General features: G+C 38.8%; 2 pseudogenes; both read left to right on the top strand.

Annotated features, from left to right (window-relative positions):
* The first annotated feature begins 34031 nt into the window (after nt 1-34031).
* On the top strand, nt 34032-34507 carry LOC137234894 (large ribosomal subunit protein eL8-like; annotated as a pseudogene).
* Nucleotides 34508-34549: 42 nt separating this feature from the next.
* On the top strand, nt 34550-35411 carry LOC137234893 (UDP-N-acetylglucosamine transporter pseudogene; annotated as a pseudogene).
* Nucleotides 35412-72089: the final 36678 nt, after the last annotated feature.

The following is a 72089-nucleotide window of genomic DNA, read 5'->3' as shown; positions in this document are numbered from 1 at the left end:
TCGTTTTGTGGTATTTTTGATTTTGTATTATTAAATAAATATTTTAAAGTATTAGTCGGTCTATGGGCAATTTTTATTTTTTCCTTATTGTAACAATCCGATTTTGCAAGGCGCTCGGAGAGTTGAGGTACGTACGTGAGAGATTTGAAAATGACTGACTTTTGTGGTTTTCGTTGACTAATAGCATGGTTTACTCTACTTAATAATTTTTTAATTGTGTATGTTGGAAAATCGTTGTTCTTTAAAGTTGTAAATATTTCTTTCTTTATTTCATTGTGGTAAATTTGGTCCGAAGTCTGTAACATCCGCTTTATACAGCCCATTGCTGTATTTAATATCATTGATTTAGGATGCTTTGAATTATAATTAATAATTCTCCCCGATGATGTTGGTTTTCTATACCACTTTAACTTTAATTTATTGTTTAATCTATTTACTATTACATCTAAATAAGCCAATTTTCCGTCCTTTTCGAGTTCCACTGTAAATTTTATATTTTTGTCGAAAGAGTTCAATGTGTTAAGTACATTTTCAACCTCATTTTCTTCTACGATAGCAAATAAATCATCAACATACTTCGTAATTAATCTTGGTTTGTGCTCCAATTTATCCATCGTTTTTTCCAATAATTTTTCCATGACTATATCCGCTATTACTGGGGAGGTAGGTGATCCCATTGGCAGTTCTTTTAACTGCGTATATACATTGTCATTAAACTTAAAATATCTGTTATCTTTAATACAAAATTGAACAATTTCCATAAATAATTGTTTGGGTATCTTCGTAAATTCTTTTATCGTTGTCCATTTTTCTTGTATTACGTCAAGTGCTAGTTGTATCGGTATACTGGGAAATAATGAAACCACGTCAAAGGAAATTAACTTTTCATTGTCAGATATGTTTGTGTCGTTTACTCGTTCTTTAAACTCTAATGTGTTTTTTACGTTATATACTGAAGCCGCCGTTGTGTTTTTCAATATTTCTGCAATATATTTGCATAATCCATACGCAGGTGATCCGCAGCAGAACAAATTGGTCTCAGTGGTGTTCCTTCCTTACGTATCTTAGGGAGACCATATATTCTAGGGGGCAATGCCGTGTTTGTGCTAAGTTTCTTTTTCTCCGCTTTTGTGATAATTTCCGTTTTAAAGAGTTTTTCGCCTAAAGTGTTGTTTTTGGTTTGTAATCGCCATGTCGGATCTTGTCTTTGGATTCTGTATGTTGTCAAGTCATTTAAAATACATTTCATTTTATTGTTATAATCTTCTGCTTCCATTGCGACCGTTTTATTACCTTTATCTGATGTCAAAATTCTAATGTTTTTATTTTTCTTCAAAAACTTTCTTGTTTGTGCCACTGTATCAGATATTGCACTATCTATTGCACTTTTTTTGTTTCTTGTTGAGTGGCTTTTAATAAGTAGAGAGAGCTTTGTCCGCGCCTCTTCTATTTGCTCTTTGTTTTCAAGTGTCTGAACCAAATCCTCTCCATCAGCTATATATTGAAAAAGAGGAAACGTTTTGTTTTCCACAGGTACTCCGAATTTCGGTCCCTTCGCCAACAATTCTTTCACTTCTTTCGGGAACTGGACATTTGTATTGTTTATAAACCAATCTTCTTGTTTATTGTTGTGAGTGAAGATCATATTTCGTTTGGTTCGCAGTCTCTCAAATTTTGTAGTTTGTTTCTTCTTTAGCTTTGTTGTTAGTTTGTTAGCCACATTATTCTCGTTCTGTATAAATTGCTTTAAATCTTCGTCGCCCAATTGTTCCTTAAGTGTTGTTGTTGCTTCTTCCATTTGTTTATTTGCTCGTCTTAATATATTGTGTTTGTGTTTAATGAGTAAACTTAATATTTTTGTTAGATAATATTGAGTGTGTCTCTGTAACATTCTATCTATGTCGATATTTTTGTCGCAATCAGATACAAATAACTTATAGCAATGGGTTGAATTTTTTATAAAATTGGGAATGATTTTTGACTTTCTACATTGTAAAAGAAACTTAATACTAGATTTTATTTTTACCAATTTTTTAGATGTAGTTTGAAATTTGTTAATTGTTGATTTTGAGCTTTCATAATGGTTTTTGATTGTTGCATATCCCATGTTTGTTGTTGTATGCTAACGGCGTACCTTCCGTCTGTATAAATAAAATTATTTGGCGACCTTTGTGTAACTAAACTTTGTTGTTAGGCTGGCTTTAGGTCAACTTTCGTAAAAATAAAACACAAGTGTTTTTCTTTTCTAACCAATATATTTCGGTTACTCCACGGTAACCGTCCTCAGGGTAAAACTGTTGATGAACATAAATAAAACACAACTTAACAAACTTCAAACGTAAGAAAACAATAAAAAATTAATTAATTAAAAAATAATAATAAAAATACATTATTTTTCACATACATTAATTTTCACGTCTGCCCTGTGTGACGCGGAGTTTGGTACTGTTTATTAGTTAATAAGTGCTTATATATATGCGCGCAGTCGGAGCTATCACTCTTAAAGTTAAGTCGTATATTCGACGGTGTGTTTACTATATGTAACATCTCCAATGTAAATCTCTTATTGTAATTTTGTTCTTGTTGGAGAATTTTCGCGTCGTCGAAATTAGGCGAATGCCCACTAGATGAACAGTGGGCCATTAGTGCTGTTTTTGGGTTATCAGTTGTATGACAATATTTGAAATCCGATTTATGTTGTGAAAGTCTGGATTTTAATTTTAATTTTGTTGTGCCTACATAGACACTCTTGCACGGCTCTCTGCCACTTCCTTTACACGGAATTTGGTACACAACATTGCTTTTTTCGTTTTGTGGTATTTTTGATTTTGTATTATTAAATAAATATTTTAAAGTATTAGTCGGTCTATGGGCAATTTTTATTTTTTCCTTATTGTAACAATCCGATTTTGCAAGGCGCTCGGAGAGTTGAGGTACGTACGTGAGAGATTTGAAAATGACTGACTTTTGTGGTTTTTGTTGACTAATAGCATGGTTTACTCTACTTAATAATTTTTTAATTGTGTATGTTGGAAAATCGTTGTTCTTTAAAGTTGTAAATATTTCTTTCTTTATTTCATTGTGGTAAATTTGGTCCGAAGTCTGTAACATCCGCTTTATACAGCCCATTGCTGTATTTAATATCATTGATTTAGGAATAAATAAATGCAAAAATAATCTAATAAATAAAGAGGTAAACAAAAAATAATTTAATAAAATAATCACATACCTCAACGAGTTAATAAATAAAATACGTCAATAAATAAATAAATAAAATACGTCGATAAATAAATAAATAACATAGAACAAAATTAATAGAACTACAAAAAAAACATTAAACTATTTTGCAAAAATGTCTTTAGCGTGGTATACGCCGATCTTTTTGCCACTGCTATCGCCAAGCTCGTATATAAAATTCCCTATAACGTTTAAAACAATACATTTGACTTGTTTTGGTGCTAATTTAGCGTTGTAATTATCAACTTGGGGGCTTTGTTTGAAGTTTCGGCGATATACCACTTGTCCAATCTGAAACTTTACATCTCTACTTCTAGTGTCATATATCTTTTTACTCCTGTCATTGGCCAACTTCAGCTCTTTCATGATTGTATCTCTGATGAGCTGCATTCTATCGCTGGATGCTTCTATTTCACAATTAACATCCTTAACCGCCGCCAGCTCTCGGTATAGCTCGTATGATGCAGCATGCTGTATCATAGGCATACCGAAAGTGGCAAAATATGGCGACATGTTGATTGCAGCATGTGTAACGTTGCGGAGTGCAAATGCGGCATCACTGACGCATTTGTCCCAGTTCTTTTGGTTGCCCTTTATGAAGGACCTAATTATCTGCAGCACAGTTCGGTTGACTCTTTCCCCAGCGTTACACTGAGGTGAATAAAATGCAGTTTTCATATGTGTTGTGTCGCACTTCTCCAAAAACTCTTTGAACATTTCCGAGACGAATTGTTTGCCGTTGTCCGGATGGACATATTCGGGCACACCAAACACGTGAAAGACTTCTTTCTCTAAAAACGTTACCATCACGTTACCATCAGAAGAGCGAGGATAGGGAGCCATAAAATCAATAAAAAGACGCTGGAAAGGTCACTCTATGAGCTTTTGCTTTCCCATCATGGGTTGTTTAAACACATTTTGAGTTTTGTTAGTTTTGCAAGTTTCGCAATCTTTTATATAAGCGCATACATCTGTAACCATTCCTGACCAGTAATATTTCTGACGTAGTCGGGATAGAGTTTTATGTATACCGCCATGTCCAGCGGACGGTGAGCTGTGAGACGACTCTACCATCCCGGTCGCAATTCCGACGGAACCCAGAGCTTCCAGGTCTGGTCCACTAAAAGATCATCCCCCCTGTCGAATTACGTCCGTTTATACACGTAACCGTCCGATACATATAGGTCGGGTAGTTTGTCCTTGTTCTCGGTCACCGTCTTTTTTAACTCCGTATACTCCTCCGACTCGAAGCACGGTGACTCGAGACACACGTCTGTCATTCGTCTGTATTTTGTCCATGTGCATTCGTGAGAGTGTGTCGGGAACCACGTTTTGTGCACCTTTTCGATGTTGAATATCGAAGTCATAACCTTGGAGCTTCAAACTCTACCTTGCCAACCTCCCAGAAAAATCTTTCTGATTCATGAACCATTTGAGGCTGGCATGATCAGTGATGATGGTGAACGGGGTTCCTAATACGTACGGTCGGAATCTTTTAACACTCATGATCGCAGCATAGCATTATAGTTCTGTTATGCTGTAGTTTTTCACCGCTTTATTTAATTTTGCCGAAACGTAGGCAATCAGTCTTTCGTTCTGGTCATCGTCTAGTTGGAACGAAGCCCCTCCCACTCCGTCCGTTGATGCATCGCATTGAATATAAAAACGACGCTTAAAGTCAGAATGTATGAGCACCTGTGCAGAAACCAAGCTCTGCTTTAAAATTTCAAATGATTTTATTGCTTCTTCAGTCATAGTGAATTTCTTAATTTTTTCTTTCTCGAGGCAGTCGTGCAGCGGAGCTGCAATAGTCGCATGGTCCTGTGTGAAACGTCGGTACCAGCCCGACATACCCAGGAACCGTCGTAGTTGCTTCGGCGTTTTCGGAACTGGAAAGTCCCTCACAGCTGCCACTTTTTTGGCGTCCATTCTAATACAGCCATCCCCGACTTTGTATCCTAAGAGCGAACTTCTTTAAAACAAAACTTGCTTTTTTCTACGTTAATTGTTAACTTAGCCTCGCGAAGACACCGAGCGACCTTTTCCAATAAACACATATGGGACTCGAAATCTACAGAACAAACTAACAAATCGTCAAGATAAACAAAAACACATTCACGTAAAGCGGCCGGAATGACCTTGTCCATGAGACGACACATTCGTTGTGCTGCATTGCACAACCCGAAAGGCATGACAGTAAATTGGTAAAGGGGTCGGCCAGGGACAGTAAAAGCAGTATTTTCTAGGGGAATCTGCCAGAAAGCGTCATTTAAATCGATGGCGGAGATAAACCTGGTATTCTGTAATTGGCTAAGTATTCCGTCGATGTGGGGTAATGGGTAGGCATCCTTTATCGTGCTTTCATTGACTTTGCGGGCGTCGAGGCACAGACGGTTTTTGGTCCCTTTGATCACCAGTGAGACTGGAGAGTTCCAACTGCTGTTGGACTCCTCGATGACACCCATGCTCAGCATCCTGTCCAGCTCTGCATATATTAGTTTTTGAATAGCTGGTGAAATCGGGTAATGGCGCTGCTTTACTGGCAGATTCTCGTCAACCACCTCGATGACGTGTTCCTCTCTATCTGTTTGGCCTAACCCTAATACCACGAAGGACGGGAATTGGGCCTTCACACGCTCCAACTTTGCATTTTGCTTCGGCGTCAACACGTGCTGCACAGCATTGAAAGACAAGTCACCCTCGGCGGGCACGAGCTCCGCCACACCGGCAACATTTGGACACACATTTCCATTCATACCTTTACTCACAACACTCATACCAAAGGCCTGCCAAAAGTCTATCCCAAAATATACTTCCTTTTGCAGATCAGGAACTATCAAAAATTCCATTTCTCTGGTCGTATTATCCCACACGACTGGTAATTTTGACCCCTACCACGGCAGTTTCCTCCCCGTTCGTGGTCCGAATATTTTGGCCCTTGATTGGCACAATCAAGGCTTCCTTTCCCCGAAGGAGTGCAGCTGAGTCTTTGCCTAAGCAGCTGGCACTCGCCCCTGAGTCCAAGAGAGCTAATACTTCCTGACGTCCTATAGTGGTTTTTGCAAAAAATCTATTTTCACCTTTCACGGTGACTATGGTGGCAATTATTTTACTTTTCAGCCGCTCAAAATATCTCCTCTTCCCACGCATTTTCTCTATTTTCTTAAAATTTCTCTTCTTTCTATTAATATCTATTGTTTAACAAAAAATTCTTCCCCTAGCTTCTTCATATTCTACCTTTCTCTGGCGTAAGCTTTTTACTTCGCGCTTTTTCAACTTTCCCTCTGCTTTTCAACTCTTCTATCTCCCCCCTCTCTACTCAAAATCTTTACAGTTGTGCTGCCGGGTTTCCTGTCTTCTCGCTGAAGTCCCCGGTCAACTCCACCAGCCTGGGGTTTCACTGCTTCGTTTTAAAAACACAAAAGGACGAATCACTTCCACACGCAAAACATACCACATTGTGGAACGAGGACGAACATTTATTTGGTTTTTGTGCTTCTGCCGGATTTTTCACAAAGTGATCCACCGGCATACCACACGAAAAACACAACATTAAGTGGAAGGGAGAAGCACAAAATGAGTTGACAGTGGGCTTGGACGCGGGACTAACAGACGGACGAACACTATTGGGATTTATGTGGAGTTGATGTTGAGGTTGAGATTGTTGTTGGGGTGGACGTTGAGGCTTCATATCAAAAGCTTCTAGTTTTGATTCTCCTAACTGCTCAGGAAGCTCTAAGCCTACCTCACTGACCACTTTCTTTGATGAGTTTTTCGGCTCTCTTGCATTCCGCCTTGAGCTCCGCCAACGAGTCCATTTTTATGCCGAAGGTCAAGTTGGCCAGGTACGGTTTGAGGTTGCCCCTGATGATTCCAACCAACTCCCTCTCAGGGATCCTCTTCCGCAAAGGGAATATGATATTGTGGACCTCGGCATAAAAGCCATAGAAAGCTTCCGCGGGCAGCTGTTTCCTTTCCATGATTTCACGGATGATTTCATAGTCGGACTCGGCGGCTTTGAAGTGGCTTAGCATTTCGGCTTTCTGCTCGCAGTAGCCGAAATTTGGTTCGTCTGCGTGGTCCTCAAGGACCTGCCAATACCACTTAAAAGCACCGCCGGAAACCAGACTATGAAAGTCCGTGAAGAGCTGGAAGTAGGAAATATTATGCTGCTCGCGCATCCTCTCGACCCTAAAGATGAAGCTTTCAACCTTTATACCTTTACTGGTCCCAACGAATTTGATGTGCCACTTTTCAAGGTCGAGATTCTTCCACCTGGGAGGATCGCTGGCATCTCGCCCGGTACTGTAACTGACCGTTGGCTCATTGACGCGCTCTGCGTCCCCCCCCCTCCGGCTTTGAGGCTCGGGCGTAGATGCCAAGGCGGACCGATGTACAGGCGCTTGCGCAGGCCTTTCTATGTCTGCTACGCGGCCACCAAGGTTATCGACACTGGTTTTAATGCTCATCACCTCATGTGCCATTTGCGCCACCAAGTCGTTTTGTTGCGCCATCATCGCCATCATTCGGCTCACCTGTTCGACATTATTTGCATTTTGGGCGGTGTGGCTTTGAGGAGTATTAAGGCCCGTGCCGACATTCGTTGATGGTGCGTTCTGCGCCGGAACATCACCCCCCTGGGCACCTACGTTTTCCCTATCGACCATTTGGCACACCAAATCGATTTTTTGGGAGAAGTTTAGGCTATTATCTAACTTGTTGAATGACATCCCGTTCGCGACAGAGACCCTCAGCGGGCGATCAGGGCCAAAAGATCAAAAAATCCGCTACGCGCACCTATTAAAATAGTCCGTAGGGACAAAGTCAACGGGCCTCAGTATACCCGTGTCGATTTGGTTAAAAACCGAACCAACTATTTGATTTTCTAACGCATGGGTTCGGCTCCTGGTTACCCGTCTATTGGAGTCGAAGATACCCAATGCCCCAAAAACTCTATTCTCAGCCTCTTTCTCCTTCTCCGACATTCACTGTCGGTACTCAGAAAAAATTTCACCAAAAAAAAATCTAAAACGCGAAAAACACCAAAAGTTATGAAACACCAACAAAGCAAATAAAAGGGAATGTGCTGAAAGAAGATATGTAAGTATTTATTTGAAAATACCCAAAGATAAAAAAGTAAAATAAAAAAAAAAATTAAACAAGCTGATGTATGTGGGGCAAACTGCAAATCCCAATAACGAGATATACATACAATATAAATAATATAAAAAAACACAATATGAAAATAAGATATATAAATAAAACAATTTGATTTCGTATGTATGTATATATATATATATATATATATATATATATATATATGTGTGTGTGTGTGTGTGTAAATATCCAGGAAATATGTATATGTGTATCTTAAAGATAAGAAAGAATTCAGTTAATTGCCTCAAATATCTATAGACCCAAAACCAAAAATGAAAACTTAAATATTTTTGTGTTTGTGGGATAACTAACTATATAAGCAATGTATTGAAATTTCAATTACGTGTAAGCAAATTCAATGCTAAGGATGTGTGTAAGTATGTATGTGTGTATGTGAGAAAAATAATAATTTTCACTATAAATTAAATATATAAAAATTTAAATGCAATATACAAAAATTGCTATTTAAAACCAAGATGAAAATAAAACGGCAAAAAATATTTTAAAAAATTCAACTAGAAAAAAAAAGCTTGTAGGATATAACAAAAATTATTGAAAAATTTCAAATTTTCCTTCAGAAACGGGAGCTGAACTATTTTTGAAAATAATCTTCGTGGTTGGAAAATAGTCAACAATAACAAAAAATTTTTTTTTTTTGTTTTTTTTTTACCAAGCAGAAATTTAAAAATATCAAACTTAAAGTTTGGGTATGAGTTGAACATGAATTATAATATATGTATAAGTCTTGGTGTGTTTGGTGCTGCCTTGGCGAAGGTTCAGTGAAGGCGGTATGTTCGTCCGTATCTAATTACTGTCAAGGTCTGGTCCGTCGTGCTGTCCGTGGGAGTGTGGCACATCACGCTCGAGAACTAGTCCCTAAGGGTGGAAGACACACCTCCTTTCCTAACTATCATGGCGACCACTGCAAACCTCACTTACCGGCAGTGCTGGACTCCCGGTAAGGTAGCTTAAACAGCTCGCCACGACCTCCTTCTAACGTCCGTCTTCTAGCTGAGTATCATACCAGGTACCACTTAATCAAGTTGCATGAACACGAGGAAGGAACCCTGGCATGAATACTCAACCACTCCCTATACCTTTGTCATGACGACACTTGTCGACCAGGCGAGCCCAATCGGCATTGCCATCATGACGGTCCCTGTCCTATCAAAAGACGGAAATAGGGATTGGGTTTGGATGGAACATGGGATAAAGGAAGGAAGAAAAACTAGAAGAAAGGTGGGAAGATTAAAGAATAGTGAAAAATAGAGTAGTTACTTGAAAAATGTGGGAAATGAAAAAGATTATCGGGCTATTATCGTTGGGCGCCATTGTTACGCAGCTGACTGTTTGGCTAGTGAGGAGCGGCAAGAAGCAGGTATGCTTGCGGGTCCAGGCTAGCTCGTCGTTTTGGGCGGGGTATTGCACCACCGACCTCACCCGCAGCCAAATGAACAAAAAGGGTTCATACCTGCATATGTATAGAAAGGAGAGAAAAAGCTGAAACAAATAGAAATAAAAGTGAGGGGCAGAGTTAAGAGGGGTAAAGATGAAGGCCTGTCCTGTCAGGTGGAGTCTTCCCTCCCTCTGCAGTGCAACTTGCACCGCACCGTGGGCACTGTGCTGACTCCTGTTTTCCTTACAGTGCCCCAAACCTGACTCTGTCAGATCGTCAATACGTCATCACGTATCACTCACCTTCACCTTACCTGGCCACGCTCAAGCGCAGCACCAACACCAAAAAGTTAAATTTAGGCCTGATTATTAAAATGTCACGATTTCATCCATACATTATACAATTTATTCATAATTTAATCTGAATTAGAACTATACCCTAAAGCTATCTAATTCATTGCCTGAAAACAAATGATATTTGTAAGGATGCAAGCCCGCTTAAAATTTACTATCAAGAGGAAGCAAAACAAAATGTTATCATACGATTTCAATTAATTTCGATTCAATTCACAACAATGGTTTGGAAAGGCAAACAAAAAAAGTAAAAAGGAAAACTAGAAGTGAGGTTCCTTATACTAGTAGAGGGAAAAAAATTGTTTATGAACCACCCTAATATGCTATCGTACTAACTACTATCTTAAAGTCCACAGATATAAAATTCAACCAAAATAAAATAAGAGGGCGAACAAAAAAATTCAAGTAGCCTAATTCCTGACCTACCGCAACCGCTCAAGTAAACATAAGATCAAATATGTACAACGCAAAAGTAGGTCATCAAAGCAAAAGAATTTACATGTTTATGAAAACAAAAGGTATGTATGTAAGTGCAAATGTACGTTTGTGACGTTTTTCATGCATGTACATATGTTCGTTGCAATCTGTTTTTATTTTTCTGATTTACTAATTCCTGTTCTATTTTTGCAAGAGCAGGAATTTGTGCTAACACATGTACATTCAACTAAACCGGTGTATTTTGATAAATTTTCATGTTTCACTCAAAACACTGACCAAGTTACTCTTCTCATCCAACGGCGCCGCTGCAGTTGAGTAGCTTTGCTGAAACGCTGAAAAGAAATACTCCTAGCATGCATACAATTCTGCAGGCCACGCCCACGTTAGCCACCCGCAATTACTCAGCCAAAATCACTCGCTAGTGATCTTTAGTAATTAGTGCTTTGGTAGTATTAATTCTACCAACGTGATGGTGAAACGCAAAAATTAATAATAAAAATTAAAAATGTGTAATCGAAAAAAAATCTTTGGTGCGGAGGGCACACTATTGTGTATAATCTCGGGATGGCAAAGAAACAGTATGTTGGTATTGGTTTTCCCAATAATTGTTAAAGAAAACCGATAAAAAAAGTGAAAATCAAAAATTCAGAAAAAAAAAATGTTTTTCTTCTCTTGGTGCAGTGCTACCATAGGTAGCAGAAAACATGGGTGAATAAAGAAATTTGTATATGGTAGAAGATAAATGCATCAAAAGATAAAGAAAAAGAACTGTCAAACCGAGAAAAAAATAACACAAAAAGATAATGTAGAACAAAAAAGAAAAGGGATGGAGGCAAATCTGGAGTTAAACTCTAAAAATAAATTATATATCTCCTAACAACAAAATGCTTTGCCCCGGTAACGAAATTACACTTTTTCCCCTTCCTTGCGAAGATTATGCCCTCTTTGATAGTATTTAAATAAAAATAAAAATATTATAATATATAAATATAGACAAAAATAATAATATGACCAAATGTGATTCCGCACAGCTCCTCCCTCCGCCGGTGTTTGCTGTTGTTTAGGTTACCAGGACTATTTGCGCCCGTCCACAATTGTACAAAACATGTTGTGGTTGTTGCTTGTGTCTTTTTTCTGTGTCGTTTTGCCAAGAATCATATGTGTTGACGTGGCTGTTGTTGTGATTGCGTCTCAATGCCGCCGGTGAAAAGTGCTATCGATGTTGCCAATTTTATTGTGATTTTGCAGATGTTGCTGTGGTGTGCGCATGCAGCGAATTAAATATAATGTAGTGTTTGTGGGTGTGTGGTACTTGTTGATGGGGGTATATTGCCAAGAAAAAATAGGCGATGGCTGTGGTTGTTGTTGTTGTAGCACGACACCGCCGGTGCGAAATTTTATGTTTTAAGTTACCAAGTTCTTGCAGATGATTCAGTCGTTGTTCTTGTTGTGGCTTTTGCCGTCAGTTATTGTAGACCAACGACGCCGGTGGAAAGATGTTGTGTGGGATGTTGCCAAGATGATGTAGTCGTTGCCGGGCGGTATGTCGCCGATATAAAAATGTATACAGGTGCTGGTTGGTGTTGAACGAATGGAAAATAAAAACAATATATGTGGTTGTTGTGTGTTTTGCGCCGTCTAGGTGACCAAAAGGGTGGTGTTGTTGTAGGGGTTCCGTGCCGTCAGTTTAAAAGGTGATGCAGTTGTTGTTGGGCGATATGTCGCCAATTTGGCCTTTAGGCCGAAAACCGTAATTTTTGAATTGTGTGCCCAGTGGGTTCTTTCCAAAAGTGCCCTGGTAATATACAAAAAACGTTATTCTTCAAGAATTCCTAGTGTGGAATAACTGGTGATGTTGAATCTATTTCTTTTTCTGCATTATTAATATACACACTGACACTCATATGCCTGTATGTGGGCGTGTGTACACGCATGCAAGTTTGCTCTTGGCTTGCTTGGAAAATTGGCTATATGGAAGCCAATTTGCCAGTGGGAATGCCATGTTGTAGGAGGGTAAAAAAAAAAAAAAAAATTCAAGGGCAAAGGAAACCACTGTGTTTACCTGGAACTTCTGTTGCTGCCCTGAGTCGGGAACCGCTTGGTAGTTGGCCGGATATCCTTGGCCTTCCTGCGTTTTTATGCTTTTCGTTTCGCGAAAAACTTTTCGCCGCGCACACGCACTGAATAAAACTTTTAGATTTTAATCGATCAAATCCGCGCACTAAGAATTTTATGTATTTAAAAGGTTTTTACGCTTTGCACTTACACGCACTGGCACAGATAAAATAATACTTTGCCCGTTGCCTAACATTTGGCCCTTTTATAGCCACCGCCGTGGTAAGGAACGTTACCCAGAAACGGAAAATTTTTACCATTACATGCCAAGCTTTCTTTTCGGCTTTCCCATATTTTCCATCTATATACAATCATACACTCATATATTCATACGCTTACCGCTCCACAAACCGAACACCTACACAGATACATTTGGTTCGTGCCTTGGCCGCTCACACTGATGCATTCACACGCTCATAGCCTTGCACAAATACACATCCTCATACACACAAGAACAGAACAAACACATAGTTACATATCATTCGTCAAGGCTGCTAGGTTGTTAGCAACATGGTGAAATTTTACGCATTATAACAACATGATGCCAAGCGCAACATCTTATTTCCGTTACAACATTGTGTTCACTATAGGTACAATGTTGTCAATGTTCATATTATTATGTTAATATCATGTTAAGCAACATTGCGGCTAAGGCGCGGACCTGGACACAAAATACCGAAACACATAGTCACATAAACACGCTGCCACTCATTCCAGCCAGCATGAAGACAGGCTGTCGTTACATGTTGCCTGAAAAAATTTATGAGATCGGTCGTATATATAGTATATATCCCCACAACCGATTGTTCAGATAAGAAACTTTTCGTAATTACTGCCCTATTTTAAGAGCTAGAAGCTTCAAATTTCAACGAATGCTTACGTATATAGCATATATTGTTGTCTGAAAAAATCATACAGATCGGTAGTATATATAGTATATGTATATAGTATATTTTTAGGCCAGTGGCCTAATTAATTTCCTACCGGGTAGCCCCCTCGACTTAACTATTTTTTCGTTTGTCAGCAAGCAACGGCTAACTTCCAATTGTCCTCTTGATCCAGCATTTTCTTTCGTTAAGAGAGAGAATTCGGGGTTCGGTGGCGATTTGGAAGTTGCCGTCGGCTCTGATTTAGTTTGCCTGCCAACAAGTCACCAGCTGTTCCTGCGTTAGTTTAAAATTTTAAATCGTTTGGATAATCAAAATACACAAAACGTAAGTTCCTAAATTCCTTTCATTGTGATAATATACATATATAAAAGAAATAAAGACTGATTTTTAATTATTATACATATTCCTATGCATAAATACTAATTATCTTGTTTTTATTTCTTTTCGCAAAACACAATTGGTTTCATTCCCGCCGATTGTGTTCATGATCCTTCGTAGCCCTTCTACGAACAAGCGAGTACGTGAAAAAATAGAGCTTTGATATCAATAAAAGCCAAGCCAACAGGTGCCAAACATACAAAATACATATATACATACATATTGATCTTATCCCCCCCCATACACCAAAAAATAAAATACGGGTGAGTTTTTCTTTTTATTGTGCAATATTCAATTATACAATAAAATAAAAAGAACCATATTAAAAGTGATTTTCGCGGAGTTAAAAAAAATTAAATATAATAATAATTTTTTCGTTTGTGCGCCAGAAATTTTGCATTTTTTCTTTTCCAATACTTGGAAAACTCTTCGGCTCGCTGCATTTTTGTATTGTCCGTCCGAACGGACATAAACAAAACAAAAAGTGATAATTTAATTATTGTGCAGTGAATTCTTCTAATCCTTTTCAAAATTAATTTCTTAATAAATACGTGAACAAGTGTCCAAATTGGGAATTTCTTCTAATTTTTACCTCTAAAATTTACCGGCTTCAAATTTGTACTGTTTTTTTCTCGCCGGTGGCACAAATATAGAGCCCATTGGACATTGTTTATATTCCTTTTAATTAAGCACAACAACACAGCACTGCACTAGAAATTCAATTCAACTAATTATCACGTATCACATATTTTTACGAATACGAATCACTCGCGCTGCGTTTATTTGAATAATTATTAATCGTTTTCATTTATGAAACTTTTAATAATAGCGATTTGCGATCGCATTATTAAAAACAAGTTCAAGAAAAACGAAATAAAAGAAAACACAAACCAAGGCGAATTCGCGTATCTACACGCATTATAGTGGTGGGTGGTGAGCAACTTCGATATAGTAGTGGAAATCCCGAAATTAGTGCTGCGAATCCCGAAACCTTAAAAAGGAAGTTTAAAAATACATTTTCACCGGTATTTATTTTAAATAAAGTGTGCAATTATTTTTCAAATAATTTGTGATTATTTTTGAAATAAAAAATAAATATTTTTATATTTAAATTTCGTGTTTTTTCATTTTTCTCCTCACCTATTTAGTTGTTTTATACTAATATTTCTAGATTTTGGTGAGTTATTTCGGGATTTTGGTTGGTGTTCTTACTGAAATTTATATTTCTGTTCAAATTCATCCTATTTACCAGAAGAAAAAGGGAGTTTCAAGCACCACAGTGCTATTTCGGTAACAAGTTTGAAATTTTTAACGGCAAAAAGTTAGCGATACCTGTAGGCTACTTAAGTTTTACACCAATTTTAATAATTTTGGATTTTAAAAACACTTTAGCACTACTTATGTTTTTCGGATTTCGTCCAACTTTTTAATAATCCAAAGTAAATTTTTTCATCCAAAAAACTAATAAAAAATGGCAAGTTGCAACCAATTAGTTGAGTCTTTGATAGACCTCGAGGCGGACTTTCGTGAATTCGAAAACCCCAATCAAACAGTCATCGAAACCCAAAGGGAGGAGGCTAAAGAGCTGTGGGACAACATAAAACGCAGCTATAGTGAGTTTCAGGGGTCAGATGCTGCAACATCTTCCAAAGAGGCTACTGCAGCGAAGAAAAAGTATAAGTTAGCGTATACAACTTATATGAAGTGCATAGAGTTGATCGGTGACCTAGCTATAAACCAAAAAGACAAAGCCTTTGAAAAATCAAGCGACGACTCGGTTAGGGAACGCAATATTAGGCTTCCGCCTTGTGATACCGAAGTTCTTAAGGGAGATTATTTGTCATGGCCAACATTCCGTGACTTATTCACGGCCATTTACATAAAGAATCAGGGGCTCGCCTCAGTAGAAAAATTATGCCATTTAATAAAAAAACTGAGGGCGAAGCAAGAGAAATAGTAAGCAAATGTCCCCTTACAAATGAAAGTTTCGAAACCGCGTGGAAAAACCTGACTGATCGTTATGAGAATAAACGAATTCTAGTTAATAGCCAATAGAAGATCCTCTTCAATTTCCCAGACTTTGGAAACAGTTTTTGATTTGCGAAGGTCGCAGCCGACCAAATCTCAACCCCCCAAATCACATAACGAAGGGAACAGCAAAAAATTGAATAATTTTCAGGCAAGCGTATCAAATGCGAAATGCAAACTCTGCAGTCGTGACGCTCACCACATTCGATCCTGCTCACGCTTCCTAGAGATGACTCCGTCTGATCGCAGTAAGCATGTGAGAAGGAACAATTTGTGTCTAAACTGTTTGTCTTCCAGACATGGTGTGGCGAAATGCAACAGCGCCTACAACTGTTCAACTTGCCACGCACGACATCACACTCTCCTGCATTTGAATCCAGTTCAGGCAACCTTTTCGTCCAAACAAGACTCTTCGAGTTCAACGTCGAGTGGTACCGGAACTACTTCCAAACGAACCACTTCTGAACATAGTCGCAATCAGGCCAACAGTTACTCTCCGAGTCAAGTCCAATCGTGTTTTTCGAACACACATAAAGGGATCCTACTGGGAACTGCTCAAATCCACCTGCGATATAGTGATACCGTATACTCGGCCCGAGCCTTAATATATTCGTGCTCCGAGTGTTCATTTATTACGGAACGCCTTCGCCGACGTATCGGACTTCCAGCCAAAAAAGTGAACGCTACCGTGTCAGGTTTCAACAATACGGTGTCTGCTCATTCCACCCTAGCTTGCCCTATCCATATAGGCTCACCCCTTGACACGACGGTACACATCAGCACTACGGCTTTAGTGTTACCTCAATTGACAGGCAATCTGCCAACCGTCGATATTGACCCGGCTATCAAACGAAACTTCCCGGGATTTAAACTAGCAGACAGCAGATTCTTTGCGAACGAACAAGTTGATCTTTTGCTTGGAGGAGATGTCTATCCGCAAATCATGTTGGAGGGGATTCGGAAGGACTCTACGAGTAATCTTCTCGCCCAGGAAACGGTATTCGGATGGATACTTTCGGGACGGACCAACGCAAGCAAAGAGGCGACATCCTGTGTCTCTTTTTACAATGAAATCTCTTTGGACCAACAACTGGCAGCATTTTGGGAATTGGAAGATATCCCAAGGAACGCGATCCGTACGGCCGATGAGGAATACGGCGAGGAGATTTACAAAGCAACTACGACGCGAACCGACACGGGGAGATATACGGTCTCTTTACCGTTCCGAAAGAATTTCCCAGTAGATATTTCTTTAGGGTATTCACGAAAACTGCGTTCTTGCAATATTTTCGTTGTGAAGGTAGGCTAGCCAAAAACCCCTCTTTACGAGAGGAGTATACAAGAGTCCTTAAAGAATATGATCAGTTAGGTCATATGTCTGAAATCTGACCAAGCCTGTCCGAAAATCTGTCCGAATCCTACTACTTACCCCATCATGCGGTGAGTAAGCCAGAAAGCACTTCTACGAAGATGAGAGTGGTGTTTAATGCTTCGTGTCCATCAGATAACGGCGTGAGTTTAAACGATGCTCTGCTTCTTGGTCCCATCCTACAAAGCGATCTTACGATCTCAATTCTTATATGGAGGCTGTTCAAATTCGTTTTAGCAGCGACATCGAGAAGATGTATGTAATATTTGTCCATCCTCAGCAGAGGAAATTTCAACGAATTCTCTTCCGTGAGTCTACAGACGAACCCATCCGTCAATTTCAATTGAATACGGTAACTTTCGGAGTAAACTGTGCTCCGTACCTAGCAATAAGAACATTGCTTCAATTGGCATACGACGTACAAGATTCACATCCAGTCGCCGCCACCATTTTAACGCGACATATTTACGTCGACTACGTACTTGCTGGTGGGCACGACTTGGAATCCACAATCCAAGCGCGTGATGAAATTTCTGCCTTATATTCAGCAGGATTTCCTTTTAGAAAGTGGGCCGCCAACTGTAGGCAAGTCTTGAGCGATATTCCTGCCGCTCATCTGCTTATCCAAGACTTCTTAGACTTCGAGGACGCAAGCAGCGTTAAAACCCTCGGCATTCGATGGAATGCATGTTCGGATCATTTCTACTTCACTGCGAAAGAATTCGATCAAGATCAAGAAGTAACTAAACGTAAGATTTTGTCAACAATCGCGAAACTTTTTGATCCTCTCGGGTGGCTTGCTCCAATAGTCATAGTAGCGAAAATTATGATGCAAAATGTTTGGTTAGAGGGAACAGGTTGGGACGAGGAAGTGTCTTCAAGCACATTAGACCGGTGGAAAAAATTTTCTGTGGAGTATCCAGCTATTAATAACATTCGGATTCCACGATGGGTTAGGTTTTCTCCACAGTGCAAAATGGAACTCCACGGATTTTCCGACGCCTCCGAAAAGGCATGCGCAGCAGCGCGTATATGCGCGTAGAAGAAGGCAGTGCCTCCCATGTAAATCTTCTGTTAGCAAAAACAAGAGTAGCGCCGGTGAAAACGATCTCCCTTCCTCGTCTCGAATTGTGTGGAGCAGTACTGCTAGCTGAAATGATGGACGCTGTAGTCATGAACCTGCATCTTCGATCACTACAGGTTTATCTGTGGACTGACTCCACTATAGTGCTAGCGTGGCTTAGAAAGCCACCATGCTCTTGGTCAACCTTCGTGTCCCACAGGGTCACCAAAATCATCGACAAGGTTGGACAACACCATTGGTAACACGTCGATTCAGCGTCGAATCCTGCCGATTTAGATAGCCGTGGAGTGACAGCGCAAGACTTAATTGAAAACTCCTTGTGGTGGCAGGGTCCTTCTTGGCTGCAAGAAGGAAAGTCATAATAGCCAAAACAAGAGTCGGGCTTCCAAACTGACGAAGAGGGAAAGCGCGTGCTCTCCCACGCAACAAAAGTCGTTGAAGCGTCGGATATACTCCAACGCTTCTCTTCGCTTCCAAGGGCTTTACGAGTTCTATCGTATGTCTTTCGTTTCATCCAAAGGACCCACCCCACTCAGAAATCAATGTTTCAAGCAGCTTCTGTATCAATCTGTGCGGAGGAAATAAAAGGTACAACCCAGCGAATAATTGCCCTCTGCCAGCAACAACATTTTTCAGCGGAGGTTTCGAATTTAAAATCCGGACTTGCGATAAGCGCTAAAAGTGAAATTCTAGCCTTAAATCCATTTATCGACCCAAGCGGAGTTTTAAAAATCGAAGGCCATATCGGAGCATCAAAAGACATCAGCAAAAAAGCAAACGCAATCTCAAATCATGGCTTCCCTACCTTCAGAACGCATGACTTTTTCTAGGGCATTTACAAATATCGGCCTTGATTTTGCAGGTCCTTTCGAGATAAAAAACTACAGGGGTAGAGCTTGTGTTATTACAAAAGGGGTACGTTTGTCTTTTCGTTTGTTTCGCAACGAAGGCTATTCATCTAGAACCCACAAATGACCACCTTTCTAGCAGCCTTTTCTAGGTTTATATCGCGCCGAGGATGTCCCAAAAATATATATTCAGACAACGGAACCAACTTCGTTGGAGTATCTAGATCCCTAAAGGCTGAATTTAAGACTTTTATATCTGATTCTCGTACTGCACTTCTTTCGAAGTACTTCTATCAACAACTTTCATGGCATTTCATACCCGCATCAGCTCCTCACATGGGGGGCTTATGGGAGGCTGGCGTGAAGAGCTTTAAAACCCATTTTAGAAAGGTAGCATCTGGACTCAAATATACGTTTGAGGAGTTTTCGACACTATTATGTAGAATGGAGGCTTGTCTTATCTCAAGAGTCCCGCTTCAAATGACCCATCGGGCTTAGAACCATTTACTCCTGGACATTTTCTTATAGGTGCCCCTCTGTTATCTCCCCCGGAGATTGAGGTTAGCGAGAATCCAGCATCAGTGATTAACCGATGGCAAAAGATGAAAGCATTGCATCATTCATTCTGTCAACGATGGAAGAACGAATACCTTACGGAGCTGCAAAAGAGGACTAAGTGGAAGCGACAGCAACCGGACATGAAAGCGGATGATCTCGTCGTGATCGTGAAGATAACGTGCCTCCAAACGAATGGCGACTTGGCCGAGTCTTCGATATACATCGCGGTGCAAACAATCACGTCCGAGTAGTGAAGGTTCGAACCGAGAAGGGACTAGTCACTCGACCAATCGTGAAACTGCTCCGACTACCAACGAACGAATCCGGAAATTAATCGACAAAACACCTCGCCTCCACGCTCATCACCCACCCGTCGCCTACTTTCTAATTCATTATTTTCTCGATTAAAACGACTTCTTTTCATTACAGAATGTCTCGTTTTGTCGCAGCATGCAACAAGTCGGAGCAAGGTTTGCATTCCTTCCCGATTCCATGCCGCCTATGCAATAGCCACCATGGTATACGGCTATGCACGCAATATCGTGCTAAGTCACCAGACTTTAGCCCATCTTTTAACAAATCCAAGTAAACCCAACGGTTTTTGGCAATAGATAAAATATGCATTGTTAAAATATAATTCTGTGTACAACGTACATATTCATGCAACCCTGAACTTTGTCTGTTCTTTTTTCGCTTTGTATCCATTTTAATATATTCGGATTCTCAATTTGAACTGAAAAATTAATAAAACGCATAATTTGTAAGCATTAACTTGTCTGTGCTTGATTTTTTCACTTGGACATACAAAAGTAAGATAATAAAATTCCAACAGGCTATGGGCCCAGGTGCAAATTCCTGCGGTTCAAGTGAAAAATAAAATAGTTTAATTGTTTTACGCAAAAAGCGAAAATGAGTTCATCACTTTTTAACATTGATAAGTTGCATGAGTCCAACTACGACTCCTGGGGTATACATCTAAAAAGTGTGTTGGTACACCAAGAGCTATGGTCAATAACGTCAGGTGAAGAAAAATGTCCAGATAGGGATTCAAACGACAAGAAAGTGATGGAGTGGAAATTCAAAGATGAGAAGGCGACGGCAACTATAATGCTGAGTATAACAACCATGCAGATAGCTCATGTGAAGAAATGCAAGGCGTCAAGTGAGGCATGGCCAAAAGGACCGGTACGTAAGGTAACTTTGTTTAAGCAGCTCCTTGGTATGCGTATGAGCGATGGCGAGTGCATTCAACAGTATGTCTGTAAATTCACTGCGTTGGCAGAAAATCTTGATCAAATTGGGGTAAGTCTCCAAGACGAATTTTTCGTCATTATGCTACTAGCAAGCTTGCCAAAATCTTTTGAGAATCTGGTTGTCGCATTGGAGTCTCGCGATGAATTACCCAAAATTAATTCAATAAAAACAAAATTGATAGAAGAAGGCGAACGACGTAAATTTTGTGGTGCGAAAAAACACGAAAGTAGCGTACAAGCGTTTATGGTTCGAGAAAATTCTGTAAAAAGAAATAGTTCTATGAATTCAAAATAAACTGATGCTTGCAACATATGAAACAACAAGAACAAACGACACAACATAAAGTGCTACAGTTGTGGTAAAAAAGACCACTTCGCTGCTCACAAGTACAATACAATGGTGACAACAACAAAAGCAATGGACTATTTGCGGCGGTTAACAAACTTGTGTTACATACTGATGCTTGGTGTATCGATAGCGGCGCATCTTCCCACTTATGCAGTGACCGCAACAAATTCTGCGAATTCGATGAGTATGAAGGAGAGATCATACTTGCTGGCAACAACAAAATGGTAGCGACTGAGAATGGTGTTGTGCGTTTCAAAACGAACATGTTCGACGTCACATTGGTTGAAGTATTGTTTGTACCACGACTACAATGTAATTTTATATCTGTTTCGAAGGCAATTAACAGTGGATATAAAGTTGAATTTACAAAAAACAATGCAATGATTAAAAATAAGAACGGAGCTATGATTTTGAGTGCTAATAAGGTATGTGATCTATTTCTTTTTGAGCCCAATAAAAAGAAATTGTTTTTTGCATGCAAATCTGATGACGAGGCAATGAAATGGCATTCAAGATACGGTCATCTGAATTTTGCTAGCTTGCGTCAGCTGAGCAACAACAATATGGTTCGTGGAATTAAAGTGAATATACAAACGGACGTAAATTGTACTTTGTGCATGACCACTAAATGTGCACAGCGGCCATACAGTAAGTCAGATAGCAGGGCAACAGATATTTTGGAATTGATTCACACTGATGTGTGTGGGCCCATGAGGCATGAATCAATTGGTGATGCAAAATATGTACTAACGTTTATTGATGATAAAACTCGATTTGTATTTGTATATTTTTTACAACGCAAAGACGAAGTATTTGATAAATTTAAGGAGTTTAAGCAAATGGTTGAGTGCCAAACCCCAAAAAGAATAAAAAAGCTTCGCAATGATAATGGTACGGAATTTGTAAACAATGCGTTATAAGTTTCTTAAGGACCACGGTATTGTGCGACAATTGAAAGTGCCCTATACACCACAGAAAAACGGCGTAGCGGAGAGACTAAATCGCACATTAATTGAGATGGCAAGGTGTATGATTGTAAGCTCTGGAGTAGATGAATCTTTGTGGGCTGAGGCTGTTAATACGGTGGCATATTTAAGAAACCGTGCACTAACAAAAGCATTTAATGATATGACACCATACGAAGCGTGGCATGGTTATAAGCCAGTAGTAAGGCATTTGCGTATATTTGGATCACGCGCGATAGCATTAGATAAGACACAAAAAGATAAATTTAAACCAAGAGGCAAGGAGTATATCATGGTTGGTTACTCCGATACGTCAAAAGCGTACATATTATATGACAAACAAACACAGCGATTGATAGTGAGTAGGGACGTCCACTTTATTGAGTCGATATCAGCTGAACAAAATAAACAGTTGAATGTTAAGGTTGCAGAAAGTGTGCCAGAAAAAGGAATTGCATTTGATATGAAGATTTTTGACAACGAAGTGCAACAAAAATATACAAATTTAGATAAAACACCGATCGAAAACAGAGAAGCTGAATAAACCAGAAAAGAGTGGCGATGAATTTGAGTCAGCTGACGAAGCGCCAGCAGATGATGTTAGTTTAAAGAAGTCTCGTGGCAGGCCACGATTAGTTCGTAGTGAGGTACCTGGGTCTACCTGGTCCAGGCAGCAATGTAATTACTTAAATTTAGTAAACGTCGATGACATAAAGGTACCAGAGTCTGTAGAGCAAGCATTATCAAGTAAATATGCTAATAACTGGTATGAGGCCATGCAAGACGAGTATAATTCTTTATTAAAAAATGAAACGTGGCAACTTACAGAACTTCCTAAAGGGTAAAAGGCTGTAAAGTGCAAATGGGTATATGCGATTAAGAGAGATACGAATGGTAACGTGGAACGTTTCAAAGCTAGGTTAGTCGCAAAAGGGTGCTCACAGGTATATGGCGTGAACTACGACGAAACATTTTCACCCGTCGTTAGGTATAGCACCATACGAATGATTTTTGCGATAGCAGCAGAATATGGATTACATCTCCATCAAATGGATGTGTCCACCGCATATTTAAATAGTGAGTTAGGCGATAACATATACATGAGTCAGCCGGAAATGTTCGTTAATAAACGGTTCCCTAATCATTGCTTAAAACTGAAAAAGGCCCTGTATGGACTTAAGCAGTCCGGGCGTCAAGGGAACTTGAAATTAGATACAATTTTAAAGAAGATTGGTTTCCAACCATGTAAAAGTAAACCATGTGTATACGTAAATCACCGAAATGGGCAAATTAATATTATCGCGGTCTATGTTGATGATTTGCTGATAGCTAGTTCTGACTATAAGCAAATGCATGATATCAAAGCCAGTATAGCAAGGAAGTAGAGGTAGTCGACAAAGGACCAGTGCAGCATTTTCTAAGTATGGAAGTGAATCGTAATGGTGAAATGGGTTCTATATCCATTGGGCAAAAGGCTCATATCAGAAAAATATTAAATGATTTTGGAATGATGGACAGCAGACCAATAGCTATTCCCTTGGATGCAGGGCACCAGGTGAATTGCGATAAGGAAAATTGTAAGAAAGTCGACCAGGTTCAGTACCAATCTTTAATAGGGTCTTTAATGTATTTAGCTGTGTGCACACGACCAGATATTTTGCATTCAGTTTGCAAACTGGCGCAGAGAAATAATGATCCACATTCCGAGAATTTAGCAGCAGCCAAAAGAATATTACGATATTTAAATTCAACGCAAGATAAAATGCTAACATATCATCGAACGGGTAAAGTTGGGGAATGCTTTGTAGACGCGGATTGGGGCGGAGATGGTAGTGATCGTAAATCATATACGGGATATGTGTTTATACTAGCTGGCGGAGTTTTTTCTTACGAGTCGAAAAAACAATCAACGGTAGCGCTCAGCAGTACTGAGGCTGAAAACATGGCTCTTACATCTGCAGTTAGGTTAGGTTGGGGTGGCTGTCCGAGGGCACACTTACGCCAGTAGTACAAGGCCCGTTGTGATACCACGAAAAACACCGTTACCTCTCCTCTTCGAACCATTTTGAGGACCTGATGAAAGATACCAGGTCCTTGACGTCATGCTCCACAACCTGACTCATAGTATCAAGAAATGGAGCTCCCAGAAAGCGCTGCCGTGCTCTGCTTAGCGCTGCGCAGTTGCAAATGAGGTGAACCACCCTTTCCTCCTCCTCATCTTCTTTACAACTCCTACAGCAACGACGATAAGGCGCTCCTAGCCTTTCTGCATGCCTACCTATGAGGCAATGACCCGTTAGTGCCCCTACAAGTGTGGTAATTGTATCCCTTCTTAGGTTGTAAACGTGACGGGACCTTTTAGGATCCCATTTAGGCCAGGTTTCTTTCGACGTTCGACATCCCGGTGTTTGTAGCCATCTTTCGTCGGCTTGACGGTAGATGTGCTCTTTTAGCATTAGCTTGCATGTGGACAGGGGCATACCTAAGCGTTCTTGTCCAGGAAGAACCTGCTTGGTTGTACCCTGCCTAGCGAGTTCATCCGCAATGCAGTTTCCCTCGATATCCCTATGTCCAGGGACCCATGTGAGGTGTACACGGTTCTGTTGAGCCCTCTCTTGAAGAGATCGGCGACAGTTTAGTGCTAGTTCAGAATTGAACGAATGGGAGCCCAGAGATTTTATGGCAGCTTGGCTGTCGCTGAAGATAAAAATTTCTTTGCCGACAATATCCTAGCTGCGGCTTCCATTATGGTTGCAACTTCTGCCTGGAATACACTGCAGTGGTCGGGTAGTCTGAATGAGAGCTGGAGGTCAAGGTCCCTTGAGTATACTCCACCCCCAACTCTCCCGTTTAGCTTGGAGCCGTCCGTGTATATGGAAATGCTGTTGCCCATAGCAAGGCACTTGTCCGACTCCGTCCAGTCATCCCTGCTGGGTATGTTTATCTTAAAGTTGGTTTCCGCAACTGTTGTTTAGTATACTTGAGTGTCCTGTGGTCCTGTTGTTCCAGCACGACAACTCCCTTAGACGCAGGGCTGACGTTGCCGTTGCTCGATGACCAGCCAGATCCAGTGGAAAGATGTCAAGAATTACCTGAAGAGCTTCACTAGGCGTTGTTCTTAGAGCCCCGCTTATGCTTATCATGCTGGATCTGTGGACTTTACCCAACAAGTTTAGGTTTGACGCTTGCTCAAGGCTGGCCACCATAAGACTACCCCATACAGCAGTATGGGTCTGATAATCGGGGTGTAAATCCATCTGCATATGTTGGGGTTGAGTCCCCATTTTTTGCCAATGGCTCTTTTACACGTATATAATGCAATGTACGCTTTCTTTTGTCGCTGGATAACGTTGTCCTTCCAGTTCAGCTTTTTGTCTAAAACTACGCCTAAAAATTTGGCTTTATCTGCCAGGCTTAGGCGCACCTCATTTAGTTCTGGTAGGTTCAACGATGGTATTTTGTATCGTTTGGTATATAAGACAAGCTCTACTTTATCGGAGTTGACGCTGAGTCCACATCGGGAAGTCCACAAGGAAACCTCTCGCAATGCTACCTGCATCAAGTCGCACAAAGTTTGAGGGAACTTGCCTCTGTAGATAATAGCTAGGTCATCAGCATATGCCACGACCTTCCCGCTCCCCCAACTAGTACCGTTAAGTTCCATAGTAAAGGGGAAAGGACACCACCCTGGGGCGTGCCCCTTGCAAACAAATCGTGTTACCTCAACCTTCCCCAGTGAGGAGAGCACTTTCCTTCCCCTGAGCAGTTGATCAATTAGTCCCACTAGGAGTCTATTTACGTCCAGATCAGTTAAAGCAATGTTAACGGCGTCTGGACTTATGTTGTTGAATACTCCTTCAATGTCTAGGAAGGCCACAAGACAATAATCCTTTTCGAACAAGGATGTTTCTTTAGTAGAGACTAGGCTGTGTAGCGCAGTCTCCGTAGATTTACCTTTGGTGTACGCGTGTGGATAGTCCGAAATGAGATTCCTATCAATGTTTGTAGTGAGAAAATCGCTAACTATTCTCTCAAGGGTCTTGAGTACGAAGGATGAAAGACTGATAGGTCTATAGTTCTTCGGCTCGTAATGAGAGGCTTTGCCTGCCTTAGGAATGAATATGACCGTGGCGCTCCTCCATGCACACGGAATATAGTTCATAGCCAAACAAGCGGTATATATGTGCCGCAGCCAGTTGGCTGATACCTCCAAAGAGTAGATAAGTTGAGCGGGTACAATCCCGTCTGGTCCAGCAGCCTTAAAAGGTTTAAAACTTTTGACTGCCCACCTCACTCTCTCCTCAGTGATGGGTATATTCACAGCTTGGTTTGCTGCAGGTACTTCCGGTGCGTTTGTCATATTTCCCGGGAATAATGTCTCCAGGAGCAGCTCTAGAGTTTCCCCTTCTGTGCTGGTCCAGGTACCATTCGGTCTCCGCAGAAAGCTAATAGCTGTTTGGGTCTTAGAAAGCACGACACTTTCGACTCCAGTGCAGAAGTTTCTCCATGAAGTTCTCTTCGCTTGTCTCAGGACTTTTTTGTAGGTTCTTAGTTTGTCCTTGTATTCTAGCCATTGTGACCCGTTATCAAAGAATTTGGCTTTGTTAAACTGTTCTCTACAGGATTTACGAGGCTTACGCTTACCGCGCGGTTTTGGCAATGGACAGGCCTGTTTTAAGGCTTTTGAGAAAGCCGATGTGAAGGTTTCTACCAGACCCTCTAGCTCCATCGTTGATGAGAGGCTTTGTGGGGGCAGTTCTGGTAGTTCTCTTGCTAACAGCTCATTATGTAGTTCCCAGTTTGTATTACGTGGGTTACGTCTCGCAATGGGCTGATCGACGAAGAACTCTAACATTACTTCAATATAGCGGTGGTCTGAAAAGGAATGTTCCTCAAGAATACGCCATTTTTTAACCCACCCATAAACGCTTTCGCTACAAATAGTGAGATCAATAACCTCTCTACGGTTTTTAGTAATAAAAGTTGGTTCATTACATACATTGCAAACTACAAGGTTAGTTGTTAAAAGGTACTCAAAAAGTGACTCACCCCGAGTGTTTATGTCGGAACTACCCCACTGCACGTGGTGGGCGTTTGCGTCTGTCCCAATTAACAGATGGCCTTTGCTTGAGTCGGCCACCAGATCCTTTACCGTCTTTTGCGGAGGAGGTTCCTCTGCGTCGTACGGCATATAAACGGAGGCTAGAGTTAATTGGGTGCCTCCGCTTGCCAAACTGGCTGCTGTGACGTCGCCATTGCTATAATTAGGCAAGAGAAAGATATTTAGCTCAGACTTTACTAAAATGCATGTTCTCACTTTACCTTCATCTGCAGCTCGGATGAACTTAAACCCAGTGGCCCCCAATCCGCAAATCCTTGAGTTGTTCACCCAGGGTTCTTGGATAAGGACCACTTCGACGTCGCCTTTTGAAAGGCGACTGATGAGAGCAGCCGAGGCTGCCTTACTTTTGTGCAGGTTTATCTGGAGAAACCTCAGCATGATCTTGCTCAGACTCCCCTGCCTCCGTCACCGTGATGTTGGGATCCTCTCCGTCGCTATCCAGCAGAGCATCCTCCATCGACAAATTGCCCAGAGCCCCTGCGCAATTTGACGTGGCGGAAACCAGGCTTTCGGCGTCGGAGATTTCCGCTTCCACTTCGGGTGCCTCAATGTCCGTGTCCAAAGAGGCACTCGAAAGGGATGCGCGCTGTGCGTCCCCACGGTTTACGTGAATTACGACCTCCCCGAGGTCGTAAAACACTCTTCCTTTGCTCCGTCTAAGGGGCTCGAGAGCTACCTTATTCAGGGTTAACACGACCTGTCTCCTAGGTCCTACAGCGTCCTCGGCTTGGATGACACTCCATTCCTGCGTTGGGAGAGCCGGGTTCATCAGTTGCAGCATCCTGAGAATTCTCTCAGGTTCTGCTGGAACCGCTGGAACCCATGCCCTGGTCCTTGGCCGAGCCGGAATGTCCTTCCAGTCAACGACCTCGATAATCGCCCCGGGATAGACTTGTCCCAGCTTTGCGGCTGCTGCCTTGTAAAGCGCAACAGACCTTGCGTCCTCGCAAGCGAGTACCTTGATTTGGCCCTGGCACAATCCTGCATCAGAAACTCGCGGCGGACTACCCGGAGACTCCATCAGCACGTCGAGAACGACATCTGCAGTTAAGGAGGCTGTATTTTTACGACAAATTTTTAGTGAAATGAAGCTCGAGTTCCCTAAGGCAATCGTAGTAAATGGAGATAACCTCAGTGCTAAGAATCTTGTGAAGAATCCCGTATACCATGCAAGAAGCAAACACATCGACATTAAATACCATTATATACGAGATATCTATAGAGGAGGCGACATTGATCTGAAATATTGTTGTAGCAGTGACATGGTTGCTAATATTTTGCCTAAACCTAGCCATGAGAAATTAATGATGATGCTAGGTTTAAATTAATTGAATGTATATTTTTTATTTAATATGCATGCATATGAACCTTGAGGAGGCGTGTTAAAATACAATTCTGTGTACAACGTACATATTCATGCAACCCTGAACTTTGTCTGTTCTTTTTTCTCTTTGTATCCATTTTAATATATTCGGATTCTCAATTTGAACTGCAAAATGAATAAAACGCATAATTTGTAAGCATTAACTTGTCTGTGCTTGATTTTTTGGATATAGAAAAGTAAGATAATAAAATTCCAACATGCATGTTAAAATTCAATTTCGGATCAAAAAGGACACCAAGATCATTTGCAATATATATACGCTCCAAGGCGTACCATCTATGATATAAGGTTTCAATGCTGGCTTTACTAGGTGAAATGTCATATGCTTACATTTAGAGCAATTTAAAGTTGGTAAATTTGTTGTGCACCAACATTGGAACGAGTCCAAGTCGGCCTGAAGAAGATCCAAGGAACTCAAATCGGTAGGACAGTAAGTGTAGCAAAGTTTTACATCATCCGCATACATTATAGTATGGGAATATAATATTGTCTGTGGCAAGTCAATAATGAAAAGGGCAAAGAGCAAAGGGCCTAGATGATTTCCCTGGGGAATGCCGGAGGAAACTCCGAACGATTCCGACAGATTGCACTTGAACAGCCTGAGTGCGTCTGGAACCGGCAGTGGGTAGGCGCACACGGGTCGATCTCGGGTTGATAGTGCTCTCGAAAGAAAGTAAAAGAACAAAACGCAAAGACGATTTCCTCGTTATAATAGGAGTATACAATATTACCTTTGAGTGTAAAAATGATGACGGTGGTACTCGGCGATGTGTGCTGATTGGCGGTCGATCGAAAAAGAGGCCGGTTGTTCCGTTGATGACAACCGCTAAGCCGCGAAAAAGTCCTCCGGTATTAAGGAGGGGAAGAGCCACACACACAACCACCCTTACGTATACGTGCATGGGTGCTGACAACCTGCACACACACGCACGTGCATGTGTATGAAACGCATGCATGTGCATGCATGCACACAAATGCGGCGTGGGTGTGGGTGGCTGGAAATATTATTAAAACATTAGGGAGGGGCGCCGTCAATCAGGTAAAAGTTAGGCGTTGGGCCTAAACATGCCGCCCCCCTTGCGGTACGCAACGTCACAGTCCGCCAAGGATCACCGACCATGAAAAAGAGGAAAAAAAAATAAAAAAATTATAGCTAATTATATCTAACTTAACATAACGCCGGCCAGTCCGCCGGCTTGGCGAGACGCAAGATGGTTTGCGCAGTGTGCGAGCTTGGTTGCTGATGCTTCGGTCATTCGGCCCTTTTCCCGTTCTGGTTCTAGGCCTGAGCCAGGTTTGCCTAGAGCTAGGGATTGCGAAAAGAGGTAAGAAGATACATGTGTTGATATTTCTTGCCGTTTATTACAAAGTTATTGGAAATGAATAAGCATAGAATTTTATATGAAGAAAATTCAATAAAGATAACTTATTGTAATGATAAATGATTGTAAACGCACACCTCCATTGTGAATTCATACAAGTGGCGAATTTTTGATAAAACGTTCACAATATTGAACAGCTTCGATCACCTGTTCAATCGCTGTTCGATTACTTAAATCATTAGCTTAACAGTGGTTTTCAACCATCTTTGTAGACGACTGGTATATTGTTTCATTTACCTATTTCAAAAATGCCTGCATGGCGGATTGCTCAAACTTAATCTATAAAGTTGATTTTTGGAATGAATATTAGTATGTAGTTTGATTTTCTGTATACACATTTAAAGGAAAATCTGATTTGAAACACAAAAGTGCAATTTGTGGCACTTCAATTTAATAACGGCTAGTGAAACAAAACCTTTCTTCCATTCTCTGGCCATTCGCGACAACCGTTCTCCGTTTATTATTTGACAGGTAGGTATGGCAATGGAGGAAAAGAAAGATTTTTCGTTGGTATGAATTCACAATGCATATCCTTTGCAACCGTGTACAAAAAAAATCAATAAAAATAACAAAGTGTAAAGAATGCATTTGTTTCGGTCGTTACCGAACATTTTGATGTTAGGCCTTGGTTGTGCCCGATAGTACCCAACCGAAGATGGTACTCTGAGCTAGCAAAGGGCCAAACGTGGTGAGCAGAAACCCTGGTAGCATTATTTCCGCATATACGTCTGTCCCTAGCACGAGGCGGATAGGGGCGGATGAATAAAATTGCGGATCCGCCAGACGGAGATGTGCATACGGGGATGCGATGGCGCTGTCGACGCTGGTCGTGGGGGCCATTTGCCGAAAATTGGACACGACCGCCGCATGGGTTGAAATCCGTTTGTTTTGGCCGTGTCTTCCTCGTATGCGTAGTAGGCATCCTGCTTGCCCGCCAATGGTGCTGGTAGGGAGTTGGAGCTCCTGGGCGAGCTCATCCGCAATCACTGTGGTGGGGGAGCATCCATCGATTAAGGCGCGAACGAGGTGTAGCCGCCCCCCTGCTTCTATTTTCACGACCGCGGTGGGGCTGATCGCTACCGTCGGTATCATGGTGGCGGTGGCAGCGGGTGCGGGGCGAGGAGCCCTGCCCGGAAGGTGGACGCTGTGGAGAGCTGCAACGAGCTGTATCGCTGGCTGCGTTCTTGTGTCTGATGATGGGTGTGGTGTCGTTGTTGCAGGCGAAGAGGCCTTGTCTCCGCTCTGCGGTCGCGCGGTTGTTGTCTTCGTTGAGGTTCCTTGGTCTGCCGGCGAAGAGACCGAGTCTCCGCTCGGCCGTCATGAATATGGCGCTGGAATGTCGACGTGTCGTGCTGGAGACGCTTCCCTTCATGCCGCAAAAGCGGTCGAAACGATTTGGCTGCTGGTGTTGTGTTCGGGCGAAGAGACCGAGTCTCCGCTCCGGTTCGGTGGATTCGAGCTGTACGAAGAGGCCCAGTATCCGTTCCAGCATCTGACGCATATAATGATATGGAGTCGTCAATCTGCTCACGGGGTGATTCCAGCTCCTCCTCAACTTGTACACTCCATGGCTTGGAGCGGGCTTCGTGGAGTAGCTGTTCCTCTTCATCAATCGAGGAGAATTGAAGCATCGTGTGATGTTTTTCGCCGCATTTTTTACATCGGCCTTGGCTTGGGCACGCGTTAGAGCGGTGGTCTAGAGCCAAGCAATTTCCACAGCAGCTCCCGCGGATCGCTAAGTACAGACGATCCTTGGGTTTTTGGCCCGAAAGATGGGGCACAGGCGTATGGGATGTTGCTTAAAACAAGCGCGGCATTCCGACGTATAACGCATGACATTCTTGGCAGCATTTCGTTACATAGCGGCAAAGCGACCCATTTTTCTGAAAGAAATGCAATATGTTTGACTGGGTCGAGTCATTCTCGAAAATACGGGGGCGAGTGGTCCCTAATTCTATTATTGGGATTTGGGAAATTTTATTAGCGCGCGCATAAGGGGAACATCTGTCGCCGCTAACAAAAAAATGTTCGTATGTGGCGTGCATTATGAACATGGCCTCTTTCCCCGCATGTAATGTGCCTGGGTCTTTAGTGCCTTATTTTTTTTATGTCGTGTCACCCGTTAGCGTTTTAGTTGCCCTACAAAAATTTGGTCACATAACTTACCCACGCCCCTGCAAATGTGACTATGAATATGACCTATGAACGTAAAATGACTAGTCAAATGACGTGGAATGACGATAGCGTTTTTGCAGGGTGGCCACGGGCACACTTGTGCTGCAGAAAAATGAGCATATACGATTTTCGATTCGCACATTCTGGTACCGAACCGGGTAGAAAGTGTATAGCGTGGGTTCTTTTGAGTCGCTGTGATTTGTGTTGTTGGTGCTAAAAAACCAACAACTTTCCTGCCCGCCGCAAAAAAAATATTTGGACAGCAGAATTTTATGCGATATAAAGGATAAAATCTATATTTTTATTTCGCTGTATCATCGATACTTCTTAAATATGGTTTTTTTTTTTTTTTATATATACATATATAAGTGGAAAGACGGTATTCGGCCACTTATTGATTCTGGTTCGTCTTGTGTGTCCCGAACCATGGCTGTTGACAGGAGGTGTGGGACACCTTACCCAGATCGCGTCCCAAACAATCGGACTTGTTGCGCTTAAGGATCCGAATTCTGATTCCCGTGGATCGCTTCCAACGTGTTCACGTCCGGAGGAAAATGTTGTTCGAGTGGCAACCTTTCTTTGTTCATTCAGAAATGTCATTCATTCATGAAATAGGGATACACACATATTGAATGAATTTCATCCGGACGAGTACAACGTGGTTTGGTAAGTATATTGAAAAATTCTTATAATATCTTCCTCTTTTACAGCTCTTCTAATTTCTTCTTTATTTTTTATTTCGTTTCAGGTATCTATTTAAGCAATGCGCCCAAAAAACAGCAGCACCCGCTGAAAACTCGCCGAAAGACAACCAAAAAAAACGATTGCTCTGCCTGCGGAAAGGGCTCCTCAAACATTTGAGATAACGGGAGAAATCTCGACACTTTCCGAGTGAGTTTTACCCCAGAAGCTGGGCCCATTGAATCCTTACCAACAAAGCATACAAATCAACGCCATGGCCAACGAATCATCGCCGGCACCCTGCTATAATTCAAAACACAACTGGCCACCATATTGCAAGTGAGTAAGATGTTAAAATACCGGTTGTACCGAAAAAAATTTTTTTTTTTTGAGTTCTTGGGTATGCAAATATTCCTTCCTAACCTGTAAAATACAAAACCATTTGAAATGTCTCTCTGGAGTTTGCAAACCGCTTCGATTTCCTGATAGCGTTATTGCTCAGGAAATTGGCTAAAAAACTGCTGCTGGTGGGTTCATTTCAAAGGTAATTTAGGTTCAATAATCATTCGTAAGAGTATGTCCATGCGTAAACGTTCGCAGCCCAATAATGTTTCTAAAAGTCCCCTCTTTGCCTAAACCGCCCTAGTTGTAAAATACCCCAGTTGCCTTATGCAGAGTGCAGTCGTCATTCCAGCCGGCAGCACCAACTGAGCAGCTGTTTGTCTGACAGCTGCTCATATGCGAATTGGCAAATTTCAACAATACGTGCAATACATTTTTAACAAGCAGAGAGAAAAGCAGCTCTTAACTTTGAGCAGCTAATAAAATCTGCGTTTTTCAATTATATCGCGTTCAGAAAACAATCCGAAATGGTTGCGAAGAAGCTCAGGCCAAAGAAGAAGCCAGTTACAAAGAAGGTTGCACCCGCACCGTTGGCCGTCGAGAAACCTGTTGTAAAGAAGGTGGTTAACCAGCTCTTCGAAAAGCGTCCCAAGAATTTCGGCATAGGCCAGAATGTCCAACCTAAACGTTACTTATCTCGTTTTGTAAAATGGCCCTAATATATTCGGGTTCAGCGCCAAAAGGCTGTTTTGCAAAAGTGTTTGAAGGTATCTCCACCAAATCATCAATTTAGATAAAACAACAGCAGTAAAAACATTCAAACTTTTGGAGAAATACTGCCCAGAATCGGCGCTTGCTAAAAAGCAACGTTTGAAGAGGATTGAGGAAGCTAAAACCAAGGGCAAGGATGTACAACCCAAGAAACTCACTTTCGTGCGGTCTGGTACAAATACCGTGACTGCTTGTGGAGCAAAAGAAGGCACAGCTGGCAGTACCAAATTAATGGCAATAGAAAAGTAAATAAAGTAGTTTATACTCGACTTTCATGAAGTAATTTGTTTGCGAACTTTTCGAAAAGAATTGCGTTAAGTTTTTTATAAAAAAAGAGACGTTTTATCTATAGTAAATACACAAAAGTGGCAATAGAGTCAATTTACGTGTCTGCTTCTGCATCTGGATGCAGCTACCTATCAAGTCATTTATCAACTAAAAGTACTCACCACAGCTACGTTTGCCGTAATCATACTGCGCCGGCGTCTCATCCAGACACAATGGGGTGCGCTAGTACTATTAATTGCAGGCGTAGTTATGGTACAACTAGCACAAACGGTCGACGAGACTAAGGTTGGTGGTAAAGAACAAACAAGCGGTCGTGAACAAAATCGTTTACTTGGTTTATGGGCTGCACTTGGTGCTTGTTTTCGATCCGGTTTTGCCGGTATAGATTTTGAAAAAAAATTTCTTAAAGGTGCCGATATATCGGTATGGATGCGTAATGTACAATGAAGTTTATTGAGTGTAACATTCGGTGTACTAACATGTTTCGTTAATGATGGACGTCAAATTTTGAATAATGGTTTCTTCGGTTATGACTTATTTATGGGGTATTTAATATTTTTACAAGATGGTGATGGCCTAATTGTTGCTGTTATTGTTGAATATGCTGATAACATATAAAAAGGTTTTGCCACATCATTAGCAATTGTTATATCGTGTATAGCTTAACTATATATTTTGATTTTAAATTTAACGTTAGGTTTTGCTGGAGGAGCAGGTTAAGTGATTGCATCAATATTCTTAGGGGTCATGATCCTAAAAAATCTGGACAAACAAATTCGACAACGACAGCTCCACAAAGATCGCAGGCCCTTTTAGAGGCTGAGGAAACCCTCTTGCCTAGAGTTTAAAAATAATGGGAGTTCAGTGACACCGTGGGCCAGAGTATGAAGTCGAACATTTTATAAAGTTTTCTTTGCGTCGTGCTCCTCTTCTTTTGTGCCGATTCTCAACAACATCTGCAAGGCAAATGAGTCCTCTTTGAGCGTTTCTCATGGCAGAATTACGCGCGGAGCGCTTGCCAAACAATGCCGAGGAGCGACGCCGCTTAGACAACTTTCCTTCTAATTGAAAAAAAAATTGTTGTTGCAATGATCATTAGCATTTAATGATTCACTGAATGCAAGAGTGCGTTTATCATCGATTGCGGCATGTGTCACTGCCAAATCTTTACGGCGTAGGACGGCTACAATTTTGGGGCCAATAATTTCGCGGAAGCCTAGTAAAGTTGTAAATGCGCTATATCCAACTTTACTCGCTAGTAAACGTCTAAGTGCATGACAAATTTCAAGAATATTCAATTGGGCTGTTGGATCCAATTTATCTGAGGAGCACGGCGTAACTTCAAGCATTGTGGGTAAGCTGATGCAGGACCAATGGTATTTATAAGCAGAGAAACATTGTGAATTTTTAGGCTAATCAGCAAACTTTGCTAATATTTTAATATCGAACAAGGTATGTCCTTGCGATACTCGGATGAAAAGCGCATAGAATCAACGCGTTTCTCCCTTTTTATTGTCAACAAAAATTCATTGGGGATATTTGAAGTTTTATTGGGTGCCGCCGAAACATCATCTGAGTATGTCCAACGATTTGTTAAATCAAACTTATCAGGATTACATGTGGATATTGCTATACTATTTTGTGCTAATAAGGAACGTGCAGCGAAGGAGCTACGTGAATCGATTGATTTCGAAAACGCATTGACCAACATCTCCGGGCCTGCTGAAAAAAAATGTCGCAACACCAATGAGCTCTATAATTTCGGCGCCATAAACCAGTTACAAGAAACCTATCCCTATGTGCAATGGTTGGAGTACACAAACGCTTTATCGCTTTCCGAAACCCAAGTAACAGAAGGTGAACCTGTGAATCTATCAGTGCCTAGTCTCTTCGATGCTTTAGGTCCATTGTTGAAACGTACACCAAATCGTGTAAGTGTCGATTATATGATGTGGCGTATTCACGCTTTCTCTATCGTATTCCTATCGGAACAATTCCGTAAACGTCAATTACAGTATGCAACGGCTTGGTCTGGATGTTCTGTGGCAGATGCAAATCTGCATGAGGGTTCTGGTGACCTCGCTCGGGGTGAGCGAGTGAATTGTGGGATGTTTTTTTGAAAATTTAAAATATATTGGCTCGCATGTCTTTAGGCTCTGTTGCAGATAGCGGATCTGCGTTAGGATTGTTGGATGGCCTTGTTTCGGGTGAAAGAGTGAAATTTGCGTTGACTTTTTGAAATTTGTTTAAAAACTTACTGGGCCGAATGCCTTGGCTTTCTGTGGCAGATGGGTTCCCCTTCTGCGGTAGGCTTTTCTGGTGTCCTCGCTCTGGGGGAGCGAGTGAATTTGGGTGTTTTCTTGTGTCTTCGCTCTGGGTGAGCGAGTGACTTGTGGGACGGTTTCTTCAAGGGGCCCGCGGTTAGTGTCTTCATGAAGCACTGAGTTGTGCCTTTCGGTTTTGCGAGCTTTTGATAAGCTCTCATGCGTCCTCGTGCCTCTCTTTCCCTCTCTCCATTGCCCACCAGTAGCAAGGTGTAGGATTTCCTCCGGTAGACTCGACACGAGACCGGTGGTAAAGAACAAAAAAAGAAGATGTAGGATCGCCCCTCGGTAGACTCGCACCATCACGAGACCGGGAGGTTGAGTATAATTAGGGCCTCGGGAGAGACACAAGCTTACGGATAGCAGGGCATCCCGACGCGTGGTTGAACGCGTCTTTATGTCCCGCGCTCCCTTTCCCCATTGCCATCGCGTAGTACGTTTCACGATTCCCCTCCGGTAGACTCGCACCATCACGATACCGGGGGGTTGATTCGATATATGGCTAGGGAGAAACGCAGGCTTAGGTACGGAGATACACGAAGACGCGGGTTCCTTAATATGCTTTCCATGCTATCACCAACCTTGGGCCTCTGATTTTAGGAGGTCGGGGGAAATAGAAATTGGGTTGATTTTTCTGAAAGGAGGGATATGGAGGAACGGAAGGATTGTTAAGAGGAACTCGTGGTCCTCTCACAATCTATCTCCGTAGGAAGAAGGATCAGTTTGACCAAAGGTCGTCTGACTTGACCCTTCTCGGTTAGGAGGTCGTCTACACGTACTCGGTTATCTTCGCCGGGCTGTACGTTGACGACTCTACCTAACCTCCATTCGTTGGGAAATAAGTTGTCCTCTTTGAGGACAGCGAGGTCTTCCACTTTTATACTTTCTTTGGGATGCTTCCACTTCACTCGTTTTTGAAGTTCGGATAGATATTCCACTTTCCATCATTTGCAGAAAGTGTGGTGGAGGGCTTTCAGTTTCTGCCATCGATTGATCATCGAGGCAGAGCTCTCACTGGCATCTGGTTTTGGCGGAGCCAGTAGGCAGCTGCCCGTTAGGAAATGTCCGGGGGTTAATGGTTCCAGATCCGTTGGGTCATCCGACCCTGGACTGAGTGGGCGCGAGTTGAGGCACGCCTCAATCGGGCACAAAAGGGTTTTGAAGTGTCTTTTGAAGCTCTTCACTCCCGCGTCCCACAAGCCGCCCATATCTGGAGCGCCGGCTGGAATAAAATGCCAAGTTAACGCTTTATGGCTATACGTGGAGACTGTTTTGTCTCGGCTTTCTGCCAGGAAGGCTTTGAATTCCGATCGTAGAGATCTGGAAGCTCCGACAAAGTTCGTACCATTGTCGGAGTAGATGGTCTTCGGACATCCTCTTCTCGCGATAAAACGCGAAAAGGCCGCGAGGAAGCATGGGGTACTAAGGTCACTAGTGGCTTCTAAATGGATGGCCTTCGTGGAGAAACAGACGAAAAGGCATACGTAGCCTTTTGACAGTCGACATCCCCTACCGCGGTAGCTTTTGATGTCGAAAGGCCCCGCAAAGTCTACCCCGGTATTGGTGAACGCGCTGGTAAAAGTAGTCCGTTCGCATGGAAGGGTCCCCATAAATTGGGTCTGAGCCTGCTTTCGGTGAATAATGCAGGTTTTGCAATTGTGGATGACGGCTCTGATAATTGTCTTGACGTTCGGAATCCAATATTGGGTTCGAATAAGACGGAGCATGAGCTGGTTCTCGCCATGCAGGGAGTCATGATGAGCCATCACAACTGTAAGGCGAGACAGCCTACAATTGTAAGGCAAGATGATCGGATGCCGCTCGTTATATGACATGTCTTTTGAAGCACCTAGACGCCCCCCTGTTCTAATAATATCATCTTTGTCGATATAGGTTCCCTATTTTTCAATTTTAAATATTCTGTCCCGTAAAATTTTTTCTGGCAGACTCGTATTAATGCTTGAGTCTTTGCCTTAATCTCATCGGCTGAGATTATACACGACCTTTCGTGGGACATTGCTTTAGTTTTTGGGTGAGTTCGTTTATAAAATCTCCTAACATAGGATAGAACCTTTAAAGCCCTGGGTAAATTTGGGAATCGGTCGAGAATATCTACCTGATCTACTCTTGTCGTGGCATATGTTTGTGCCCTCTTCTCCTCAACGGACTTTTATAGTCGGGCTCTTGTGCAGGCCAGTGGGAATTGTCTTCTTGCAGCCAAGAAGGTCCCTGCCACCACAACGAATTGTTGAACAACTCTGATGCAAGTAGTCCTCTGCTTCCTAGATCCGCTGGATTAGATTCCGAGTCCACGTGAAGCCAGTCCTTGCTACCGACCATATCGATGATCTTAGTGATTCGGTGTGCGACGAAGGTTGACCAGGAACAGGGCGGCTTTCCTATCCATGCGAGTAAGATGGTTGAATCCGTCCAGAGGTGAACTTTTGCTGGTCCCAGATGAATGTTTCGGAATATTGATTCCATGATTTCTGCAAGCAGCACAGCGCCGCATAGTTCTAAACGTGGTAGCGAGATGGTATTCATTGGAGCTACTCTGGTTTTCGCTAAAAGTAAGTGTATGAAAACCTGATCGTCTCTTTTCACGCGCATGTAGATTGCTGCTGCATATGCCTTTTCCGATGCATCGCAAAAACCATGTATTTCGATGTCGTCTTCGGGCGTAAAATTTACCCATCGCGGTATCCTAATGTTATATATTTCGTTATAGTGTTGGGTGAAATTTTCCCACCGTTCTAAGGTAGTTGGGGAGACAGGCTCGTCCCACCCGGTGCCCTCTAACCAGATATTCTGCATTAGTATTTTTGCCACTATGACCATTGGTGCAAGCCAGCCTAAAGGGTCGAAAAGTTTGGCTATAGCGGATAGGATTGCGCGTTTGGTGTTGTTCTCGCCATTCCCTAAAAATCCTGCTGTAAAGTAAAACATGTCTAAGTGCGCGTTCCATCGTATTCCGAGTGCCTTCACCGAGCTAGCCTCTTCAAACGCTAGGAAGTCCTCGCTAAGCAAATCTGTTTTGGGTATGTCCTGAAGGATTTCCTCACAATTTGATGTCCATTTGCGTAATGGAAAGCCAGCTGAGTGTAATGCTTCGCGAATCTCGTTTCTTGCTCTGATGGTTGACGCTATTGTATGTCCTCCAGATAAAACGTCGTCGACATACATACTTTCTCGTAATATACTCGATGCTATTGGGTGCGTATTTTCTACATCATCAGCCAGTTGTAGAAGTGACCGTATCGCGAGGTAGGGGGCGCAGTTTACACCAAATGTGACAGTCTTTAGTTCGCAAAGACTGATGGGTTCGTTGGGAGATGTTCGATGGACAATTCTTTGAAATTTGGCGTGATTATCGGTCACCCAAATTTGCCTATGCATCTTTTCTATGTCACTATTAAAGACATAGCGGTACAGTCTCCAACGTAGAATTAAAATAGGCAAGTCTGCTTGGAGTACCGGACCTTGGTGGAGTATGTCGTTTAGACTAATGCCATTTGCTGTCGGACTTGACGCGTTGAAGACGACGCGCACTTTGGTAGTGGTACTTTCTGCTTTTACAACGGCGTGGTGGGGCAGGAAATAACTATCGGAATCGTCGGATGGAATATTGTTTTTGATTTTTCTCATATGTCCAAGCGTTTCGTATTCGGATAACACCCGAACATACTCTTTCCCTAACTCTTGGTTTTTCAGTAATCGCCCCTCATTTCTGAAGAATTGTGAACATGCGCGCTTTAGGGACGGTCCTAATTTAATATTCTCAGGGTAATCCTGCCTGAATGGTAGCGAAACTGTATACCTCCCATTTTCATCACGTTTTGTCGTTTCCTTAAACAGTTGTTCACAATATCTTTCTTCTTCATTAAGCATTTTATTTTTGGGAACATTTTCTATCTCACAGAAAGCTTTTAATTTGTTGTCCAACGCAACCTCGTTATAAAATGACATGATGCTCTTCGTTGGACTCGGTGCTTCGATGCGACCGGTTAATATCCAACCGAACACTGTCTCTTGGGCCAAAAGTGTATTTAGTACATTCTTTTTCAGACCGCTCAGTATAATTTTATAATGTCTCCTCCAAGTATGAGGTCTACGTCTTCGTTGATGTAGAACCTCTTGTCTGCCAACACCAAGTCTGGGAATACCTGCATAGTCATGGCGTTGATATGGCAGGATGGAAGATTCCCAGTGAGTTTGGTTAGGACTAGAACGGGTGTAGTCAGGCTGAAGCAGGCATCCACTGGTGAACGTAATTCAATTTTGGATGCCTCTTTCACCTGAGCTGACACCGCATTTGTGATGCCTGAAACTTGGGCATGCATTTTCCTCGCTGGCAAATTGATTCTGCGTTTCAGTCTTTCAGTTATAAAGGAACATTCAGACCCTGGATCAATTAATGCCCGCGCGGAGAAGTCGGTACCATTATGGTGGGTGTGTACGCGAGCAGTTCCTAATAGCACACGTGTGCTGGAATTCGTATGACAGGATGTCACATTTTTGTTCCCGTTTGAACCTGGTTTTTCTGATTCCTGACTCGCTAATGCCTGTCTAGAAGTAGAGGGCCTATTATCGTAGGAGTTTTGGTGCTGGTTGTAGGTGGTGTTTTTCTGTAGGGTATCCGCATGCAGGAGCGTATGGTGACGAGAGTGGCACGTATTGCAGTTGTAGGAACTGGTGCATCTGGTCACTGTCAACAGGAATTTATCCATATCCTCCCACTTGGATATGTCCATTTTATGATCTATACTTTGCTCCCATAGAGCCAACGTGCTCTCTGGTAGCTTGGTTGAGCAGAGATAAGTCAGGATTGCATCCCAATTGGAAGTGTCAATTTTGTGGCATTTGAGGGACGAAATACAATTATTTATATCACTTTGCAGCTTTTTTATCGAACTGCCACACTCACTTTCTACCTTTTTTAAGTTAAATAAAATTTGTAGTTGTGTATTAACTAAGATACGTTTGTTTTCGTATCTTTCACACAAGTTCTTCCAGGCCATTTCGAAACCTTCATTTGTGAGAGGGCATTTTTTAACGATATCTTTTGCTTCGCCCTGCGTTTTGTTGTTGAGATGGAATAACTTTTCCACCCCTTTCAAACTAGAATTGTTTATATATATTGCCGTGAACAAGTCGCGAAAAGTTGGCCAAGACAGATAATCCCCTTTAAAAACTTCCGTGTCACAAGCAGGGAGGCGAATTTTATGCACATGAGGTTCTTGCTCAGGGTTGACGTTCTTTTCATCCTTCTTGTATTTTTCTGCCTCAGCAGATATAGACGCTGAACATCGCACGTAGATTGCGTATGCTGCCTTTTGCTTCTTTCTGATCGCCATAACGTCATCCGCTGACACCTCATCAGATCCCAATAGCGAATCAAACGCAGACTTTACCTTCTTCCACAAGAGCCGCAACTCTTCCTGCTGTATTGCAAGGGTGTGTTTGCTATGGATTCTGTTAAACGGATGTAGGTTTCCATAGTTTTATTTACGTTTATTAACGAGAAAATTGCCGATTATAGAAATGGAACGCTTTAGAGTAAAAATACTTGCCCAGCTGTAAATAAACACTATTGAAATTCGAAGTTTATTATTTATTTTTTTTTTTTTATTGCAGAATTTTTCAGAGTAGCGACAACGAAAAAAGTGTTTCTTTTAAGGACCTTTTGTCACAGCAGCGACAATAGCAAAAGATTTAATGTACAAACTTTTTGTCTCAGCGGCAACAACAAAAAAAGGGGACCACTCGCCACCTCCACAGATAATGGGTGTATTTTTGGAAAAGTGAAAAAGTGCGTGCGATATTCGAAACCAAGCGCAAAAAAAGTGTAAAAAGTGTTTAAAAAGTGAAGTGAGCACTGGATTAATTAATTAAATTGAACTTAATTTCGTGTTTGTGATGTGCAAAAAAAAACAACACAAAACTATTTAGTATGGTGCGGAAAATGAGGTTAGGTTACCCTCTTCCTTGTGTTGTGTCTGGAAAACCTTACCACTGGTGGGGGGATAGACCAGATAATCACAAGGATCGAAATAAAATTAATAAACCAAGTGATTTAATTTTTGAAATTGGAAAGAAAAAATGGTACTCACTCAATAATTTCACTTTTTCACTTCTTTTTTTGATTTTAATTTTTCGCGCACTACACGGGGTTTTTTCCTTTATTTTGCAACAAAACAACACTCAAAAAAAAAGTGGCAAGAAATATAACACTTACTTCTTATTGGTATTTGTGCTGGAAAAGTTGATTGTGCTGTGCTGTGATTGGCTAATATGCTGTGGCTCTGGTCACCTATGTACAATAAACTCCAACTTTTTCCTTGTAAATTTTCGGCTGCTAATATCGCGTTGTATAATATGTAACTTCCAAACTTCTTTGTTATGTTCTGCTGGGATATGCTGTGGCAAATAAATTCTCGTGGCAAACCTTTGGCAAATTTGATAGTAGGCAAATGTTGTGTGTTGTGGACTGTATAACAAAAGGCGCTTTTAGTTCCTGGTTAGGAGGACCAATGTTCGGCCTGAGTGCGTCTGGAACCGGCAGTGGGTAGGCGCACACGGGTCGATCTCGGGTTGATAGTGCTCTCGAAAGAAAGTAAAAGAACAAAACGCAAAGAGGATTTCCTCGTTATAATAGTGTTTTAATTAGAGTGTAGGAAAATATATACAAGGATACAATATTAACTTTGAGTGTAAAAATGATGACGGTGATACTCGGCGATGTGTGCTGGTTGGCGGTCGATCGAAAAAGAGGCCGGTTGTGCCGTTGATGACAACCGCTAAGCCGCGAAAAAGTCCTCCGGTATTAAGGAGGGGAAGAGCCACACACACAACCACCCTTACGTATACGTGCATGGGTGCTGACAACCTGCACACACACGCACCTGCATGTGTATGGAACGCATGCTTGTGCATGCATGCACACAAATGCGGCGTGGGTGTGGGTGGCTGGAAATATTATTAAAACATTACGGAGGGGCGCCGTCAATCAGGTAAAGTTAGGCGTTGGGCCTAAACAGAGATAAAAGACTAGAACACTGATATTGGAGTTGACTGGTAACAATCTGTTCAAAGATTTTAGGAATGGCTGAAAATTTATCAATACCCCTGTATTTTTCAACTTTAGAGCTACTACCTTTTTTATGCAGGGGTATAATAACAGACTGTTTGCAAAGTGCCGGGAATGACGCAGATCCCAGAGATAGCTCAAATAATTTTAAAATAGGTGCATACATGTTTTCGGCGCAGTACCCAAGCACGTAACTAGGAACACCGTCCGGTCCCGGAGAAAAGGTGGGCTTCAAAGATTGAAGACTCTGAAGAACAATATTACCATCAATAGCAGGATTCCTAATGGAATTCGAGCTATCTAAGCGATAGGGATATTGACCGGAATGAAAACCACTGGATGAATACGTGGACTTAAAAACTCAGAAAATAGTTCAGCAACGTCGTCATCAGTGGAAGCTTTTTTACCTCCAAAGGTTAATGAGGAAGGATACCCAGAAGTTTTCCGCTTTGAATTTACGAAACTGTAAAACTTTTTTGGATTTCTAAAAAATTGGGCTTTACAACAACTCAAGTAATTTTTATAACAAAGCTGATCAAGATGGTGAAATTTAGAACGAGCTATTAGATATTTAGAGAGGTCTGCAGATGCTCCAGATTTCTTAGCCTAGATTTAATGTTATTAAATCTGATAAGTTGCCTTGAAAACGAAGGGGGCTTATTCGAACATAGGGTATAGCGAGAAGGAATGCAGGTATCAAAGAAGCCATTAAGCGTACTGTAAAATATAGAGATAGCCGAATCGACATCAATGCAAGCATAGAGATCCGACCAATCATGGGAAGCCAACAGATCATTGAGCATAATGAATTTCGCTTTGTAGAAGCATCTAGATCGGGGACGAGACTGTACTTGAATCCTACGCGGTAGGCTGATATCAAGCGATATCTCTAGCGTAGGGTGAAGAGGGTCTTCTGGAAGGGATAAAGGTGGTATTTGCGTAAGGGCAGTACCCATCGAGCCATCCACAAATACTAAATCCAGCATTTTATTTCCACTATTTGGAACATTGTTAATCTGTAAAAGAGATGAGTCTAACAAGCAATTGAGAAACCCATGTTGAGCAGTGGGAGTTAAAAAGTTTGAATCACTTATATTAACCCAACTAACTGTTGGCAAGTTAAAGTCACCAACAACAACAAGTCGATCGTTATCTCCCAACTGCGAATGCAAATCGCAGATGGCCGAGCTATGACTAGCATAAACATCCATATCCGAACGAGGTGGTATATACGAACAGCAAACAATTACGTTATAGCTACCGAATGAAAGCCTAACTGCTATGAATTCGATATGAGAGATATTGTCCAGCGAAATCTACTCAGATGATAGGTTAGATTCAACAGCAATAAGGACACCTCCCGCTCTAGAGATGCGATCACGCCGATAAACAGCATATTTATTTGCAAAAACCTCAGAATTGTAATTATCAGGCTTTAGCCAGGTCTCCATAAAAGCTACAGCTTGTGCAGAAAATTTGAAAGAATTAAGGAAGAATGGAAAAAGTTTTGATCGTAAACCACGGAAATTTTGGTAATTAGTGAGAAGACGGGACAGATCAGCAATTATCTTTGTGTTGTTATTACTGTGTTCGTCATACCGTTTTTTGGCTGTAATAAAACAGGTTCGGCCCTCGCCTTTCTTGTGAACAAGTGAACCACAGTATGCTTAGGCCAAAAAGAGGAATCAAGTACCTTATAGAAATATTCATCTGAAAGCGATATTTTAAATGAGGAGGTGTCTCTCTTATATTTAAAGTTAAATTTATACACATTGATGTTACTAGTGGGTGCAACACCAAGTTTAGAGCAAACGTAATGAGCAATATCATTTTCGGTAGTCGAGGCGTGTAATCGGGACACAAATACAGCCCTACGAGGTGGCACGGCAGTCACCTGCAAAGGAGTAGCGGATAGCGCACCAGAGAGATGGGAAGGTGCGGCCGTTATAGACAGTTGACATAAAACGCATTGCTTGACCTAGCGTTGGTTATCGAGGCCGTCAAAGAAGTACTATTTTTTTCAGGTGCACTTGTATCGCCAGCAACAACCCCAATATCGGTAACTGTGATTGTTGGAGCTAAAGATACCGGTGGAGGATGAATTGGGGAGTCCAGCGAAATTAACATTGGTGACGTAGAATAAACAGCCGCAAAGGTACCTCTATTAGTTCGTGCATCGTTTAATTTGCCAGAAATCGTCTCACAGGAAGTCTCGACACAGAGCCTTGTGGAGATTTCTGAGCTGCATTGTTCATAACATCTTTGGTAAGCCTGTTCGTATCAGTCAACGCGGTTGAAGGGACATTCGTAGGAGGACAGCTTTGCCCCTGTCTCGAAGACAAGTTGGAATCATTGTTGGGCACACATATCTTCCGTTTTGGGGATTCAGATATCACTTTCAATTTTTTAAAGTGAGCCTCCATCGTTTTGAATCTTTCGTTAAGGTCACGAAAACCAATAAACATGTTGTTGAACTCTTTCTGAGTCTGCCTCATAAAAGCTCGCATGTCATTTTCTACGGAACGACAATCATGACATGTCCAGTTCAGTCCAATTTTGCTGGATCAACCACCCGACCACCTATGTGAGAGAAACCGGCACAGATAACAGAGCCAACAACAAACATAAGTATCACCACGGGAAATTTTCTTTTGATTGGTGCACTTCTTGACACAGCAATCCAACATAATTGCAAAGTTAAACAAACCCAAAAGAAAAATAGGCAAAAGAAACTATAAATATAAGATAAATTGAACAGCTGTTCAAAAATATGGGTGAGAGTTATTTTGGAGCACTGGATGCAAATCGCAAGACAGCGTATAGCTAGCAGCGAACACAACAGAAAGCAAAAAGGGCACACAATGACTTGCTAATAGCAGCTACCAAAAAAAGGTATGCAGTTATCACAAATTTTTGTGAAAATCTATGATCTATGAACACACAGACTGAATGTTTAAATTGCATAAAAAGCCGCTATGTATATTGCACTGTGTAAAGATTTAATACGAAATTAAACTTGTAAACTGTTTTTTATTATATTAATGAATATTTATAAAAGATAAAATTTGTTTGCAAAGTAAAAAGAATAACAATCCGAAGAGCGATCAAAAACACGTCCGCGCACGGCAAGGTTACCAGATACATTTGGATAAGTATATATGCACGTATGTATGTATGTACATATATTGCCAGGCAATTCCTAGTCTTGCAAAATTAGAAGAGGAATTGGCGATAACAAACGAAATAAGAATAATATATATATATAAATACAAACTTCACAAACATACATCTGCACTTACATAACTTTTTTTGAATATACACATAAATTGCTTTTTCTTTGATGACCCACTTTTGCTTTGTACAAAATTGATTTTGGATTTACTTGTGCGATTGCGCTAGGTCAGGGATTAGGGTTTTTGAATTTTTTGTTTGCCCTTTTATTGTACTTTGACTGAATTTTGTATCTGTAGATTTTAAGATAGGAGTTGGTAGGATGAGACATTAGGGTTGTTCATAAATAATTTTTTTTATTTGTTTTCTTTTTCTATTTTTGTTTTTTTTTTGTTTTTCTTTACAAATAATTGTATTGTATTGAATTGAATTCGTAGGTTTTTATTTTGTTTACCTTTTAAATTTTAATTATAATCGATCTTCGTATTGTTTCAATAATATCGGTTTTGCATTCTATAGGATAGATAGATTTAGGGTATAGATCTGAGCCAAATTAAATTGTTAGTAAAATTGTATTATGTATGGATGAAAACATTGATTTTTAATAATGCAGCGATAAGTTAAAATTTTTGGTGTTGGTGCTACGATTGCGCGTGGTAAGGTAAGGTGAAAGTGAGTGTTTAAGGAAAATGACTAAGTGACAGGGGACGGACCAATGTCAGCGTTTAGTGTGCTGTAAGGAAATAGGAGTCAGCAAAGCGCCCATGGTTCAGCGCAAGTTGCGCTGAGGAGGGTAGGAAGACTCCAACTGACAGGACAAGCCTTCATATTTTTCTGCCCCTTATGCTTTCCCCCTTTCAACTTTCCCCTCACGTCTATTTCTATCTTCTTTCAGTTTTCCTTTTACTACACATGCAGGTATGAACCCTTTTTGTTCATGTGGCTGCGGGCGAGGATGGTGGTATAATACCCCTCCCAATCTGAGGAGCTAGCCTGGGATGCAAGCATACCTGCTTGCCCCCGCTCCTCACCACTCCAAACAGTCAGCCACGTATTAGGTTAAAATATTTAAGTTTCCAATATTCGGCCACACCTTGATGTGGGGGCAGCGTGCTCCGCCTACTACAATGAGCGAATACTGCTAGTCGACTTTTAATAGTCGTCTAGTGACATATTCGAATAGTCGGGCTAATCGACTAATCGAATATCAAGAGCCCTAATTTGAACCCGCACTCCTACGATGGTTGAAGTGTTACAAACGCATTCAGCCACGTCATGCCTTAGTTGTTGTAAACTTTATACCAATTGCCTTCCTTGCATATTTTATTCTTTTGCAGAGTACATACTTTGTATGTAATCATGTGTTAAAGGTATGCTTGTTGGAAGGCAGTTGGGATAAAGCTTACAACAACTAAGGCATGACGTGGCTGAATGCGTTTGTAATACTTAAACCATCGTAGGAGTGCTGGTTCAAATCCCACTCCCAGGAGAAAAGGCTTTGAAGAGATTTACATGGTATAATCGAAACAGCAGTCGCCTTGTCCGCTCTGAGCTCACGTTATTTAAATTTTCCCCAAATTGTTAAATAAATTATAAACTAAAAATTACTTCAAATAAATGTTTTCATACATTTAAAGCAATAAGGGCAACCCCCGCTTAATTCATACAAATGGACAACATTGATTAATTTTTTGTAGTTCTATAAATAGAAGAAACCGCCACAACAACAAGCATACCTTTAACACATAATTACATACAAATATGTACTGTGCAAAGGAATAAAATATTCAAGGAAGGCAATTGAAATAAGGCATGACGTGGCTGAATTAATTTGTAACTCCAGAGCAGTGGCATATCCAGGATTTTGCCATGGGGCGGGTGGTAGGTCGGGGGTTGGGAGGGGTGAGCAATAATTTATTTTAGGTTAAATAGAAATTAAGACACACAGTAACTAGGTTTACCATCTGTGTGTATTTCTTTATAAATAAGCAATACTTACCATCATATACATACATATACTTATGCAAAATCGTTTACTTCAAGGGAAATACTTGCATTATTACAATTAAATTGTGTTATTATTCATTTATTTCAATTAAATTGAAACGCTTTATTTGAAACTTTAATTCTGTTTGTTATAAAACGAAATTTAGTCTTCGCTCCTTAACAGTCAATCTCTCAATAATTTCTTCCGGTGTTATTGGGATATCGTGATGAATCGCCAACATTGTCAAACCATTCAACCGCTCCTTACATGGAAATAAAAAAAAGCTAAGATATTAGTCTATGTAAAGCAATGTAGTAATATTTCAAATACCCGTAGAATTGCGAAGATAAGTCTTTAATCTTTTAAGGGTTGGAAATATACGCTCTGATGTGGAATTGGAAACGGGGAGTGTTGCAAAAGTTTTAAGCAATTGAAATAAGTTATTAAATGACGTTTTGTCGCAGCTTTGAAGTGCGTCCAGCGCAGTTTATGGTGAAAGATTTTGTCGCTTTAAAAACGCCCTCCATATATTGGATTCTGCAACAATATTTTTACTTTGAATGTACGGCTCATAAACTGACCTAGTTTCAATAAGTTTGCGTCATTAACATCAGTACGGTTAGCCGAAAAAATTGAAGCAAATCCTTTGAAGATTATTTTATGTTCATTGAATCGAGTATTAATTTCCATTATTATATGGTCAAGAAATGGGTAAAAGACCGATACTTGAAATAATCAGCTAGATATTGTGGAACTTGCCTGCTTGTTGAGGGCTCACAACGTTCTAAATTGGCATCTGTGCACACTGCTTCACTGCAATGCTCCGACCTATTTTCACTTTGAATCTTCACACTCTTTTTTAGATCAGGTTCACTTTTAGATGGGCTTTTGCCCAGCTTAAAAAAATTTCTAATATCCATCTTTAATTATTTTTCTCAGTTTCACACGTTTTGATTATTTTAATGAGCAGCTACAGGGTTGTATTTCAAAATATGAGGATGCCAGATGTACTTGATAACTTTTGAAAAGTGAGGTATCGTTATGTATCAAAAATCACGAATCTTAATTCATTACCAGTATTTACATACAATAATCTTTTTTTGCTAAAATACGTGCACTTTTGATTTAAAATATTTTGAAATTGTTGAAGTTATTATATCGTTGGTTCCATGGAAGACTATCTCAGTTCGCTTATTTGCGCCGAAGACAAACTCAGTTCATTTTGTTTTTTAAAGCTAACACCTTTCGCTTGTTTGCTAATTTTGTATTATTTAGTTTAATTTTACTTATTTTTTCATTATTTTATTTTGTTTATTTTTGTGTTACTTACTTAGGTTTTTATCAATTTTTTTTATTAATTTTTTAAATAAAAATAAATAAAATAACAAAACTAAACAAAAATAAAATAAAGTAAAATAATACAAAAATAAGTAAAATTAAACAAAAAAGTACAAAATTAGCAAACAAGCGAAAGGTGTCAGCTTTTCATAAATCAAAACGAACTGAGATAGTCTTCGCCGCAAATAAGCGAGTTGAGCAAGTCTTCGACACAAATAACAAACTGAGATAGTCTTCGTTGGGACCAACGATATGGAATTTCATAAGTACTGTATACTTATTGACAAAATTAAACATTAATATTACCTTCCCACGTACGTACTTTTGATTTTCTCTTGTATTTTTTTGCTAGAGCAGAATGAAAATTGGTATTTCTAATATAAATTACAAAGTAAAATAAGAAGTTGATCGACGAAAGGGGTGATCTGTCCCTCCCCCCCCCCCCCCCCTCCTATCTATCGGAAACTTCGTTGAGTCAGACTCCTCAGTGGAAAAATAAAAGCCATTAAATGTACCAAGTATAAACGTTACAATGGCACAAACAATGGTAGATTTCATTAAAACTGCTTCGTCAGTATTACCCGAGTTTGATGGTAAACCGGAAAATCTGCATAGTTTGAAGCTTTAATCTATTAAATTGAGTAAGATATTACAAAAATCCTCTTTTTCTAAAAAATCGGTTGTATGGAGGATATATGCTATAGTGGTCCGATCCGGCCGGTTCCGACAAACGTCTAATCGGACACCCAAATACACCTGCTCACCAAATTTTATCAAGATATCTCAAACAGACAGACGGACAGAAGGACAGATCAACTCAACTCTTCATTCTGATTATTTCGGTATACTTAATGGTGGGTCTATCTATTTTCCTTTAAGGACTTACAATTTTGAGTTTCGTGTCGAAATTAATATACGATTTCATTTTCATGAAAGGTATAAAAATAGGTAGGTACTTTGTGTGAGGATGCAAAGCTTCACGTTTTTTGTGGTCTGCATGTAAAAACTACGACTACGAATCACGTATTTCAAAAATATATTAAGTAAACGTAGCTATTTGATGAAACTTGATGAATTTTGAAGCTTCTATCCGTAAAAAAGAGGCAAAAATGACAGTTTGTATGAAGTATATAATATATATACCACCGATATCTATGATTTTTTCAGACAACAATATATGCCATATGCGTAAGCGTTTGGTGAAATTAGAGGCTTCTAGCTGTTAAAATGGGGCTAAAATTGTGAAAATATATATATATACCATATATATATATACTATATATAGCACCATATAGCCCCGTGCAATTCGGATTTCGATCCAGACTCTCAACAGAGGACGCTCTACTAGATTTCTGCTCAAAGGTGTACAAAGCCCTAGATAGTAAAAGTAACTGTGCTGGTTTATTTATCGACATAACAAAAGCTTTTGATATGGTAGACAGGAATATACTTCAGGAAAAAATACATAGTGCAGGTTTTCGTGGCTTTATGTACAAATGGTTTACATCTTATCTTTCTAATAGAATACAAAAAGTTAAAGTGGGTAGTTACTACAGTAGCCTGCAGGAAGTTAATCTGGGCGTACCCCAAGGCTCTGTCCTTGGCCCGGTACTGTTCCTCATTTATATTAATTCAATTTTTTCAATTCCATTGAAGGGCAAATCGACTGCCTTTGCAGATGATCTTGCCATTGCGTATAGTACAACGAGTTACTTCGAACTAATATGTGATATTAGCCACGATGTACATATGCTGAGGACTTGGTTTGCTTTACACAAGCTACTAGTTAGTAATAAAACGAAGTTGATGTATTTTAGCATTGCTCCCAAAGAATTTGAGGCTTGTTATCTTTTTTTTCATTCAGCAGAATGCGCACGTTTTAACATGCATCATATGGCGTGCACTTTGAATGGCACGAAAAGTTCATTTGCAACCAACGTTAAATGCAGTGATAACTGCTTCAGGATTGATGTTGTTGAAAATTTCAAATACCTAGGTATTATAATCGATAATCATTTAAATTGGTCTGCACACATTCAGAAACTAAAACATTACTTTCTGTTAACTTCCCGTCACTTCTATCGTCTCAAAAAGTGTTGCACTATGTCCACTCTAAAAGCTGTTTACTATGGTCTAGTCCAATCGAAACTTCAATATGGGATTACCTGCTGGTGTGGCGCCTCGGCTAGTAAGTTGTCACCCATTGTAACACTCCAAAAGTGAATTATAAGACGCATATGTGGCGCAAACTACAGGTCTCACGATATGATATCCTTTAGGAGACTAGATATACTACCATGTCGTTATCTATATTTATTTAAAGTCCTAAAAACGTTCTTTATTAGATCGGGGTACTTAGAAAGTTATCCTTCTGAAGTCTACAACCTTAGCAGCAATCTGTTTCCATCGGTACAAATCCCGCATTCTAGGACATCTCACTTCAGAAGTTTTTATACATACACGTCGTGCAAAATGTTCAACACTGTCCCTACTTCTGTACAAGTTATAAGAAATCCTAACCTATTTCAAAATAAAATAAAAATGTATCTGCCTTGCTGAGGACGTTGTTGTAAGCCATATCTAACTTTTGTAACTATATCAACTGTTTCTCTATGGGAACCTTAACTAATTAACGAATTGCCAATTGTTTCTCTATCGTAATCTTAACTAATTATCTGAATTATTATGAGTTTATTCTATAATATTATTAAAAACTATACACCCACACTGAAAAAGAATTTTACTATGTGAACTGGAATTTAATACTATTTTAAAAATTTAATATAAAAAATGCCATGTACTTTTCTAATGCTATAGAGTAATAGAATGTGCTCTTTCAATATTGTAATTTATTTAAAATATGCATTAAGAAATGTTTAATAAATAAATAAATAAAAAATAAATAATAAATAATATTATACTATATATACCACCGATCTGTATGATTTTTTCAGACAACAATATATGCTATATACGTAAGCATTCGTTGAAATTTGTAGCCTCTAGCTCTTAAAATAGGGCAGTAATTCGAAAAGTTTCTTATCTGAACAATCGGTTGTGGGGATATATACTACATATACGACCGATCTCATCAATTTTTTCAGACAACAATATGTGCAATATACGAAAGTATATGGTGAAGTTTGAAGCGTCAATCTGTTAAATTTAGTAAGATATTACAAAAATCCTCGTTTTCTGAAAAATCGGTTGTATGGAGGATATATGCTATAGTGGTCCGATCCAGCCGGTTCCGACAAATGTCTAATCGGACACCCAAATACACCTGCTCACCAAATTTTATCAAGATATCTCAAAAATTGAGGGACTAGTTTGCATACAAACAGACAGACGGACAGACGGACAGACAGACAGACGGACATGGCTAAATCAACTCAGCTCTTCATTCTGATAATTTTGGTATACTTAATGGTGGGTTTATCTATTTTCCTTTAAGGACTTACAATTTTGGGTTTCGTGACGAAATTAATATACCATTTCATTTTCATGAAAGGTATAAAAATAGCTAGGTACGTTGTGTGAGGATGCAAAGCTTCACGTTTTTTGTGGTCTGCATGTAAAAACTACGACTACGAATCACGTATTGCAAAAATATATGAAGTAAACGTAGCTATTTGAAGAAACTTGATGAATTTTGAAGCTTCTATCCGTAAAAAAGGGGCAAAAATGACAGCTTGTATGAAGTATATAATATATATACCACCGATCTCTATGATTTTTCAGACAACAATATATGCTATATACGTAAGCATTTGGTTAAATTTGAAGCTTCTAGCTGTTAAAACGGGGCAGAAATTGCGCAAAGTTTCTTATCTGAACAATCGGTTGTATGAGAAATATACTATGTATACCACCGATCTCAATGAATTTTTCAGACATCAATATATGCTATACACGTAAGCATTTGGTGAAATTTGAAGCTTCTAGCTGTTAAAATGGGGCCGAAATCGCAAAAAAAAATATATATACTATATATATATACTATATATACCATCATATACATATTATATATATCACCGATCTCTATGATTTTTGGCACAACAATATATACTATATACGTAAGCAATCGGTGAAATTTGAAGCTTATAGCTGTTAAAACGGGGCAGAAATTGCTCAAAGTTTCTTATCTGAACAATCGGTTGTATGAGATATATACTATGTATACCACCGATCTCAATGATTTTTTCAGACATCAATATATGCTACACACGTAAGCATTCGGTGAAATTTGAAGCTTCTAGCTGTTAAAATAGAGCTAAAATTGCGAAAATATATATATATATATACATACTATATATATATACTATATATACCACCATATATATACTATATATACCACCGATCTTTATGATTTTTTCAGACAATAATATATACTATATACGTAAGCATTCGTTGAAATTTGAAGCCTCTAGCTCTTAAAATAGGGCAGTAATTACGAAAAGTTTCTTATCTGAACAATCGGTTGTGGGGGATATATACTATATATACGACTGATCTCATCAATTTTTTCAGAGAACAATATGTGCAATATACGAAAGTATATGGTGAAGTTTGAAGCGTCAATCTGTTAAATTGAGTAAGATATTACAAAAATCCTCTTTTTCTGAAAAATCGGTTGTATGGAGGATATATGCTATAGTGGTCCGATCCGGCCTTTTCCGACAAATGTCTAATCGGACACCCAAATACACCTGCTCACCAAATTTTATCAAGATATCTCAAAAATTGAGGAACTAGTTTGCATACAAACAGACAGACGGACAGACGGACAGACAGACAGACGAACATGGCTAAATCAACTCAGCTCTTCATTCTGATAATTTCGGTATACTTAATGGTGGGTCTATCTATTTTCCTTTAAGGACTTACAATTTTGGGTTTCGTGACGAAATTAATATACCATTTCATTTTCATGAAAGATATAAAAATAGCTAGGTACGTTGTGTGAGGATGCAAAGCTTCACGTTTTTTGTGGTCTGCATGTAAAAACTACGACTACGAATCACGTATTGCAAAAATATATGAAGTAAACGTAGCTATTTGATGAAACTTGATGAATTTTGAAGCTTCTATCCGTAAAAATGGGGCAAAAATGACAGCTTGTATGAAGTATATAATATATATACCACCGATCTCTATGATTTTTTCAGACAACAATATATGCTATATACGTAAGCATTTGGTGAAATTTGAAGCTTCTAGCGGTTAAAACGGGGCAGAAATTGCGGAAACTTTCTTATCTGAACAATCGGTTGTATGAGAAATATACTATGTATACCACCGATCTCAATGAATTTTTCAGACATCAATATATGCTATACACGTAAGCATTTGGTGAAATTTGAAGCTTCTAGCTGTTAAAATGGGGCCGAAATCGCAAAAAAAAAATATATATACTATATATACCATCATATATATATTATATATATCACCGATCTCTATGATTTTTTGACACAACAATATACTATATACGTAAGCAATCGGTGAAATTTGAAGCTTATAGCTGTTAAAATGGGGTAGAATTGCGAAAAGTATCTTATCTGAACAATCGGTTGTATGAGATATATACTATATATACAACCTATCTACATGATTTTTTCAGACAACAATATATACCATATACGTAAGCGTTCGGTGAAATTTGAAGCTTCTAGCTGTTAAAATGGGGCTAAAATTGCGAAAATATATATATATACTATATATATATACAATATATACCACCATATTATACTATATATGTATACCACCGATCTGTATGATTTTTTCAGACAACAATATATGCTATATACGTAAGCATTGGTTGAAATTTGAAGCTTCTAGCTCTTAAAATAGGGCAGTAATTAAGAAAAGTTTCTTATCTGAACAATCGGTTGTGGGGGATATATACTATATATAGGACCGATCTCATTTTCTATCTATTTTCCTTTAAGGACTTACAATTTTGGGGTTCGTGACGAAATTAATATACCATTTCATTTTCATGAAAGGTATAAAAATAGCTAGGTACGTTGTGTGAGGATGCAAAGCTTCACGTTTTTTGTGGTCTGCATGTAAAAACTACGACTACGAATCACGTATTGCAAAAATATATGAAGTAAACGTAGCTATTTGATGAAACTTGATGAATTTTGAAGCTTCTATCCGTAAAAAAGGGGCAAAAATGACAGCTTGTATGAAGTATATAATATATATACCACCGATCTCTATGATTTTTCAGACAACAATATATGCTATATACGTAAGCATTTGGTTAAATTTGAAGCTTCTAGCTGTTAAAACGGGGCAGAAATTGCGCAAAGTTTCTTATCTGAACAATCGGTTGTATGAGAAATATACTATGTATACCACCGATCTCAATGAATTTTTCAGACATCAATATATGCTATACACGTAAGCATTTGGTGAAATTTGAAGCTTCTAGCTGTTAAAATGGGGCCGAAATCGCAAAAAAAAATATATATACTATATATATACTATATATACCATCATATACATATTATATATATCACCGATCTCTATGATTTTTGGCACAACAATATATACTATATACGTAAGCAATCGGTGAAATTTGAAGCTTATAGCTGTTAAAACGGGGCAGAAATTGCTCAAAGTTTCTTATCTGAACAATCGGTTGTATGAGATATATACTATGTATACCACCGATCTCAATGATTTTTTCAGACATCAATATATGCTACACACGTAAGCATTCGGTGAAATTTGAAGCTTCTAGCTGTTAAAATAGAGCTAAAATTGCGAAAATATATATATATATATACATACTATATATATATACTATATATACCACCATATATATACTATATATACCACCGATCTTTATGATTTTTTCAGACAACAATATATACTATATACGTAAGCATTCGTTGAAATTTGAAGCCTCTAGCTCTTAAAATAGGACAGTAATTACGAAAAGTTTCTTATCTGAACAATCGGTTGTGGGGGATATATACTATATATACGACTGATCTCATCAATTTTTTCAGAGAACAATATGTGCAATATACGAAAGTATATGGTGAAGTTTGAAGCGTCAATCTGTTAAATTGAGTAAGATATTACAAAAATCCTCTTTTTCTGAAAAATCGGTTGTATGGAGGATATATGCTATAGTGGTCCGATCCGGCCGGTTCCGACAAATGTCTAATCGGACACCCAAATACACCTGCTCACCAAATTTTATCAAGATATCTCAAAAATTGAGGAACTAGTTTGCATACAAACAGACAGACGGACAGACGGACAGACAGACAGACGGACATGGCTAAATCAACTCAGCTCTTCATTCTGATAATTTCGGTATACTTAATGGTGGGTCTATCTATTTTCCTTTAAGGACTTACAATTTTGGGTTTCGTGACGAAATTAATATACCATTTCATTTTCATGAAAGGTATAAAAATAGCTAGGTACGTTGTGTGAGGATGCAAAGCTTCACGTTTTTTGTGGTCTGCATGTAAAAACTACGACTACGAATCACGTATTGCAAAAATATATGAAGTAAACGTAGCTATTTGATGAAACTTGATGAATTTTGAAGCTTCTATCCGTAAAAATGGGGCAAAAATGACAGCTTGTATGAAGTATATAATATATATACCACCGATCTCTATGATTTTTTCAGACAACAATATATGCTATATACGTAAGCATTTGGTGAAATTTGAAGCTTCTAGCGGTTAAAACGGGCAGAAATTGCGGAAACTTTCTTATCTGAACAATCGGTTGTATGAGAAATATACTATGTATACCACCGATCTCAATGAATTTTTCAGACATCAATATATGCTATACACGTAAGCATTTGGTGAAATTTGAAGCTTCTAGCTGTTAAAATGGGGCCGAAATCGCAAAAAAAAAAAATATATATACTATATATACCATCATATATATATTATATATATCACCGATCTCTATGATTTTTTGACACAACAATATACTATATACGTAAGCAATCGGTGAAATTTGAAGCTTATAGCTGTTAAAATGGGGTAGAATTGCGAAAAGTATCTTATCTGAACAATCGGTTGTATGAGATATATACTATATATACAACCTATCTACATGATTTTTTCAGACAACAATATATACCATATACGTAAGCGTTTGGTGAAATTTGAAGCTTCTAGCTGTTAAAATGGGGCTAAAATTGCGAAAATATATATATATACTATATATATATACAATATATACCACCATATTATACTATATATGTATACCACCGATCTGTATGATTTTTTCAGACAACAATATATGCTATATACGTAAGCATTGGTTGAAATTTGAAGCTTCTAGCTCTTAAAATAGGGCAGTAATTAAGAAAAGTTTCTTATCTGAACAATCGGTTGTGGGGGATATATACTATATATAGGACCGATCTCATTTTCTATCTATTTTCCTTTAAGGACTTACAATTTTGGGGTTCGTGACGAAATTAATATACCATTTCATTTTCATGAAAGGTATAAAAATAGGTAGGTACTTTGTGTGAGGATGAAAAGCTTCACGTTTTTTGTGGTCTGCATGTAAAAACTACGACTACGAATCCCGTATTTCAAAAATATATGAAGTAAACGTAGCTATTTGATGAAACTTTTTGAAGCTTCTATCCGCAAAAAAGGGGCAAAAATGACAGTTTGTATGAAGTATATAATATATATACCACCGATCTCTATGATTTTTTCAGACAACAATATATGCTATATACGTAAGCATTTGGTGAAATTTGAAGCTTCTAGCGGTTAAAACGGGGCAGAAATTGCGGAAACTTTCTTATCTGAACAATCGGTTGTATGAGATATATACTATGTACACCACCGATCTGTATGATTTTTTCAGACAACAATATATGCTATATACGTAAGAATTCGGAGAAATTTGAAGCCTCTAGCTCTTAAAATATGGCAGTAATTACGAAAAGTTCCTTATCTGAACAATCGGTTGTGGGGGATATATACTATATATACGACCGATCTCATCAATTTTTTCAGGCAACAATATGTGCAATATACGAAAGTATATGGTGAAGTCTGAAGCTTCAATCTGTTAAACTGAGTAAGATATTACAAAAATCCTCTTTTTCTGAAAAATCGGTGGTATGGAGGATATATGCTATAGTGGTCCGATCCGGCCATTTCCGACAAATGTCTAATCGGATACCCAAATACACCTGCTCACCAAATTTTATCAAGATATCTCAAAAATTGAGGGACTAGTTTGCATACAAACAGAAAGACGGACAGACGGACAAACGGACAGACAGACAGACGGACATGGCTAGATCAACTCAGCTCTTCATTCTGATTATTTCGGTATACTTAATGGTGGGTCTATCTATTTTCCTTTAAGGACTTATAATTTTGGGGTTCGTGACGAAATTAATATACCATTTCATTTTCATGAAAGTTATAAAAATAGGTAGGTACTTTGTGTGAGGATGCAAAGCTTCACGTTTTTTGTGGTCTGCATGTAAAAACTACGACTACGAATCACGTATTTCGAGAATATATGAAGTAAACGTAGCTATTTGATGAAACTTGATGAATTTTGAAGCTTCTATCCGCAAAAAAGGGGCAAAAATGACAGCTTGCATGAAGTATATAATATATATACCACCGATCTCTATGATTTTTTCAGACAACAATATATGCTATATACGTAAGCATTTGGTGAAATTTGAAGCTTCTAGCGGTTAAAACGGGGCAGAAATTGCGGAAACTTTCTTATCTGAACAATCGGTTGTATGAGAAATATACTATGTATACCACCGATCTCAATGAATTTTTCAGACATCAATATATGCTATACACGTAAGCATTTGGTGAAATTTGAAGCTTCTAGCTGTTAAAATGGGGCCGAAATCGCAAAAAAAAAATATATATACTATATATACCATCATATATATATTATATATATCACCGATCTCTATGATTTTTGACACAACAATATACTATATACGTAAGCAATCGGTGAAATTTGAAGCTTATAGCTGTTAAAATGGGGTAGAATTGCGAAAAGTATCTTATCTGAACAATCGGTTGTATGAGATATATACTATATATACAACCTATCTACATGATTTTTTCAGACAACAATATATACCATATACGTAAGCGTTCGGTGAAATTTGAAGCTTCTAGCTGTTAAAATGGGGCTAAAATTGCGAAAATATATATATATACTATATATATATACAATATATACCACCATATTATACTATATATGTATACCACCGATCTGTATGATTTTTTCAGACAACAATATATGCTATATACGTAAGCATTGGTTGAAATTTGAAGCTTCTAGCTCTTAAAATAGGGCAGTAATTAAGAAAAGTTTCTTATCTGAACAATCGGTTGTGGGGGATATATACTATATATAGGACCGATCTCATTTTCTATCTATTTTCCTTTAAGGACTTACAATTTTGGGGTTCGTGACGAAATTAATATACCATTTCATTTTCATGAAAGGTATAAAAATAGCTAGGTACGTTGTGTGAGGATGCAAAGCTTCACGTTTTTTGTGGTCTGCATGTAAAAACTACGACTACGAATCACGTATTGCAAAAATATATGAAGTAAACGTAGCTATTTGATGAAACTTGATGAATTTTGAAGCTTCTATCCGTAAAAAAGGGGCAAAAATGACAGCTTGTATGAAGTATATAATATATATACCACCGATCTCTATGATTTTTCAGACAACAATATATGCTATATACGTAAGCATTTGGTTAAATTTGAAGCTTCTAGCTGTTAAAACGGGGCAGAAATTGCGCAAAGTTTCTTATCTGAACAATCGGTTGTATGAGAAATATACTATGTATACCACCGATCTCAATGAATTTTTCAGACATCAATATATGCTATACACGTAAGCATTTGGTGAAATTTGAAGCTTCTAGCTGTTAAAATGGGGCCGAAATCGCAAAAAAAAATATATATACTATATATATACTATATATACCATCATATACATATTATATATATCACCGATCTCTATGATTTTTGGCACAACAATATATACTATATACGTAAGCAATCGGTGAAATTTGAAGCTTATAGCTGTTAAAACGGGGCAGAAATTGCTCAAAGTTTCTTATCTGAACAATCGGTTGTATGAGATATATACTATGTATACCACCGATCTCAATGATTTTTTCAGACATCAATATATGCTACACACGTAAGCATTCGGTGAAATTTGAAGCTTCTAGCTGTTAAAATAGAGCTAAAATTGCGAAAATATATATATATATATACATACTATATATATATACTATATATACCACCATATATATACTATATATACCACCGATCTTTATGATTTTTTCAGACAACAATATATACTATATACGTAAGCATTCGTTGAAATTTGAAGCCTCTAGCTCTTTAAATAGGGCAGTAATTACGAAAAGTTTCTTATCTGAACAATCGGTTGTGGGGGATATATACTATATATACGACTGATCTCATCAATTTTTTCAGAGAACAATATGTGCAATATACGAAAGTATATGGTGAAGTTTGAAGCGTCAATCTGTTAAATTGAGTAAGATATTACAAAAATCCTCTTTTTCTGAAAAATCGGTTGTATGGAGGATATATGCTATAGTGGTCCGATCCGGCCGGTTCCGACAAATGTCTAATCGGACACCCAAATACACCTGCTCACCAAATTTTATCAAGATATCTCAAAAATTGAGGAACTAGTTTGCATACAAACAGACAGACGGACAGACGGACAGACAGACAGACGGACATGGCTAAATCAACTCAGCTCTTCATTCTGATAATTTCGGTATACTTAATGGTGGGTCTATCTATTTTCCTTTAAGGACTTACAATTTTGGGTTTCGTGACGAAATTAATATACCATTTCATTTTCATGAAAGGTATAAAAATAGCTAGGTACGTTGTGTGAGGATGCAAAGCTTCACGTTTTTTGTGGTCTGCATGTAAAAACTACGACTACGAATCACGTATTGCAAAAATATATGAAGTAAACGTAGCTATTTGATGAAACTTGATGAATTTTGAAGCTTCTATCCGTAAAAATGGGGCAAAAATGACAGCTTGTATGAAGTATATAATATATATACCACCGATCTCTATGATTTTTTCAGACAACAATATATGCTAATACGTAAGCATTTGGTGAAATTTGAAGCTTCTAGCGGTTAAAACGGGGCAGAAATTGCGGAAACTTTCTTATCTGAACAATCGGTTGTATGAGAAATATACTATGTATACCACCGATCTCAATGAATTTTTCAGACATCAATATATGCTATACACGTAAGCATTTGGTGAAATTTGAAGCTTCTAGCTGTTAAAATGGGGCCGAAATCGCAAAAAAAAAAATATATATACTATATATACCATCATATATATATTATATATATCACCGATCTCTATGATTTTTTGACACAACAATATACTATATACGTAAGCAATCGGTGAAATTTGAAGCTTATAGCTGTTAAAATGGGGTAGAATTGCGAAAAGTATCTTATCTGAACAATCGGTTGTATGAGATATATACTATATATACAACCTATCTACATGATTTTTTCAGACAACAATATATACCATATACGTAAGCGTTCGGTGAAATTTGAAGCTTCTAGCTGTTAAAATGGGGCTAAAATTGCGAAAATATATATATACTATATATATATACAATATATACCACCATATTATACTATATATGTATACCACCGATCTGTATGATTTTTTCAGACAACAATATATGCTATATACGTAAGCATTGGTTGAAATTTGAAGCTTCTAGCTCTTAAAATAGGGCAGTAATTAAGAAAAGTTTCTTATCTGAACAATCGGTTGTGGGGGATATATACTATATATAGGACCGATCTCATTTTCTATCTATTTTCCTTTAAGGACTTACAATTTTGGGGTTCGTGACGAAATTAATATACCATTTCATTTTCATGAAAGGTATAAAAATAGGTAGGTACTTTGTGTGAGGATGCAAAGCTTCACGTTTTTTGTGGTCTGCATGTAAAAACTACGACTACGAATCCCGTATTTCAAAAATATATGAAGTAAACGTAGCTATTTGATGAAACTTTTTGAAGCTTCTATCCGCAAAAAAGGGGCAAAAATGACAGTTTGTATGAAGTATATAATATATATACCACCGATCTCTATGATTTTTTCAGACAACAATATATGCTATATACGTAAGCATTTGGTGAAATTTGAAGCTTCTAGCGGTTAAAACGGGGCAGAAATTGCGGAAACTTTCTTATCTGAACAATCGGTTGTATGAGATATATACTATGTACACCACCGATCTGTATGATTTTTTCAGACAACAATATATGCTATATACGTAAGAATTCGGAGAAATTTGAAGCCTCTAGCTCTTAAAATATGGCAGTAATTACGAAAAGTTCCTTATCTGAACAATCGGTTGTGGGGGATATATACTATATATACGACCGATCTCATCAATTTTTTCAGGCAACAATATGTGCAATATACGAAAGTATATGGTGAAGTCTGAAGCTTCAATCTGTTAAACTGAGTAAGATATTACAAAAATCCTCTTTTTCTGAAAAATCGGTGGTATGGAGGATATATGCTATAGTGGTCCGATCCGGCCATTTCCGACAAATGTCTAATCGGATACCCAAATACACCTGCTCACCAAATTTTATCAAGATATCTCAAAAATTGAGGGACTAGTTTGCATACAAACAGAAAGACGGACAGACGGACATGGCTAGATCAACTCAGCTCTTCATTCTGATTATTTCGGTATACTTAATGGTGGGTCTATCTATTTTCCTTTAAGGACTTATAATTTTGGGGTTCGTGACGAAATTAATATACCATTTCATTTTCATGAAAGTTATAAAAATAGGTAGGTACTTTGTGTGAGGATGCAAAGCTTCACGTTTTTTGTGGTCTGCATGTAAAAACTACGACTACGAATCACGTATTTCGAGAATATATGAAGTAAACGTAGCTATTTGATGAAACTTGATGAATTTTGAAGCTTCTATCCGCAAAAAAGGGGCAAAAATGACAGCTTGCATGAAGTATATAATATATATACCACCGATCTCTATGATTTTTTCAGACAACAATATATGCTATATACGTGAGCATTTGGTGAAATTTGAAGCTTCTAGCTGTTAAAACGGGGCAGAAATTTGCGGAAAATTTCTTATCTGAACAATCGGTTGTATGAGATATATACTATGTATACACCCGACCTCAATGATTTTTTCAGACATCAATATATGCTATACACGTAAGCATTCTTTGAAATTTGAAGCCTCTAGCTCTTAAAATTGGGCAGTAATTACGAATCTTGCCATTGCGTATAGTACAATGAGTTACTTCGAACTAATATGTAATATTAGCCACGATGTACATATGCTGAGGACTTGGTTTGCTTTACACAAGCTACTAGTTAGAAATAAAACGAAGTTGATGTATTTTAGCATTGCTCCCAAAGAATTTGAGGCTTGTGATCTTTTTTTCATTCATCAGAATGCGCACGTTTTAACATCCATCATATGGCGTGCACTTTGAATGGCACGAAAAGTTCATTTGCAACCAACGTTAAATGCAGTGATAACTGCTTCAGGATTGATGTTGTTGAAAATTTCAAATACCTAGGTATTATAATCGATAATCATTTAAATTGGTCTGCACACATTCAGAAACTAAAACATTACTTTCTGTACACTACCCGTCACTTCTATCGTCTCAAAAAATGTTGCACTATGTCCACTCTAAAAGCTTTTTACTATGGTCTAGTCCAATCGAAACTTCAATATGGGATTACCTGCTGGGGTGGCGCCTCGGCTAGTAAGTTGTCACCCATTGTAACACTCCAAAATGGAATTATAAGACGCATATGTGGCGCAAACTACAGGTCTCACGCTATGATATCCTTTAGGAGACTAGATATACTACCATGTCTTCATCTATATTTATTTAAAGTCCTAAAAACGTTCGCTATTAGATCGTGGTACTTAGAAAGTTATCCTTCTGAAGTCTACTACCTTAGCAATATATGCTATACACGTAAGCATTTGGTGAAATTTGAAGCTTCTAGCTGTTAAAATGGGGCCGAAATCGCAAAAAAAATACATATATACTATATATATACTATATATACCATCATATATATATTATATATATCACCGATCTCTATGATTTTTTGAAACAACAATATATACTATATACGTAAGCAATCGGTGAAATTTGAAGCTTATAGCTGTTAAAATGGGGTAGAATTGCGCAAAGTATCTTATCTGAACAATCGGTTGTATGAGATATATACTATATATACAACCGATCTCTATGATTTTTTCAGACAACAATATATGCCATATACGTAAGCATTCGGTGCAATTTAAAGCTTCTAGCTGTTAAAATGGGGCTAAAATTGCGAAAATATATATATATACTATATATATATACAATATATACCACCATATTATACTATATATATCACCGATCTCTATGATTTTTTGACACAACAATATATACTATATACGTAAGCAATCGGTGAAATTTGAAGCTTATAGCTGTTAAAATGGGGTAGAATTGCGCAAAGTATCTTATCTGAACAATCGGTTGTATGAGATATATACTATATATACCACCGATCTCTATGATTTTTTCAGACAACAATATATGCTATATACGTGAGCATTTGGTGAAATTTGAAGCTTCTAGCTGTTAAAACGGGGCAGAAATTGCGGAAAGTTTCTTATCTGAACAATCGGTTGTATGAGATATATACTATGTATACACCCGATCTCAATGATTTTTTCAGACATCATTATATGCTATACACGTAAGCATTCTTTGAAATTTGAAGCCTCTAGCTCTTAAAATTGGGCAGTAATTACGAATCTTGCCATTGCGTATAGTACAACGAGTTACTTCGAACTAATATGTAATATTAGCCACGATGTACATATGCTGAGGACTTGGTTTGCTTTACACAAGCTACTAGTTAGTAATAAAACGAAGTTGATGTATTTTAGCATTGCTCTCAAAGAATTTGAGGCTTGTGATCTTTTTTTCATTCATCAGAATGCGCACGTTTTAACATGCATCATATGGCGTACACTTTGAATGGCACGAAAAGTTCATTTGCAACCAACGTTAAATGCAGTGATAACTGCTTCAGGATTGATGTTGTTGAAAATTTCAAATACCTAGGTATTATAATCGATAATCATTTAAATTGGTCTGCACACATTCAGAAACTAAAACATTACTTCAGGCATGCTTAACCAACGAAACGATATCATTTCGTTACGATAATCAACGTTAATAAACGAAACGAAATGACGATCGTCAAATTAACGAAATGATTTCGTTTCGTTTTCTGCCATATCAAAACGAAATCAAATCGTTTATGTTGATTATTAATTTCAAACTATGCTGGCAAAGCTGATTGATGGCGGAGTCATTAAAGGTGAAAGCATTAGCCAAGCTGATTGCAACTTTTCTCATGAATTTTGACAGTACAAACATTTCTCAGAGTATTTTTGATATTACCACCAACGAATTACACAAACAAATTACATAGAGTTTGTGTGTGTATGTGCGCTCGTTGTTGCCACCTTACGGCTTCACCATGGCTATAGCATTGCCAGCACAATTCAAACATAAAGTATCACGTTTTCGTTAACGTTTTTAACGTTAACGAAAGCTTTTCGTTTCGGTTAAAAACGAGATACAATTTATCTTGATAATTTCTTTATCGATAATATTTCGAAGTGTTTCAACGGAAACGGTGGAAATTTTTTGATAAACGATTAGCTTAACGTTAAGGTGCATCCCTGCATTACTTTCTGTACACTACCCGTCTATTCTATCGTCTCAAAAAATGTTGCACTATGTCCACTCTAAAAGCTGTTTGCTATGGTCTAGTCCAATCGAAACTTCAATATGGGATTACCTGCTGGGGTGGCGCCTCGGCTAGTAAGTTGTCACCCATTGTAACACTCCAAAAGGGAATTATAAGACGCATATGTGGCGCAAACTGCAAGTCTCACGCTATGATAATCTTTAGGAGACTAGATATACTACCATGTCGTCATTTATATTTATTTAAAGGCCTTAAAAAGTTCGTTATTAGATCTTGGTACTTAGAAAGTTATCCTTCTGAAGTCTACTACCTTAGCAGCAATCTGCTTCAGAAGTTTTTATACATACACGTCGTGCAAAATGTTCAACACTCTCCCTACTTCTGTACAAGTTATAAGAAATCCTAACCTATTTCAAAATAAAATAAAAATTTATCTCATTAGTTTTAGCCACTACGATCTAGAAGCCTTGCTGAGGACGATGTTGTAAGCCATATCTAACTTTTGTAACTATATCAACTGTTTCTCTATGGGAACCTTATACCTATGTATACACCCGATCTCAATGATTTTTTCAGACATCAATATATGCTATACACGTAAGCATTTGGTGAAATTTGAAGCTTCTAGCTGTTAAAATGGGGCCGAAATCGCAAAAAAAATATATATATACTATATATATACTATATATACCATCATATATATATTATATATATCACCGATCTCTATGATTTTTTGACACAACAATATATACTATATACGTAAGCAATCGGTGAAATTTGAAGCTTATAGCTGTTAAAATGGGGTAGAATTGCGCAAAGTATCTTATCTGAACAATCGGTTGTATGAGATATATACTATATATACAACCGATCTCTATGATTTTTTCAGACAACAATATATGCCATATACGTAAGCATTCGGTGCAATTTGAAGCTTCTAGCTGTTAAAATGGGGTTAAAATTGCGAAAATATATATATATACTATATATATATACAATATATACCACCATATTATACTATATATACCACCGATCTGTATGATTTTTTGAGACAACAATATATGCTATATACGTAAGCATTCGTTGAAATTTGAAGCCTCTAGCTCTTAAAATAGGGCAGTAATTACGAAAAGTTTCTTATCTGAACAATCGGTTGTGGGGGATATATACTATATATAGGACCGATCTCATCAATTTTTCAGGCAACAATATGTGCAATATATGAAAGTATATGGTGAAGTTTGAAGCTTCAATCTGTTAAATTGAGTAAGATATTACAAAAATCCTCTTTTTCTGAAAAATCGGTTGTATGGAGGATATATGCTATAGTGGTCCGATCCGGCCGGTTCCGACAAATGTCTAATCGGACACCCAAATACATCATCAAGATAATTCAAAAATTGAGGGACTAGTTTGCATACAAACAGACAGACGGACAGACAGACAGACGGACATGGCTAAATCAACTCAGCTCTTCATTCTGATTATTTCGGTATACTTAATGGTGGGTCTATCTATTTTCCTTTAAGGACTTATAATTTTGGGGTTCGTGACGAAATTAATATACCATTTCATTTTCATGAAAGGTATAAAAATAGGTAGGTACTTTGTGTGAGGATGCAAAGCTTCACGTTTTTTGTGGTCTGCATGTAAAAACTACGACTACGAATCACGTATTTCAAAAATATATGAAGTAAACGTAGCTATTTGATGAAACTTGATGAATTTTGAAGCTTCTATCCGCAAAAAAGGGGCAAAAATGACAGCTTGTATGAAGTATATAATATATATACCACCGATCTCTATGATTTTTTCAGACAACAATATATGCTATATACGTGAGCATTTGGTGAAATTTGAAGCTTCTAGCTGTTAAAACGGGGCAGAAATTGCGGAAAGTTTCTTATCTGAACAATCGGTTGTATGAGATATATACTATGTATACACCCGACCTCAATGATTTTTTCAGACATCAGTATATGCTATACACGTAAGCATTCTTTGAAATTTGAAGCCTCTAGCTCTTAAAATTGGGCAGTAATTACGAATCTTGCCATTGCGTATAGTACAACGAGTTACTTCGAACTAATATGTAATATTAGTCACGATGTACATATGCTGAGGACTTGGTTTGCTTTACACAAGCTACTAGTTAGAAATAAAACGAAGTTGATGTATTTTAGCATTGCTCCCAAAGAATTTGAGGCTTGTGATCTTTTTTTCATTCATCAGAATGCGCACGTTTTAACATGCATCATATGGCGTGCACTTTGAATGGCACGAAAAGTTCATTTGCAACCAACGTTAAATGCAGTGATAACTGCTTCAGGATTGATGTTGTTGAAAATTTCAAATACCTAGGTATTATAATCGATAATCATTTAAATTGGTCTGCACACATTCAGAAACTAAAACATTACTTTCTGTACACTACCCGTCACTTCTATCGTCTCAAAAAATGTTGCACTATGTCCACTCTAAAAGCTTTTTACTATGGTCTAGTCCAATCGAAACTTCAATATGGGATTACCTGCTGGGGTGGCGCCTCGGCTAGTAAGTTGTCACCCATTGTAACACTCCAAAATGGAATTATAAGACGCATATGTGGCGCAAACTACAGGTCTCACGCTATGATATCCTTTAGGAGACTAGATATACTACCATGTCTTCATCTATATTTATTTAAAGTCCTAAAAACGTTCGCTATTAGATCGTGGTACTTAGAAAGTTATCCTTCTGAAGTCTACTACCTTAGGAGCAATCTGCTTCAGAAGTTTTTATACATACACGTCGTGCAAAATGTTCAACACTCTCCCTAATTCTGTACAAGTTATAAGAAATCCTAACCTATTTCAAAATAAAATAAAAATTTATCTGATTAGTTTTAGCCAATACGATCTAGAAGCCTTGCTGAGGACGATGTTGTAAGCCATATCTAACTTTTGTAACTATATCAACTGTTTCTCTATGGGAACCTTATACCTATGTATACACCCGATCTCAATGATTTTTTCAGACATCAATATATGCTATACACGTAAGCATTTGGTGAAATTTGAAGCTTCTAGCTGTTAAAATGGGGCCGAAATCGCAAAAAAAATATATATATACTATATATATACTATATATACCATCATATATATATTATATATATCACCGATCTCTATGATTTTTTGACACAACAATATATACTATATACGTAAGCAATCGGTGAAATTTGAAGCTTATAGCTGTTAAAATGGGGTAGAATTGCGAAAAGTATTTTATCTGAACAATCGGTTGTATGAGATATATACTATATATACAACCGATCTCTATGATTTTTTCAGACAACAATATATGCCATATACGTAAGCATTCGGTGCAATTTGAAGCTTCTAGCTGTTAAAATGGGGCTAAAATTGCGAAAATATATATATATACTATATATATATACAATATATACCACCATATTATACTATATATACCACCGATCTGTATGATTTTTTGAGACAACAATATATGCTATATACGTAAGCATTCGTTGAAATTTGAAGCTTCTAGCTGTTAAAACGGGGCAGAAATTGCGAAAAGTTTCTTATCTGAACAATCGGTTGTATGAGATATATACTATATATGCAACTGATCTCTATGCTTTTTTCAGACAACAATATATGCTGTATATTCTCGCACGGTGCGTGGTAGCACGGAGAATATATATATATATATGTGGATATGGAAAAAGAAATAAAAGGCAAATAGTTATATTAGTAATGATGACAATAATTAATTTTATTTTGTGTTAAGTTGGTACAATATTTTACCTTTGGTATATGATGTGGCGTGACAGCAGCAGCGACTTTCTTCCTCCTTGGTTGAAATAGAACAGAAAATGGAAAGTGATCTCCGTGTTGTCGAACCGGAGATCGTGCGAGGGTTTTTTTTTATTATACTCAGTTGAGCAGAGCTCACAGAGTATATTAAGTTTGATTGGATAACGGTTGGTTGTACACATATAAAGGAATCGAGATAGATATAGACTTCCATATATCAAAATAATCAGGATCGAAAAAAAATTTGATTGAGCCATGTCCGTCCGTCCGTCCGTCCGTTAACACGATAACTTGAGTAAATTTTGAGGTATCTTGATGAAATTTGGTATGCAGGTTCCTGAGTACACATCTCAGATCGCTATTTAAAATGAACGATATCAGACTATAACCACGCCCACTTTTTCGATATCGAAAATTTCGAAAAACCGAAAAAGTGCGATAATTCATTACAAAAGACAGCTAAAGCGACGAAACTTGGTAGATGAGTTGAACTTCTGACGCAGAATAGAAAATTAGTAAAATTTTGGACAATGGGCGTGGCACCGCCCACTTTTAAAAGAAGGTAATTTAAAAGTTTTGCAAGCTGTAATTTGGCAGTCGTTGAAGATATCTTGATGAAATTTGGCAGCAACGTTACTTCTATTACTATATGTACGCCTAATAAAAATTAGCAAAATCGGAGAAGGACCACGCGCACTTTTAAAAAAAAAATTTTTTTAAAGTAAAATTTTAACAAAAAATTTAATATCTTTACAGTATATAAGTAAATTATGTCAACATTCAACTCTAGTAATGATATGGTGCAACAAAATACAAAAATAAAAGAAAATTTCAAAATGGGCGTGGCTCCGCCCTTTTTCATTTAATTTGTCTAGGATACTTTTAACGCCATGAGTCGA

Source organism: Eurosta solidaginis, chromosome X (assembly GCF_040869045.1).
Source record: "Eurosta solidaginis isolate ZX-2024a chromosome X, ASM4086904v1, whole genome shotgun sequence".
In the NCBI taxonomy this organism is placed as follows: Eukaryota; Metazoa; Arthropoda; class Insecta; order Diptera; family Tephritidae; genus Eurosta; species Eurosta solidaginis.
This window is presented reverse-complemented; position numbering and strand designations above follow the sequence as displayed.